Source organism: Cebidichthys violaceus, unplaced genomic scaffold (genome assembly GCF_023349555.1).
Source record: "Cebidichthys violaceus isolate CVI_PGR_0920_01 unplaced genomic scaffold, fCebVio1.0.p SCAF_33, whole genome shotgun sequence".
Lineage (NCBI taxonomy): Eukaryota > Metazoa > Chordata > Actinopteri > Perciformes > Stichaeidae > Cebidichthys > Cebidichthys violaceus.
The window spans coordinates 1,694,234-1,766,322 of NW_027176517.1; the positions used below are offsets into that span (position 1 = coordinate 1,694,234).

The 72,089-nt window shown below is 43.9% G+C and overlaps 1 protein-coding gene across 1 annotated transcript; it reads right to left on the reverse strand.

Moving 5' to 3' along the window:
* Window positions 1–11,522: 11,522 nt before the first annotated feature.
* On the reverse strand, window positions 11,523–52,542 carry LOC137883543 (BMP/retinoic acid-inducible neural-specific protein 3-like). Its single transcript, XM_068725073.1, has 8 exons — window positions 51,932–52,542; window positions 51,314–51,621; window positions 36,072–36,262; window positions 34,370–34,554; window positions 21,223–21,328; window positions 20,533–20,769; window positions 17,543–17,765; window positions 11,523–13,490 (listed from the first exon to the last, which is right to left on the reverse strand). The coding sequence occupies exons 2-8, from the start codon at window positions 51,565–51,567 to the stop codon at window positions 12,374–12,376; spliced, it is 2,313 nt and encodes a 770-aa protein (XP_068581174.1). The 5' UTR covers window positions 51,568–51,621; window positions 51,932–52,542; the 3' UTR covers window positions 11,523–12,373.
* Between the last annotated feature and the right edge of the window lie 19,547 nt (window positions 52,543–72,089).

The window sequence follows — 72,089 nt, forward strand, 5'->3', positions numbered from 1 at the left end:
CTACACTGAAGACGCACGGCATTATGGGAAATTGAATCATATGCGAGTCAAAAGTGTATAGTTTGCACTACAAAAGATGTTTTGCACTTTTTATTTTCCTTCCCAGAGTATAAATCTGCTACAATTGTGTGTGTGTGTGTGTGTGTGTGTGTGTGTGTGTGTGTGTGTGTGTGTATGTATGTATGTATGTATGTATGTATGTATGTATGTATGTATGTATGTATGTATGTATGTATGTATGTATGTATATATATATATATATATATATATATATATATATATATATATATATATATATATATATATATATATTATTATGAAGTATTGCAAAACCCTTACTGGGCAGATATTGACTAAACATTGTTTTCCATTTCAGAGCATCACAATATATTGCAACTCATTGCACTGCACCGTCAACATAATGTGTCATGCTGCCCATATTTTAAGAAATATGGAAACCAAATGACCAGGTTCCGTCTGTGACTTGAATATTGAACAGGTCTGCCGTGTGCAGCACATTTTAAACAGACGGTGTCACCTTTTAGAGGACTCTGGATGTAGACTTCAATGAAAGTTTCCCCTCAATCAATAAAGCAGAGTTATGTATGTTGTTGTTCACATGTAGCTGAACTATGGACCTTCCTCATGACTTTTGTGTTCAGGAAATCAAACAAAGAATTCAATGAAATGCCAAAAATGAATCACTTGCAATCACAGGCACCTCTCCTACAGCTTTTAAAACAACTTTATTTAAACCACTGTTAACAAAGACAACATGGATTGTTCTGTCATCTCCAACTGCTGTGGAGACCTTCAGGTCCTGAGATCCACAGTCTCCCAGGACCTGAAGTGGGCCCCCCAACATCGACACCCATCCGGAAAACGACCCGGCAGAGGTTGTACTTCCTGCTCCAGCTCAGGAAGTACAACCTGCCTCAGGAGCTGCGGGTCCTGTCCTCCTCCATCACTGTGTGGTTTGGATCGGCCACCAAACAGGACAGGAACAGACTACAGCGGACTGTCAGGTCTGCAGAGCGGATCACTGGTTCCGGCCTACAGAGCTCTGAACGCCAAAACCACCAGACACCGGAACAGCTTCTCTCTCCGTTGGCCCTTACATCTACATCTGTGACATATACCAGCAACAATAGTTCTGCTCCCAATGTAAACCTGCATCGTTTCAGCTGACGTAGGTAGAGCCAGAGGGGCCCCCAGTTTAGAGGAGCACCCCTATACCCATAGAATCTGGAGTTGTAACTATAAGTAACTAACTAGCCAGATAAGGTTTGGGCTTCTCCATCTGGTAGCTGTCGCTATTAGGTTATGGGCGAAGCTGATGTAGTCTACGCCCTACTGTCAGCCTTGTTTGGAGAATGAGTGATGTTACGCTCTGCTCTCACAGCGCCGCCGCTGCAGAAGAGGTTCATTCACATGCTTTGTTTAACATTGAATGAGTCGGGGGAAGACTCGCATGAACATCACAGATAGAAATGGATGAAAGCGCGAGGAGAAACCCAGGATTCCACAGCGCAGATGTCTGTCACTGTCGGCTGTGCGATGGCATCACAACACAGCCAGTGACACGAATGCTGTTTTAGAGCCACGCCTGGCAAGAGGCCTTTGTAGTAAACAAACACCTGCTGTGTCTGCCTCATGTCGACGGTGAGCACAACACACAGACAAAGTAAACCTGCTTCTGTTTGTTTGATTGGGGGATGTGGGGAAGAACCCCTTCAACCATTTACCTGTGTAACATGCTGGAGTAGAAGAAGTGCCCTGGACGGTGCACACCACTGCTCACGTTCAGCACGAGGCCCACAGCCGTTGGCCGATCTCCAAATAGCGACAAATTAGTAGGGTGGAGGATTGCACCGCCCAGCTGTGACAGTGCATCTCTGCAGCCATGGGAGCTGCCATGGTTTCCCCCACCAGCAGCTGCACCAAAATAATGGTTATGCTCTCGCGTGTGCTGCACTGACCAACACCAGTGGTCCTCCATTACATCCGTCACAGGTGGAGGTCATCTGAAGGGCCATCTATCCAGGGTACAAACTGTCACATCGCAAGCAAACACCATGATAAGACGACTGAAATGTGCACAAACAATGAATGTTTGGGTTTCTGTTTATGCAGTCCGACTGATTGGAGATTGGATGCAAAAAGGTTCTGCATAAGCAGTCGCTGGCATTCACAATCAGTGCATCTTCTCACACTGACAACTTGTTGCTTTTATCTCGTCTCCCGTGTCTCACGTGGCTGGAGCAACGAGAACTTGCTCTGATTTACATTCAGGACGGCGCTCAATCAGCGGGTTTGTTTTGATCGCCGGGCTGCTTTCGTTCTGATTCGCAGAGGAAATGCCTCCCTGAAAGTGGTTTCCAGTAACAGAGAAACATGAGAGCCATTTGGCTTCAGACACATTTTAGAATCGCTGATATTCACTAATATTTACTGATGCCCTCGTTTGTTGCACTGACACAGAGTGAGTTTGTGGATGTAAGCATTTGTTTAGTGATTTTGCATGGAGTAATGAACAGATTGTTCGGTGCCTGTCATTTCTCTTGCTTCCGAGAATCGCTGCATCCCACGGACAGACGCCCCATAATGCAATTGCAAGTCGGGCAGCATCCACCGCATCACTCGTTCCGTTCGCAGTCAGACTAAACACATGGAAGTCTCAAGATGTTTAATGACGGCAGTGGCGAAGGTGAGTTTGGAGGCGTAGAAGAAGCAAGAAGCAGGACACACAGGAGCCCTCTGTGGGGCTTTAGGAAGAAGGTTAATTACTGATTAGGGCTATGGTGGGAGGGGAAATTGCTTTCGTTAATGTTCTAGTCTGTGCAGATGGTAAAACCCTAAAATAAAGGGCCTTTCATATTTTAATGCAACTTTTTTTCAAATTGCCAAAACATTAGATATTTAAACCTGGTTTTACATAGTTAAAATATACTTATTAATATGCCATGAATATATTATACCTGGCTGTTTTCCCTGAACCAGTTTACATAGAGTCTAAATTATGCATGTGTTAAAGTGGACTGTTGTGCTTGCTTGCATTATTTACTTAATGTAACATTACATACATACATGCTTAGTAATTAATTACTTGGAATGAACATTGGGATGATATTCCTTTCTGCATGTCATTTCAAACACCCCAGGAGAATATTGCATTCACTGACTTTTCCTTTTCATCCTCAAATCTTCCAAGACAGAGGATTGACTGAAATCATTTAGAGCATTCGTAAAAAGCGGCATTCATTGCTCTTAATTGAGTCCGTTGATTGAAACTGACAAATCCCGAAGACCGAAGCCTCAGAAACCCGACGCCTGCTTTCACCGTAGTCTAAACACACTTCAGCTGCTCTCATTAAAACGCCACCACAGCCACGTTAGCCTCTCGGAGCTGAGCTGTAGTGGGGGAATCGGCTCTGATCGCTCCTTGGCCTGGAGTGCAGCTGCAGACCCGCACAGGGCAGCAGTGGGCAGGTGCAGGAAAAGGCCCTGATGATTGGCTGGCTGGTGTGGCCGGGCCTCCGGTGGGGCCGGGGCTGGAACTCCTGAGGAAGACGCACACAAAATGAGCCTCTGCATCAAAAATTGAGGTTGGCAACCTCCATGCACGTCTGGGCGATTTTTCAAATGAGCATTTCTCAGCCCCAAAGGAAACCACGACGGCACTCCAGCTATCATAAGCAATTGGAATAGAAATGGACACAAAATTCTTTTTTTTGCCGGAATGCATAAGTAGGTTGGGCGAGAGAGCAAGCTGTGAAGTTCAAAGCGTGGCTGATAAGAGTGCGGGAACTGAAAGAGACGTGTTTTATTTCCTATGAAATGAGGTTAGTATATTTTTGTTTCTGTAGTTCTTCTGTTAAGCCTCGCATTTCCTTTTTCCTGTTCCTTAAACAATGAAAGGAGATCAGAGGAATGGGCTTTGAGTCCTAATAACACAGTAAGGGCTGCTGTGTGTCCTGCTCCCACTGACGCAGCTCTGAGAGCACAAATAGCTCAACTTTCACATCAGAGATGAGATAAAGCTCTGTTCAAAGTGTGATAGATGAAACTAGACAAGAGTGCTATCAGCTGTCTGTAATGCACAGCATTGATAACATAAGGGTGGCCATTGTTTTTCAGTTGCATATCTCTTTTGATTAGATTACGCCAACTGAATCAAGTGTCAGGCTCTGAAACCCAAACAATATGCTGAAAGATATTTTTCAGAACAATGGCCTCCTGATGGCAGAATAACAGACGGCTGGAAAAAAAAAAAACGGGCTTTTGACGCAACGGGACATTTTCGGACTATTGGGCCATGAAAACGACGGGTAGTCCCCAATCCTCAGAGCCGCTTCCAAAGGTCAAAAAGGTCACAGGGTTTCTAATCTTAATCAGTTCCTTTTCGGGGCTTTTCCTTAAATCTGATGATTTGAAGAAAATGTGCTTGCCTTGGATCCAGATTGTACACCACGCTTAAAAAGAACTTGGCAGTTGATTGAGGGACAAATTTGCATTTGGCCGACCAAATCACTATTTTTATAGACCCGTTTCGCAATTACATATTCTCCGTGTTAATGCTACTTTCAGATGGAATTAGTTCTTTATGTGCTCCGATGCTTGTAGTACATTAATTTAGTTTTATTGCCGCTAAATTAGATTCACTTACCCCCTCTGGCAAGGAAGCGTAATGATCATAAAAATAACTTATACCCCAAAACATTTGCTCTCAAAATATTCAGCTCAAGTACACTGCAGGTAGGCCGCATGAATGTCGATAACTTTCAAAAACTTCTTTATGTTTCTATTGTGATATGAACTGAATCGCTGTCGTCTTCTGGCTGCAGCTCTTCTGGAAGTCACAGGCTGCTCTGCCGGGTCAGGACGCCGCGTCTCGCCGCCTACTTTAACTTTCTCTGGAAGGTTTTCTCGGAGGATCTGATGATATTATCACCTTCACCCACCACATTCTGTGCAGACGGCGCATCCTTTAACATTATGTTTTAGTGCCACTATTAAGGCATTATGAGTTTGCGTGAGTGTGTGTTTTTTTTTTTCTGCTGTGTGACTCTCCGGGTCACTTTGGGAATTGCGTTTGATTGCAGCTTGTGTGGTGAACTATGAAGTACATTTTCAAAGAGCCGCACAGATCGCTCAGTGGGGAACCGCAGCCGGGACGCCGCCGAGGAGAACCGACGTGATGTCGAACAATAAAAGCAAAGCAGCGCACGCCGATTGCGGAAATATGTGTGTGTGTGTGCTCTCATATCGCAGAACATCTGCCCCTTGAGGAGGTAAATGTTGCTCCTTAAGAGTTGTTAGCACATCATTATGGAAACTAGAGCCTCTGTTGGAGCTGTGCTAAGATGTAGACACAAACATGACAAAGTAAATACACATCATGCATCAAACAAAAGATTCTCAGAATGAACTAATATCTAACTCATAGCTAAGAGTAAATTGTTCTTTAAAGGACAAAAGATCATTTTATTCTCATCACTGCATGCCAACACTTTTAAAATTAAAATCAAACGATCATTACATTTCTGTTTTTTTTGCATCACTCTGTTGAATTGAACCGTTTGCTCAGTGTTACTTCACTGTATGCGCTGAGGTAAATGCGTCGAGTGTGATATCAAATATTACATCAGAGTGTGAAACCTTCATGTTCAGCAGGACTTTGACCCGACGGCTGTCGGATCTGTTTACCGGAAGATCCTTGAATCTGAAAATGTGAGAAATAAAGAGATCTAATGCATCAATGAAACACACGGAACATTCTAGAGACACATTTGTATTAAGACAGGCATGGACCCTTTGTGATTATGTGCTCCTTTATTATTTAGTGGTTTTCCTACGAGTTTATCCCAAATCGTCTTGGATAGAGCCTGAAGCGCCAGACTGTTGCTTTAAATTCATTGAATAAAAGATGTATGCAAGAAGATGCACTCCTCTTCTTCTCCGTTTGTGCTAGCATTGCTGCTTTGCTCGGCTCTTAAGAGACACCTGTGCATTAATAGAATGGTGTGAAACCATTGGCAGTGTGGTGTAACGCATGCATGGATCCACTCGAGGTGAAGGACTCCACACTGAGCCGTTAGTCTCACCGGGCCGGTTCATTTTTATCTTTAGGAAGAAGTGTAAAGGAAGCCAAATGACATGATTCAGCTCATCTGGTTTTATATATTCAACACATTGGATGCATTGAAAATGACTCATCACCTTTGTTCCAGTAGCTTTCAGCGCTCTCAGACTGGTGAGTTGGTTGAATCTTGAGAAAACCTTGGAACATTTGTTTCTCCACAGCCTGAAAGACTTGACCTTTTCTCATCAAATGGCTCCACTCTGCCAGCCTCTCATCGTGGAGCTGTAATGGGGTGCTGGCTGTGATTGCTCCCTGGTCTGTCGAGGGAACGTGTCCCACGGGATTATGAAGTGATTCAGGGATTAGTTTTACTCTAAGGGTTTAACCGGAAAGGCATCGTTTTCTTTTCTACTTTTTTGACGATTCATATTAGTGACTTTAAATCTATTTTAATTCAATAAATGTATGTTATGCTGTTGTAGCATTGTGACGTATACCACTTGAATAACCAAACAAAAGAAGTTCTCTCAACCTTGCACCCGAGGGTAATAAAACTAACAACGGTCACTTCGAGGAAAATCAATCCACACATTAGAGCCGTCTTCATCACAATTCAGATTGAATGACACTGCTGGTAATTTCAATGAAAGAGAATAATATGTGGCTGCACAGCTGAAAGATTCTGATTTCAAGCCAAGGCCAAGATTTGACTCCCCTGAGACAGACACGCCACCATTTAGCCATGTCCCAAATAATCAGCGGGCTCCTGACAGATCGCTGCGAGGGTTTAGAGAAGGTCCAACGCCGCAGTGAGTCAAAGGAAATCTTTGAGGTACACAACGCGTCTGCCTTTATGACTATAAAGACACTTTAATGGGTATTCCTTTGCTTTAGTTACCACCTGCTCGGAGTTTAATGTCCCATTAATACTTTCAGAAATACCTAAATGTCCCATTTGCGTGCCTCTTTATGCCAGCGACAGTTGTGGCCAGAGGCATTACGTTTATGGCTCGTCAGTCAGTCAGTCCATCCGTCCCATTTGCGTGAACGCGATATCTCAAGAACGACCGCGGGGATCTTTTTCAAAAAACATTCGGCACAAACGTCCACTTGGACTCAACGATGAAGTAATTACAATTCCGAGATCAAAGATCAAGGTCACCGTGACGTCGCAAAATTCATCTTTTGGCCATAACGCCATACATCTATATGCTAATGTCGTACAAATGCCTAACCGTGTTAAATGATGAAGCGGTGACATTTTGGCAAGAAGTGGATGGAAGCTGTACTCTGACTGGTCGGCGGAGGCGGTAATTGGTGATTGATGGTTGGATTATGACGGCTGCCGGAGCACGAATTCATTCGATTTAATCTTCCTCATTGTTCCCACTTGGACCTGAGCTTTGATGAAAGTATCACATTTTTTTGGTGTGAATCCATATCAGTGGACTGGCTTCGCTCTGAGGTACATGGAGTCATAGAGCAACACGTTCTGCACAGACTTTTCTTTTGATTGTTGTAATGCACGGATAATCTCAAAACCAAATCACGATGCAGAAAAATAATGACAAAAGCAAAACAGCCGACACAGGCGCATAATGGGGCCAACGCTCCGATCCATTACATGTCGGAGGGTGTAATTACGGTACGAATGAATGAATGAATGAATGAATGAAGCATCGATGCTTGTGAGATTTGATAGAAGTAGCAGAAATATGCGTATGTTCTTCATGCAGCCCGCTATTGTTCCAATATGTCCAAAAATGCAACTTCCATTCATCCCTCTATCACATCATTCTCCATGCGCTCTTATCTATAGGTTCGCAGGGTGCTGAGGCATTTCCCAGCATCCACTGGGCCAGATTACTAAATTAAAATGCAACTTTATATTCCAAATGTTTACGTTCAGTAATCGATCGCTCAGATTTTGGTTTGATTTTACAGGAAATACTTTTAAGACGACAAACGTGTTCAAAATGAACTGAAGAGTCAGTCGGATGTATTGTTAATCTTTTTAAATTCTACCTATAGCTTTCTCTTCATCTATTGTTTCGTTCCACCAGGAGCAGGAAGGAGCAATTTACATTTGTCTGACATTTTTCGGGAGAAGGAATCGCTGCCTTTTCTTTATCGTGTGATGGGGATTAACTCCGGGCGATTTCAGTCTCTGAACCTGCATTTTCACTCCGACTTGCTTTCATCATATGAAGCGGTTAAAGATCAGAGAGGAGCAGCAGAATGGCTGCATGCTATACGTCTGCAGCACAAAGCGCTCGGAGGACGCGAGCGCGGCGCCTTTATTTCACGGCTTGGAGTAAGACATAAACCCCCGCAAATTACAACAGACTACAAACCCGTGATGGAACCACCAGTGATGGAACCACCTGAGATAAGGGGCTTTGATGCCGCGTCTCCCCCACTGCCTCCAGCAGCCATCAATCACCACAAATCCAGAAGAGATCTGAGGAAGAATCATTTCTCTTCTTTTTATTACCGAGCAGCATATGGTTCATGTCGAAAACCAAAAAAAAATAAAAATTGGTCAGTTGTAGTTTTAAATCACACATACACAAAAATGCATGTATCAAACGTTCTATGAAGAACTGTCATATGAAAAGAGAGACCATGTTTTGTCCTCACGAGGTCTCATGTCTTGGATTGATGTCCACAGGAATAAACTAGTATTAAATGATCCCGACTACCGGCTCCGTTTATGTAAATCAGTTATGCTTTGGTTAGATTACCTGACCTCTAACAAGCTATCAAACGACGCGTGTTCCACTCAATAATTTATGGGGTTTTTATGTGGAAAGTGCTTTTAGAAAGGAATGATAAAAATGTCATTCAGAGATGCAAATTTTCCAAATGAGTTGAATAGCTCCTAATAATATTCACCCACCACTAACCCACTCACCAACACGCTCTCTATGAAACAAAGGAAATGGGTCTTGGATGCAGCTGTCACATTTTTTGCATCTGCACTTAATCATCTGGTTTTCCCCTTTTCTCTCTACTTGGTTTATATATTAAAATATATATTGAGCATTTAACTGCATAAACGGGTCGCAGAGCAAAACTCATTGGCTGGATTAGTTAAACCATCTGATGTGTAAAAGCTTCAGTCCCAAGGATTGGGGTCAGTCGGGACGTGTTGTAAGAGAATCGATAATAGCAAAAATAAATCCCCGAGGTTGAGGTCGACAAAGTGCACGATTCGGTTAGCATCAACAGCAATTATCAACAGCTAAGAGCAACACGGTAGCAGGCAGATTAAGTCACAAATGTCACTGGTTAGAGGTCTAAATCTGTGAGCAACTTGACAGCAGGCCAAGATTAAAAGGCGCTTGATTAAAGTGCTCTCTGAGAACCAGCTTCTGTTCTGTGTGAGCGGAGAAAGCTGCTCCACAGAGCTCTCCCAGCAGACGGTCTGAAGGGCACAGGTGAGGTTGACGACATCGCCAACGATCTCCCTTAAAAGCTAAGTGGAACGCAGCTCATTAGGATTATTAAACACAAATGTTCTTTTCCTACTGTCACAACGTTCGCTGTGAAAAAGGGTCTACTGCGAGTGGACTGGGTGTAAATATGCAGTGCATTAGGACACTTTCCTCCTCATCATTCTACATTGAAAATGACAAAAAAAAAAGAGGTTCTTATGTAATTTAACCAAAATATCACGTTGCCATAACTATCCAGACCCTTAATTAAATCAGCACTTTGTTGAAGCACCTTTGGCAGCATTTACAGCCTTAAGTCTTCTTGGGTATTATGTGACAAGCTTTGAAGATCTGGATTTGGGGACTTCTTGCCTGAGCTTGGAGCTCTGCAGTCAGGTCCTCATGTCTGGGTTTTTTGGATCTGATATGTGTTGTTAGACCTAATATATGCAGGTGTGTGCCTTTCCAGTGTCCATTCAGGTGAATGTTCCACAGGTGGACTCCAATCAGAAGTGATCAAGAGAAATGGGACGCACCTGAGTGAAATGTCAAGCGTCAAAGCAGAGGGCCGTAATACTTAAGTTCTGTTAGTTTTAATGCATTTGTCATTTAAAGGTATGATCTTTCTTTGTAGTTGGTTGTTGAAAAAAAGAAAGAACAAGTGTTAGGATCAATATTAGTTATGGCTGTTTTATTCCCACATGACCATGACACAATGCCTGTTATATGTTCATGTAATACTTTAATGCCCTATTTTCTGGTTCCATTGTTCTCACACTCAGACGCTTTAGTGTGTTTAAATCTTTTTTTGCATAGAATCCCTCACCCAAGGTATTTAATTCTTCATTTTGAGAGCTTATTTGTAAAAAATCACACCATCATATGATAATGGTTTCCTCAATGGCCTATCTAAAATCATATTTATTAACTTTTATCATCATACCTATATATTTAAGATAAACATTTTTATCTGAAAATGATTTTTTGGGAGATTTAACTTCAAACATCTTGTAGCGAACAGTGAATCGCCCTGACAACAGATCCAGGTATTACAAACAGCATGGGCTACATTCACCTGACAGGGCTGAATGCTCAATTCACATTTTGTTGGCGATGATGGATCCCGCTCTTGCCGCCTGGGTGGTCTGCACAACTTGTACAGACAGTTCAGCCCTCCTAAGCCTAAGAGTGGGCTCCTTGCCTATCGCACTCGTCTCCTAAGACAGAGCCCTTCAGAACTCGTGGTCCAGGGCCTCGTCATCAAAACAGATTAGTTGGCCGTTGCATGTGTGCTAAAGAGTCCACCTCCAGGGGCGGACGGTCCTGATGTGTCCGGGAGAACCACGGCGGCCAGTCGGTCGGTAAACGGAGCCGCTTCGTTGTGAAGGTATGCGTCTCTGAACCCCCGAGCCAATTTAAATGTTTACAACCTGTACCCTCGTCTGTCAATCAATGCTTCTGATTGGAGGAGAGGCCAGTAGAGGGCGGAGCCTGTTTGAGCTGGAACGTGAAGCCTGGGTTGGTCTCTGCAGTTTACACATTTTCTCGAGTGCTAATTTACTTAATTTGACTTTTTTAGAGAGAGAGAGAGAGAGAGAGAGAGAGAGAGAGAGAGAGAGAGAGAGAGAGAGAGAGAGAGAGAGAGAGAGAGAGAGGTGTTTCTACACCTGCAGCATAGAAACACATTGGTTATTGGTGATGACCATCCTCACAGCGGTCGCATGGTCAGTGGTCGGATATGCATCGGATTTATGCATGTATGAAAAAGTCAGGCGTGTGTCAAATCCACGACAGTCCATAAACAAGGCCCAGAGATTTGACATCCCATATCAGGGAAAGCTCTATTAATGAAGTGATGAAGGTCCTCTGTCCTCTGTCCTCTGCATACCGTCTCACCAACACATAATAAACTCCTCACTGATGGCATGAGTCACAAGGTAAGCATACTGTGTGTGTGTGTGTGTGTGTGTGTCAAGTATCTCCTCCATGAAAAGTGAACCATCTATAGACCACACATAAAAAGTTTGTTTTATTTAGTGTATTAACAAATTGTATTATACATTTTATAGACAGTTTTTTTTTTTTTTTTACTTCTTTTGATTCACAAACAACAGCATTATAAAAATAAAAGCACATGTAACATATATTGTGATCACTGTGTTTTCTTATCTGCAAATCTGGAGTAATACAGCATCTATTTATTCATTTCGTTTATTTATGCGGTTTTATTTTTTTTTTTTTGTTGTTGTCTTACAAAACTGTGTAGTACAGCGTTAAAAAAAGGAGTGAGTTCATTGATGAATGGAACGCTTAAAACAAAGGAGGTTCCCGTAACGCGCCGGGTTAAAAGACGTGATCGTAAAACAGGAAATGTGTGTTTATTGTTGAGCCTGGGAAATAAACGTGATGGCAAAGTACAAACAAACAAAAACATGCTGGTGTTGAAATGTTCATATCTGTAAGATGATAACATTGCTTGGGTAATACTTCATCAGCAAAAGCTTTTGTTTACGCATGAGAGCAATTTCAAATGTATGCAACCTACAAACGTCAGCACACTGGCAACACACCCGTGGTGGGAGAGCTTTGAATTCATATCACTAACCGTCAGAGTTAATATTTCAATCAGGAGAGAAAAAAAAAAAGCTATGAGGCAAGTTTGGTGAAATCCTCCTTAATTCTACAATGTTGTACAAATTTATAGGAAAAGCTCACATGAGGATCTCAAATGCACTCTTGAAATCCGCGACGACGGTGAAAATATCCCCCAAATGTCCGTCGCTCGGCTCCAGAATTGCTCTTAACCGTGCGATAACTGCTCTGCCGTCTGCGCAGCTGGCCGCCTGCCCACTTATTAGCTACATAATTTGGTTGTTTCGTATTCGATGGAGTTGGGCTGCTTGGCGCTGAACGTCTGCAGCGCTGCCTGGATCCTGGCGACGTCCGTGGTGGACAGTTTGAGCCGGTGCCGCAGCAGACAGGAGAAGAGGTCCAGAGGCTGAGCTCCAGGCGGGGAGAGCCTGTTGACCCGGTCCCGGATCTCCAGCAGCTGCAGCAAGGCGGAGTCCTGCGATCCCTGAGTATATGGGTAGTCCAGCTGTAAAATCAAGTCCTGGATTGCTTCTGGGTCAAAGTGCATACTGTAGCCATACACCTGGATGCTGTTGATCTTCATGTAGCCTAGATTCTGCCCCGGTTCCAGGTACTCCAAGGGCTCATAATATACAGTTCCATTCCCGGTGCTTGAGGGCGCTCTGACCCGACTCCGGAGGTAAAAGTGGACCGTCTCAAAAAATGTTTTCCACTTGTTGCCCAAAGTCAAAGTCCAGTTGTAACAGTCATAGGGGAGGTCTAATTTAGTCCTCTCCCAGTCTGGGTAGTTGGTCTGATCAATGGGCATGATCCAACTCTCAGAGTGGCTCCCCCCAAACGGGTTGATGTAGACGGACAGCATGGGGTCCAGAGTGCTGTTCTTGGTAAGGCAGATCTGTAGAGACATCCCCAGGAGCATGTGGACGTGGTTCGACTTGTATTTATTACTCTTCAGCGTCAGCAGCATCCTCTTCCTCCACGACGGGTCGAACCAGTTATTAAGCCTGACGTCGTTGCTGACGAAGATCCCGTGGATGCTGATGCGGTTGTCTCGTTTCTGCAGGAGGTAGCGCAGCTCCACGTCCTGCAGGTCCGTCTCGAAGCCGATGTAGTGATCGGTGGAGTCGGGCACTTCGTTGCGGCACGCGCCCTGGCTCAGCATGTGACCCTGGTTGCAGGTGGCGCAGCGGGAGCGGTTCTCGTAGGAGCAGGAGGCGCACGAGGTGCCCTCCCCCACCGTGCAGGGGATCACACCCTGGCAGGGGGGGTGCTCGTAGGGGCAGGAGCAGCTCCTGGTTTCCTCCAGGTAGGAGCCGATGTGGTTGTTCTCACTGCAGTACATGATGGAGAGGATGTAGTTCAGCCAGTAGCTGAAGGGCCTGCAGGAGAGGAAAAGTGCAGTATTTAAGGGTTGCAGATATAAATACATCTATGTAATAAAATAAAGTGTTCACGAAAAGAAAAAGAGGCTTGTCCAGAAACAAATTAAGGGAATAATTGTAATGTACTTAAGGTACCTGAGTAAAAACGAGGATAAAATTGATTTTTTGATTATCATCAAGAACATGAAACTATTTTTTCACACACAAAGTGTTTGGCGACCAAATAAATCCTCCCGGTATATAAAACCCGCACTAAAAATTGTTCGCTTGCGGTATCATGGGTTTGCGATGTGTGTTTCTATGTTACGGCGAGAATATATATATAAAAGAAACCTCGGCGAAGGTTTAATATCTCCCTTGTCAGCTTCCCGATAAAACAATGTAGGCGAGGGCAGTATGGGAGAAGGTCAACCGTCCTCCACAGCTCTGTGCCGCTTCAAACTCCCCAGAGACTCACGCCCACTCAGCCAAGTGCACATCTACACGGTCCATTCACATTTTGATAAAATCCTTCTGGAAATATATTTAAGTTTAGCACTCAAAGCTGGCCGATTGTTTTTACATGAAGCTGAAAGCAGAACAACTTGAATCGGATTCATTTTGATTGGTGCTGGAGATACCAAACATCTTCTTCTTCTTCCAAACACAGTCTCGGATGAAAACAGAAATATCTCATGTATAATAGTTTCATTTATTCTGAGACACAAACTCTAAATCAAAATTCCAGGACACTGTTTGGTAAAAATAAAGAGAAGCAGATGGGCTTCATGACAAACATATAATGCCATAAATCAGTCTTTCGCCGTCTTTGTTCCACATCTGTCACTTCTCATGAATGCTCTCCTGTGCTCTAGCAGTGTTAGCAGTTTTGTTATTGTTCTCATGTGCAGCTGCTCAATTAATTTAGGGCAAACAATGGTGCATGAATAAGTCATGTACGTTAAAATAAATTTGTATTTTTGAAGGAGTAATACAACAGTTGTTTGACTAACTACAAGCCGGGCTGCTTAGAGTGTGCAGCACTGAGCATTTTAACTCCAGTGATGAATATTACATCAAAGCCATTAAAAGTCAGCAGAGTTTCTTTCCACAGTTTCAAAAGCTCGGCTTCGAGCAAACAGACGAGGCACGTTTCAGCATTTCAAAATAAAGTTCTACCTCCTGTCGCATTTCTGCACAGGAACAAAATACTATACGGCAGTATTTGGTGGTGACTTTGTGGTGAATGTATGCGCGCGCACACACACACACACACACACACACACACACACACACACACACACACACACACACACACACAGCACCGTCACCGAGGTAGAACACATTTTGCAATACATTTAAAACTAAAGCCTCTCTCCAACGAATCTGACGAATGAAGACTGTGATACTTTGGATATGAAGTACAGAACAGACACATAGACCTTTAATAACACAATATAAAGTGACACACTGTTAGACTCTAACTGGGGCTACTGGATCTCATCTTTATGTAGATGTGATGACATCATGCTACTATATGCTAGGTGAAAACCGCCACCAGTATACTGTCTATATGTGTTCTTTTTCTTATGGAGTCTGTAGAAACACAAGCGCTTCAAACAAGCTACTTTAATACAATATTCCGACATCAAAACCTTGTCAAAGGACGGAGTCGTAAGTGTGTTCGCAGTCTCAACAGTACCCGGCTACTCTGAAACTCATCAGTTGGAGTCAGTTGTGCATGTCTCACCTCCACGGCGGAGGCTGTGCGCAGCGGGAGAGGGGAAGCTGCCCCGCCGTCAGAAAGCGCGTCGTGTCAGCAGGACACGTAAACTGTCACGGAGGCGTAGCGTGCGGCGCGGCCCAGAAGAGAAGCGGGGTGTTCGCTCCGCAATCTGTTCACTGTCTGTCAGCTCATTTCACACCGATCGACATGACGCTAACTTTCTGCTCCTGCTACACGTTCGGATTTAGCGAGTGAGCAAAAACTTTTTTCCTCCACCGAGGAGGCGCTCCCATTTATGAACAGCAAAACACAACATCACGTGTTGTTTCGTGCGGCTCCATCGCTGATATGCGGACACCTTGTGTTCTCCGACAGTGCAGCTCGAAACCGAAACAGCATGCTCTCTTTATCTTTCAAGGCTTTACGAGGGAGTTACAGTAGAAACTGATATGAGGCAAAGCAAAAACAATGAATATGTATTTTACAAAAAGGAGGAAAAAATATAAAAACCCTCCATGAACTCATCAGACAAAAAACAATACGGAAAGAATCTGTTCAATTCAGGAAATCATTCGATTTTGTTTAAGTGTAGAACAAAAAATATGTGCATTTTTATGGAGCTTGTGTTTTGTGTAAAGTTTGTAAATTACATTCCAAAGTTAAAAGGATTTTGATATAGAGGAAAATGCAGTATTTATTTTGTCAAACTGCTTGGCTTTGAACCGCGTTATTATGAACAGAAAAGAAGAAACACAGACGCTGCTTAGATCTTTTGAGAGCACCAGGTTACTACACAGCAGAATCCAAAATATCCGTTCACTGGTCTCCCTAAATTTGCTGCAGATAAAGTGTTGAGAAATATTGAATGTTACTACGAACAGCATCGCCCCTTCAAAATAAAAGTACCGGCCATTTTAAATGCATCCAACAGGACAACAAGTACTCAAGGAAACACTTGAAATGAATACACATGAAGAAGAGCAGAGTATTTAAACATGCTGGGCCACAGGAGGCTGATGTTAAATAGCCTGATGTTAGCTCTTTATGGAAATGTTTGAGATGAGTAAAACTGTTGCAGTAAACGGATAATATGACGGCCTGTTTAACCACTATTACTGAATCATCAAATCACACTGGACTGGAGAGCTGTGAGCCATTCAAAGTCAGGAACAACAGGGAACAAAAAGGGTGAAGTAGTGTTGCATTAATCAGCAAGTCTCTGTCTGTCTGTGGCTGGATGTGGCTTTAGTCTCACACACAGTGAACTGTTTTATCAGACGCAGACGTTTCATTTCTGAGATGCAGTTTCCTCCGTATGATGTCAGTGTGCAGTGATACATCAGAACAATAGGCTATTACCTGTGGGACCTTTTTCTCCCACCGTATGAGAGGCGCTGCGTTCCTTTCATTCTAACAGCAGGTAACATCGCGGTGCAGTCTGTTAGTAAGTAAGGACTAATGCAATTTGGCTGTTTAGTGGGCTGTAAATGGCCATTTTGCTGCTGAAACATTGGAATCGGCTTTGTTAAACGTTCAATACAAAGGCGGAAAATTAGAAATTGTAGCAGCTCTGAGGTTAACAATGCCTCTCGTATGGTCTGATAAGATTCTGTAGGTAATTGGTAAAATGAATGAACGGGGATTATATCCTATTCGGCGGTGGGCGATGAGAGATGTAGTGTTCGCCTCAAACTGCTCCTGAAATAAACATGGCTGAAATAGCTGCACCGACTAAATCAGCTTGGGAGTTGGCAAACTATACGACACAAAACAAGATCAAATGATCTACTGAGGAGAGGACTTTTTTTTTCCTCTTGACTAGTTAACCAACAGGAAGAACTTCCAAACTTAGCATATTCCTTTTTAAAAGGCTGCACACTTTAATTTCACAGGACGATGGCTTTGATTCCCTGGATGTAAAGGAGACTTGGGCCGGGAGTGCAGCCAAGTCTTCAGGTGTGACACTGTAGCTCACTTCTGTAGGACCTCAGTTGAATATCAACGCGCTAACGTATTGTATGTATTATTAGCATAATGCATAGTTGAGGGGATAACAAAGCGCTGCGCACAGAGTGGGCTGAAGGAAATAAATGAGCACTGCCGTTCACAGCTTGCTTGAAAGAACTTGTGATGTGGCTGCAGGCATTGGATTTTTTTTTTTCCTCATTTTCACACATGCACAACCACACGCTGGCTTGCACACACGTACGCACACACACACACACACACACACACACACACACACACACACACACACACACACACACACACACACACACACACACACACTCTTACACATCCGTATTAACAGAAAAGTCAGCAGGAATACTTATCAGCCTCTCACCTCTCCCTCAGCATAATCATTTTGGGCTGAGTTCGACACCTCTTGCTGAGGGTGAAGAGCTTGTTGACGATGCGTCGCGCTTTGCTCAGGAGCTGCTGGGTGCTGAGCTCCAGCTGTTTGTAGCGTTGGTGAACGGCCGGCTCCGTCTTCCAGAAGTACTGGATGGCGGACGTGTTCAGGGCGTAGAAGGTGGGAAGCCTCCGGACGAAGTTCTGGAACTCATCTGTGAAGGCGAAGGGAGACGCAAGATGAGAGGCGAACACTTCTAACTCGCTCGCTTCCTTCCGCTCGGCTAACCGTGTCAAAGCAAACGAGAGAACTTTGCAGAGGTCACAGGTGCTCAAGAGCTGCTGGCCGAACTGGGAGTGATACTGTTTGATGCCTATGCTAATAGGAAAAAGCCAACTTATTGAATAGCCAACAGCTTTTCCAGGGCTTCCTCTGCTGGTTAGTCTGTGATATAATATTACAAGTAGCACAGAAGATGATATCCTGTACGTCCCTTCAGAGCTGCTGCAAACACAATGCGCAGCAAACAGATTACATTCAATAACAACACCATCGCCATTGTAATCATTTGTTATATGGGAAATCAATGCAAAGCTCAACACGGATGAGAAGTGACTTTACTGTTTGTAATTAGTTAACGGTATCTTGACGGTATAGCATCTGATTAGAAAACCAATTAAGTGCCAATGGCTTCCTCGGTGATTATGCAAGGTGTGTAACAGGTTCCTATGAAATTAATAAGTTGATTAAACAGCTTGTAGTAAAATATATTACAGGGGTGTCTGGGGTCGAGGGGGGCTTTCCATGTCCTACATACCAAAATGAGAGACATCCTCCTGAGGAGCAAAGCGTGCCACAGTCTGGAGCTTCTACATAGGACCTCGTCTCTCTTAAAGAGACAGCGCTCTGGTTTCCTCCATCTTATTTAACCATTGTCAAATGCATTATGGGTGATCGCCGTTGACCCGTGTGTGTTTTCATGTCCAGCACTTTAACAGTGGCTAAACCCGCTCACGGTGCTGCGTTTCCTAGCGGAAGGTTGAAACGAGGCGAGCTGCTGCTGGAGCTCGACCGTTATTAAATCACCAAGACAACGATGGCTCATTCCTGGAAACCCACTCTCTGTCCAACCACTATTATCTTGTCAGCCACTGAACCCACTAAGGTAACAGCACCCCCCCCCCTTTGGTGTGATTTTAAAAATAGAAGCCACTGTCAGACCTGAAGGGGCAGAAGAACAGACACATTGTGGGCATTGTTAAATCTGAATTGGTGTTGGAGGGTAATGATGTGTACCGAGAGGCTTATTTGGCAGATTATGAGGTTAAATTAAAAAAATGATCCGTCTTAGTTGTATTATAATGTTTAACCAAGATCTCATTTGTCCGTATTGTATCCCCTGACTTGCTACATATTGCACCCTCCAGTCAGTGGATATTAGACTGTTGTGTGTTTCAGTTTACCATTAAGACTTATTTACTTACTCACCGAAAATTGAAGATCACCAAGCAATTGTACAAAGCGATGAAAAAAGCGTCCGTCTTTTAGGAAATGAAGATACCGATTCTAATTCAAGCATCATTCAGTGGAAGGTCCGAGCAAATCGCGACTCTAGAAACCTCATTTGACGATCCGAGTCGTGATTATGAGTCGCTGATGTTCTCTATTAGATCAAATACACAAGTGGATCCTCAGGGGGTTCAAGGGAACTATTTTTCTTTATTTAATGCAGTTGTCGGGGCACCTTGCTGCTTAAAAGTCATTGCCAGCTGTGAGCTAATCACGATGCCCTTAGTGCAGGAGCATGTCGCCCGTAATGACATGTTCAGCCAGCGAGGGGCACAAAGAGCAGCTCAAGGCAGGGCTGGGAGAGACGAGACGGCCTCGGGGTGTGTGGATGCAGCTCACGGTTTAAACAACGACGGGAACACGGAGCTTTGTCGGAGCATTGGGTGAAACGTGCGATCCGCTGTGAGGGTGTAACATTTCAGTGTGCCTGATTGCTAATAAAAATCACTTTGCAGATAGCGTGTTTGAAAGCTGGCGCGGATTGTTTTCTCACAATGATCCCCGAGTGAACACCTCGAGCACAGCGGTGAGCTGCATTAAATTAGGTGATAAAGTGGTTATAACTCAGCTGCAGAGTATTACATCACAGGCTACATCATAGGCTAACAGACTACAGCTACTGTAGTGTGTTTATGAGGCGGGACGGCTTCCCCTTCGCTGTTGAAAAACCTCAATGTGACCGCATCGCCGACGGTGACCTACTGTAGTCACGTGACTGGCAATGCTGCTCTTTCATTTTCTAAAAATTGAGATTTGCACGATGCGATTTCTGCACACAGACGGGCTCGAATGGCAGCAGACGGTAGTTGTTTGAATGCTGAAGAGCAGACAGATTGATAAATGTTTGCCTTTAATAGTTCTCGCTGTATCAAAAGTGTATCTATAATGAGCGACTCAAATGATTTTACGGACATTTCTCAATATCATAATATAACAATATTGTAAGATGACGTAATATTTAGTTCATCCCTCTGACTGTGTTGTGTAGCATCATCTGCAACATGCTTAATAACGGTGTTTGCATCATCAAAACGTACCAAAAAGCAATTAGAAATATGTAAAAGGGCCTTACATTTATGAGACAGACCATTATTTTGTTGTCAAACAGGTTTCATGTGAGAATGTATAACAGTGGGACTTTACTAATTCATCAAATCTCAGTCATTTCAGCTAATAGGCATGAAATGCTCTTCTCTGTTGTTTTCTTATAATTTTGCAAGATGCTGGTTTGTAAATTGCACCTCTGTGTACCGTTGCCTTCCCATCACATTGATTGGATGTAATTGCTCCTCGCTTCGCCTTTCCGTCTTTGTTGTTTTTTTTGCACATCGGCTCCTCTAACAATAGAGTCTAAATTGCCGTCAGTGTGAGGGTCGCAGCCAACGAATGAGCGCAAGAAGGAGAACACCGACCTGACTCCTCAAAGTCTTGGTTGGCCATGTTCCAGGAATCTCGGATTTTCAGCACGCTGGCTTCCATAGCCCTCAGATCCACCTCGGGGCAATTACACTGCGGGTAGTCCACTTTGCAGCGGCACCAGCAGTCACTGTCCCGGCACACGAACTGGCCCTCCTCATTACAGCCGATGTAGCTGAGAGCTGCCTGCACGAACCTGGCCCTTAGGTACTCCGGCAGTATGGCCTGGAGGCCTATGGCGAGGACGACAACATGGAAATGTCACACAGATGAATGAATATGGAGCTGTAAGTACTTTAGCTATTGCAGAAAAAATGTGTTAGAGTGTCTGTTGTACGCTACATCTGTAAATCACAAAAGGCCGACACTCATTTTCATTTTCGTTTTTTTTTTTTGCCACGCTTGACATATGCTTGGCGTCACATGCAATATGCTGAGATTCACTTAAAGTTTTATTTTCACTGCACAGCGCTGCTACTTTTTGTTCTGAATCATTACTGCCTGGGATTCATTTGAGAATCCGGCAAAGGATGCATGGCAAAAAAAAAAAAAAGAAAAGAAAAGAAAGAGTGATTGAAGCTAAATTCGTTCTGACACTCTCATGCTGCAGTTATAAGCTTGCCAGGGAACAGACACTGCGACAATTCCATCAGAAATTTGGGGGAGTTCAATTATGAATGCCCAACCTTGCAAATGAATCTTATTTTCAGGGCTCTGAACCAAAACGGAGCTGACAGAGTCGAGGTTGTCATAGTTACTGCATCCAAGAGGGCCCGTCCTTGTTTCGGTCACCTGAAGAGAGGAAAACAGAGGCACATGACAACACTGAGAAACATCACACTGATGGCTTTAAGTACACAGAGAGAGAGACAGAGAGAGAGAGAGAGAGAGAGAGAGAGAGAGAGAGAGAGAGAGAGAGAGAGAGAGAGAGAGGAAAGCAGGTGACTAACTGCCTTTCCCTTCACGATCTCCTCTTCAGTTCTATCGCTTAGACCGGACCTGAAAAAAACGTGGTGGACTTGTGGGCTGGATCCCTGGACTACAGCATAATGAGTAAGTCCTGGTGTCATCTGTCAAATTCATCTCCACGTTGTGTTTGTCCATCACAATGCCCCCTGACACCCATACCATGCTGAGGTCTATTGTGATGCTAGAGTAAGCATGTCCTACTCAATTACACACCCGCCTGAGGATTCATGTAATTACTCGGTGCAAACTTTTACCCGAGGTATGCAGTATAGTTACTGAAGTGTGATGAGAGGATTGGCAAAAAATAAAAAATAAATCACCCGTCAGTTTGGGAACCTTTATTGAATCGGTGGAGTACTCCACCACTAGCGCTGCACTTTTGTTGCATTGTCAAACACACAATGTACAAAAAAGTATTAAAATCAATGAAGCACAACCTGATACGTTTCATCTTTATGTCAAAGCATGGCGCCTACATTACCCACAATGCAAGTAACATCACTCGAGGCAATTTAGCAGATTGTACAAGACTCCCTCTGGAGCGACACACTGCTTTACACAGAAAGGCCTTTGTTTGATATAGTACCCCTCAAGACCTGTAAAGAAACTCTGATATACAACAATTAGCCAAGTTCCACATGTGAAGCACAAAAAGTCTGACTTCAGAGTATATAATCATCATGATCCTCCCCCAAACAATGAGGAACAAAAATGTATCATACAACCGTTGTATGAGGGTATGATGAAGTACTCGATCAATTCAGATTTTGACCTGATGGTGGCTCTATGAAATGATTACAATTCATCCTGTGATGTGGTCCAACAGTTTTATAGAAATTTCACTCCAAATGTGAACCTCATGGTGGAACTATGAGAGCACAAAGGGATCAAAGTCAGCTGATTTCATCCTCCTGGGACCATAGAGGTCTGTACAATGATTGTCAATCCATTCAATAGTATTAATAATATATATATACACACACACACCAGTACAAGTGCTGTATATGTATATATATATATATAATAAATATTTTAGTCTGGACTAAAGTGGTGGACCAACCGAACACAGAGTTGCATAACAAATGCAGTTTGTAGTCCGATGTTGCAACATAAGAAAAACACTACAGCGAAACTATATTCTATGGTGGAGGATGGAGGATAGAGGATGGAGGATGGAGGATGATGGAGGATAGAGGATGGAGGATGGAGGATGATGGAGGATAGAGGATAGAGGATGGAGGATTGAGGGTAGAGGATAGAGGATGGAGGATAGAGGATGGAGGATAGAGGATAGAGGATAGAGGGTGGAGGATAGAGGATAGATGATGGAGGATAGAGGATAGAGGATAGATGATGGAGGATAGAGGATAAAGGATGGAGGATAGAGGATAGAGGATGGAGGATGGAGGATAGATGATGGAGGATGGAGGATGGAGGATAGAGGATAGAGGAAGGAGGATGGAGGATGGAGGATGAAGGATAGAGGATGGAGGATAGAGGATGGAGGATGGAGGATGGAGGATAGAGGATGGAGGATGGAGGATAGAGGATGGAGGATGGAGGATAGAGGATAGAGGATAGAGGATGGAGGATAGATGTTGGAGGATAGAGGATGGAGGATGAGATTAGGAGCCTCACAGCCTGAGGAAGAAGCTGCTCTGATGTCTGCTGCTACGGCAGCTGATACTTCCGTACCGCTTGCCAGACGGCAGCAGGGTGAACAGGACGCGGCTGCGGTGGGTATTGTGTTTTAATATCCTTTCGACTCTCGGCGAGTGTTACTGGTGGCATAAGGACTGACAGAGCACGATTACAGAGACTCGTTTTATTTCCTATATCGGCGGCACACGACACAAACCTCTCAAACATGTATGATGGGAGCTCACATGGTGAAACAAGTGACTTTCGCAATTTCGGTGTGCCTGTGGAGCTGAAGACAGAACTACAATTTAAAGGGTTATTATTGTCAGTAGGTGTGACTACTTCAATCAAGTCAGAGTCTCTTTTGAAGAGTGCAGTTTTGCACAATGGCAGCCTGACAATGTAGTGCAGGAGAGAAGAGTGCAGAGCAGGTTTCACCATGCGACTGTGTGGGACGTGTGAAGCCTCCATGTGACCATATACGACACCCAAATGCATCTATTGAGGGTTGGAGGATATTAAAAAACTGAACGCATTTGACTAACATGAGTTCCTCTTGTCCAAGGGGCACTCTTGTATAAATCTAGGAAACGGTTCAGTCACATTAAGTGAAGCACCAAACAAGTTGGCAGAAGTTGCTGGTTTGGCACCGAGAGAGTTATCTAGCAGCCAGCCTGCATAGAGGATAAGGCCACTCTATTTATCCACACTCCATGCATCGTTATGGCATTTTTGTACATCTGACAATCTGTCACACGACAGCTATCTGCACATAATTGGCAATGGAAAACACTTCCTGTAGGTTTGAAGGATGTATACCACATCAGACGGCTTCAATAGAACAGCGCCGGAGAGAAGGTCTGGTCACGAGCGCTGTTCTGTCGGGAGTGTTGGAAGCACCAGCTTGAGGCGGTGAAGGGGACCTAATTTCGCACACCTATTCTGAGTCAGGTTAATTAACTCAGAGCAGGTGCAGCCGTGTAGGCGTAGTTGAAGAAAAAACAAGAAATCGCATCAATTGACACACATGCAGACGACTCTGCCCACCAGCCTGTCTATCTGAAGAACGACGTGTCCATGCAGAGGCCTGTGGGCAGTCTGTGAGCGGGGATTGTCTGGGTTGTGAAGAAGCCGCTTGTTTGTCTGAATTACCGGTAAACATCACCGGTGTCCTTGTGTCTGTGCTGCGGAGTTAGCTTGGTTAAATTCATGAAATCATCATAATCTGAGTGTTCCACCTGGTCTGTAATCTCCATTACCTTTACCGCCGGTGTTGAAAACTAAATAAAAGCAGAAAGTTCAGCATTGATCGTCAAATGCAAGAACTAAATGACAGCACAGCTACCAGTGTAGAAGATTAGGTTTCTTGCACAGCATCTGTTGTTTTCTTGTATTTACTTATTAAACATCAGAGTGAACCTGTCGTCTTCCTTTTGTACATTTTAAAGTAGCTTCTGTGATCCAGGAGGAAATAATTCTCTGGAAGAAATGATGCTTTTGAAGCCGTTCAGGCAGATAACTGATCCGCAGCTCCACTCGAGCTGAATGGGTTTATCTATATTACCAGTCGGGTGATCTATTAAAGCTCATGGCTCATTCTTTGCTGGCTGTAAAAAAAAAAAAAAGAATCTAAATTAAAACGTTATAATTCCATATTTGGGTTGACTGGATACGGTAACGCAAAGAACGCATGACAAAAATACAACTGTTTTTATGGAGACTGCTTCAATTTCTCTCCAGCCATTAGGCTACACTCTGCTGTCACAATGAATCATAGACTAATGCATTAAGATACATGGTAGGAAAAAGGGGCTTTTAACACAGTAAGTGTGCAAGCACAGCAACATATTACACTAATGGTATTCCTCTTGAACACTGAATAGGCTGACCACGTAGCCGGTCTGTGTAGCCACTATGAGTTGTGCTGGATAAAAAGGCAGTATTGTTAACACCGTGTTCATGCAAAGGGCCCTGTGGTGAGATGGTGGTTTTAAAATGAGTTAATGGGGTTAATGTCATGTTAACTCTAACAGCACGTCTGTCCATACTTCATACTTCTTTCTAACTGTACTGTAACCCAAATCACACAACTTCATAGAAGAACATGGAAGAGACTCTCTCTCATGGGGTGAACTTAGTTAGAGCTGCTGCTTATGGGTTTTATTACACCCAGGTGTGACCAGACTCTAAGAGCAAAGGTCAACATGCACACAAAGCAAGGCAAGCTTACCTCAGTTAACACAGTCGGCTGCAGAGCCTGACGATTGCCCCCAAGTTTGGACAGTAAGCTAAATGAAGCCGGAAATACAGTAAGCTGTCTTAATACAGAAGGTCAAAGAGACACACAGCCTGGACACGACAGAAAGTAATTGGCACAAACGTGTAGGTGTGAAAACACGACACCCTCTGGGAGAGGCGTTACGATATCTTGCGAGTTCACTTTTGAAAGATGCAACTAATAGAAAAGGCTCAAAGACACGACACCGTATCTGTGCTGAAAACACCGACGCTGTAGAATCTATCCTCTCCTCCTCAGCTCACGGTTAGATTGTTCACAATCGCAGCTCAATCATCCTTGACAAAAGACTGATTTGGAGCATGCATATATTCAGGCTCCGCGAGCAGCAAAGATGAACTGCCAACCGGAAGGGAAATCCATCTCCTTCGCTGTCACTTGCGAATTATTGCCAAACACCGTGACGGTGTCTTCTTTTGATAATTTTCCCAAAGGTCCAATCCGAGTAACAACATCTCCTTGCCAGATTAAGGACAGCAACTGTAGTGTTCAGCCAGGAGGAGAAGGAAGACTTCTACTGCAGCGGGCTTTTGACATCCACAAGGTCAATGAGGAAACTAAATTCAGAGAGACGTGAGGATGAATAAAAAGCTGGGGGCTCTGTTCTACTAAAGTAGAATAACTGCCTCTTGGTATGCCTTTGTCAAGTTGAAGTTTACATCTATGTCTGTCCAACATATCATTACCTTTATCCCATTAGATACTTTAAAACCACAGGAAAATCATGAGATTATGCCTGTGAGTGTGCATCTCTGCGTCTGTCCACAACTAATCTCGCATTTTGCTCCAGCAAACGGCACATGGTTCAGGGTGGCCAATCACACATGCACGCTCCCGGACCTCCCGTGGTTGTGGCGACTCACGCGTTCTCAAAACACATTTTACGGCCTGTTTTATACCGTCGGTGCATCTCCGTTCTCCGCCTGCTACTCTGTTTGCGGCGTGTTTGATTAACCGCTAACGGCTAACGGAACTGCAAGTAACACTGCTGTAGGGACTGACTTTTGATTTGGACATTGTGTTTGGCTGACCTTTAACAGCAAATGGAGCTATCCGCTAACGGAAATAGCCGCTGCTATTATAAAAGTTTGGTGAGTTTAATTTGGTCTTTGGCACAATTGTATGACATTTTGAGCTAATTGTCTGCATTCATCTTTTTCAGAGTTTTAATGTTTTTTTTTATTACAGCACATTGTTGTCTAGAAGGGAGAATAGTGCACTTCTGCAGTTCGCACATGAATTCTTGAGTGTGTTTGTGAGGCCACAGTGACCTTTGATCATCACATTTGAATAAGTTCATTCTTCAGTCCAAGAGGAAGTTTGATGAACTTCGCTCATGGGATGGACGTGAGGTTAAAGTGACCTTTGACTTAAGTCAGTCCATCGTTATGTTTGGTGGGCATTTGTGCAAAATTTGGACGGACAGACGGACAACTTGACGCCTCCGGCCACGACCATCATCTCTGCTACTGCTTTGTAATTTACAATTACTTGAACGCTGTCTTCTGAATACAACAATATCATCATTCCAGACAGGAAGGGCAGAGGGAGCGACGCGGGAGAGGGAGAGCAACTCACTTCAATTCTTCTTTTTTATTATTGATGCGTTAACACAATTAATTAAAATCCGAGCAGCCTCCGTAGGGATCCACAGATTAATTTCTAACACAGACAGATGTCCAACTTAAAGGGGAAAATTGACCAAATGCAAATCTAAAGATGGCTTTTCTATGCATAGCAATGAGACCATCTGCAAAAAGAACCCAGTGGAGCAGAGCATGTGTGCACAGTCAGCCTTCTCTATTAGAAATCGACCCCAAAAAGAAAAAAAATCATTTTTGTATATTTTACCACTTTCAAGACCCCACGGGGCTTTTTTGGAGGCTTTTTTTTTTTTTTTGCGCTAAAAGTGGGAAAAACATACAAGTGATTCCAACAATGTGATATGCAAATGACATGGATCAGTTGGTGGGGGAATTATTAATGTGCCATAATTGAGTGCAAGATAATTGTGCTGACTGTGTTGGAATAACTAACAGCTGCATTTAATGGAACATTTAATTGCACTTAAAGGCTTTCCTAGAATAAGCAGTTTGCGCTGCTTACACACGCCGTGGACGTGACTTGTTTATCTTATCACTATGAATTTCTTCACGTTGCCCTCTAGGCTTGCCTTTTGATGTCTTCTCACTGTCTAAAAATGCTCCTTTAGAATTAATTAATCCTGAAAATAGATCTGGTGTAACCTCTAGAGTCCTAAAATCTTTAGCGTATTCAAATGTCTTTCGGGCTGACTTATATGGATGCAAATTAATTTCACCACGGTAAAAGGAGTGTGTGTTTTTTTTTTTTAAATCACAATATGACAAATAAAAATCATGACTGACTCAGTGCCGGAGCAACCATGAATCATATTAAAACAGAAATTCTTATGAATTCACAAAGCCTCGTGCCCATTTTGGTTCTGCATTAAGGGAGAGCCGTGTTCCTACTGTGCTGTCTGTCTTCTGCAGATCACCATTGTTCACAGAATCCTTGAAGAAGCAAGCTTTTAAGCCGGCAACCAAAATAAATAAATAAATAAAACTCCTATCAGATTAGCGCTAAGCTTCCCAATCTTCATATGGGCGTAGACAGTACTGCCCCTCAGCAAGGAAACGGGAGCGCTAACGAGTCAACTACAGAAGGCTGACAAATCACTGGAAAAATCAACAACAACGCGTCTGAGGTGGTCGATCGGCACCGACTGACTCTGGAACTCTATCAGAGGAACGCATGCTCTTCTTCCCAAAGACATACAAAGTCAATACAAAGACGCACATTAAAATACTGTCGAAAATACGGGTATACATGTAAGTGTATAGAGACATCCATCCATCTAAGATGCGTCTTACATCTCATTTAACTGCTCAACTGAGGTGAGATCTGATGACTGTTAATGCCGTAGTATATGAGATTCATCAAACATATTTCCCTGAGCCCTCATGCCCTGAATAGAAGCATTATTTGTGTTATTTCGTAATTCATTTATTCAGGTTTTCCATTGTAATCCAACCCACCAGTCTGTATATTCAAGCAGCAGGCAAGCATTCCCCAAGTCAGCCCCTTTTTTTAGCTTCACATTACACTGAAAAAGTAGCTCTGCACTGCTGCCAGACACTCCGGGAAACACCGCTGCTTGGAAAGTTGACATAGTTCCACTCTCAGAGTGTCTCAGGACGAGTCATTCTCACTGTTGGAGCAGGTGAGAGCCAGAGCCAGGATTTGGCATCTTAGCCTGGATTGAACTCTGAGAGAGAGATGTTGTCAGATACAGTGATCCCACTAGAACCCTCTCCACTTCAAACAGGCTTGATGTGGGAAACAACTGCAGCAAATATAGAAAGCAGGATGATACAAAAACACATCTTCAATAATGAATAAGAAACGTAAAATAAAACTAATTTATTATCATGTTCTCCCTCAAACTACACTAAGTAAGATATCATGTCTGATTTCATTGAGAAGCTAGAACTGAATATTTATAGTTCATAAATTTAATGAAATGAACACGATACAACTAAATGACGCTACAAGTTGGCAATTAAAACACCGGTTTTACCGAAATGAGATTATGCTCGTCGTGCATAATGCACAGAGGGAGGAGAGGCTCTGCACTGCTGGTGTGAGGCCTTGGAAGGGCAGCGCAGCACTTAGCCTGTTAACACGGTTCAGTGGCTCTGAGGCACATCTATTATTTAAAGATGTAAGGCTTTAATATTATTAGAAGACCAGTTAGGTGAGAGCATTTCACCGATGGAGATTCATCACTTCGACAAATTCCTCGTATGAATAATTCCACCCAAAAAAAAAAAAAACTGCATAAAATGTCACTTAGTGAGCTCGTGTTGTCAGATTGAACAACAATGAGCTTTAAATTGCGGCACTTTTTTTTTTTTTTTTTTTTGCTTGCTGGAAGAAGATGAAGAAAAAAAAAAGGCACAAGACGGCATTAATGTTTCATGAACATCACGGTTCATTTCAGAATCGCCTCATTCGCTGCACCTTCAAGAATTGTCGTTGGCTTAATCACCGCGGCGCCGTAGATGTGCAAATCCACATTTGCATCTGAGATGCGTTTTCCTGCTGTTTATTCAGTCTTTGAGGATTTTCCATGCATGTTTTAAGACCACTTTGTTGCACTGGCTTACACTATAATGTCAACCAGCGGAGGGATAAGCTTCTAAACTATAGGCAAGAAAAAAAAAAACCATCAGAACGAGATTATTGTGAAGGAGGGAAAAAAAATAAATAAAGCCACTCAAAGCCACAAGGGAGCAGAGGCGAACCTTTGGTGGAAGAAAGTGGAATTTAATACTGTATGCGGTGTTTTGTTCACCGACGCGCTCCGAGGGGAGCTACAGTAAGCAGTGCTATTTCACAGGAAGTAGCAGTCACCTGAAAAGAGGCCAAATGAGCTAATTCTGCATTTTCACTTCATTGAACCAGCTGCAGGTTGAAGAGAAACAGCCGGAAGACGTGAAATTCTTGACATTGGAGGTCAGATATGAGACTAAAACCACTAAACCAGGAGCTCTCATCTACTTATAGCATACACTGATCTGGAAGGGAACAAAAGATCCCGTTAAAGGTCAAAGGGGTTGAAGACGCGGTGAAAGGACAATGAGAAGCACATTTATGTTCCTTTCTGAATAATGAAGACGCAAAGAACATAAAAAAACAAATCTGCCAGTAATGAATTATTCATCCTCGCTTGTGATAACGGAGCGTTTTGTTTTGTTTATCCTGCCATCAAAACTGGCCCGAACTCAGAGAGCCGTGTTCTCAGCAGCCATTATCTGACTTCTGAAGCTCCTCTCTTACTCGTGGTTCTCTTCCACGCCGACGAACGAAGCGCATCGCCGCTCGGCCGACTGAACACTCGAGGCTCGCGGAGGCAAATTGTTGTCAAACATCCCTCACCACTTCTGCTCCCCGTCGACGATATTCTCCCCCAAAAACTTTAGTTCAATGAATCTTCAATACGGAGGAGCCGCGGCTGCAAATGGAAAAGGTAAGCTCGCTGATCGATGCAGCATGTCCTGCGTCACTGCAGCGGCCCGGTCCTGGGCTTAAAGGCCCGCTAAATAAGGCCCGTCTGTCCTGGTCTCATCTCTTCTGTGCAGTCGCACATGACACCTTAATTCATGCCGCAAAATGTTTGACAAATGATTGAGGCTCTCAGAGGAAATTACTGAAATTGAGGGGCTGATTCATCGCACTATGTTTTTTTTTTCTTGCACTCTTATCTCCTTTTTCCCGTCTTTGATTATTTTCCGGTGCCGCTGCACCGAGTCCTCCAGGCCTTTCGGGCCAGGCACTCCTGCTATTTAAACTGCATTATCTCTTGAAACCAGGGGACCGGGGCTCTTCTTAAAGGCAGCTTTGTTTTGGCATCCGTCTTCATCGGGTGAGGTAAAAAAAACAACCCGTGTTCGGAAATTAAAGGCAGCTGAGGTTGTGAATTATTTTACATCAGTCACCTGAAAATGCCTCACAAACAAATACACCCCAGAGGGCTCTTTCTCTATTCATCTCAATCAGACGGGTTTTTAGCAGCACTTTGGTTCGGCGGAGGCTGCCAAATCAGCTCGACGTCCTCTTGCCAATTCACTTTAGAGAGTGTACAGTTTTATCTCTGATGGACTGTATAGAGGGGCATCAGTGAGGAGGAGTTCGATGAAAAATGGGCTGCGGCTCAGAAAAAGGCAAGCAACTTAGCTCCACAGTCAGAAAGAAGGATAGAGGCCCTGCTTCTCCAACGCAGTGCTGTGTTAACGACCGCTGCGTGTACCGTGTGCAATCTTGGCACGTAAAGTAGTAGAAAACCGAGAGCTGGTATCTCAGAATACTATACCAGGAGCGTGGAAGGGTGGCCGGTTTTTCTTAATGTCTTCAATCCCAGTTTCTATGTGCCTTGTTTACAGGCGGGGCGACCATGTGAGTGCGTGTGAGCGGGCCCCACCGGCTAGCAAAGCGCCGCCGCTCGTTCACTGCTCTAAGCGGCAGACGCAGCTGATAACGACCCTCCCGACTGATGGGGGTCGTCGCGCTGACTTAGCCCCCACCGACAGGCTCCGCCTCAGGTCAACAGTGTGAGCACTGCTGCTGCTGTTTGCGCTGTTAGCACCGTTAGCTACAAGCTGCTGGGTCAGCCGTCGGTACATTGAGAGTCGAGTAGAGGCAGAAGATATGCTCAAAGTATTTTTGGAGATTCACGGTTTTCGCTGGCCGATTGCGACAAAAAGTAGAACTTTAATGTAAATACAGTTCAACTTACAAACAGTGAATGGGGTCTGTTAGTCGGGTGTGTTTGCAGTGGTAATATTTCTTTTTGTATTATTAGATGCACCACCCCCGGAGGCGGTGCAATCACAGCACACAAAACAAGCCGACAGTGTCTCAGACGTGTGTTTTTTGCACGTTGTTGATATTATTCCGTGACGTTAATCTGTTGTTTACCACCAGCAGGTGTAGACACATGAAAGCCATTTGAGGAGAAGGATTCCTCAGAAAGCAAAGAGAATTCAGTCTCCGGCGCGAAGGGCAAACTCTAGCCAATTCCATTAATTCAGCCTGATAACAAGTGACAGAGTGATGAATGAACACGCCCTGAAGGTAGCAAACAGTAAAAGATGCATGGTGATATTTACATCATAAGCATATCTTGATATGCATAGCATGCCGTTCCATAGAAGAGCGTGTGAACGGATGAAAGAGCGAAGCAAGCGGCGCCGCTCGCTTCATCTCTTCCTTTGCTCATTGAGTTTGCATGTGTACGTTTTTACTCCCATGTCCTATCAAAGCGCTATGAAGTGCATACATTGCAAGGAATGCCTTATATGCTGTGGGACTCTGGCTTCTAAAGTGCGTGAAGTGGCACCCACGGGTGCCCTGAGGAAAAGCCAACGGCGCTGCAAGATGCGCTTCTATTTCTTTCTTTTAAACAATGCTTCACCCCGTCAGATAGAGAGAGAGAGAGATCGAAAGGATCAAAGAGGACGTTGCATTTTCACATGACATATTCTATAGGTTTATATTATGTATATGTTACATTACCCTCATGCTGCAGCTCACTCACGGTTCCTGTTTTCCAGCACGCAATAATTCGAGGTTGCACAGAAACTAAAACAGCTAAATTCACTTGTCACTGTAAATATAGCTCTGAGAAATGCTGATACATCCTCTCTCACAGCCTCAGACAAACAGAGCTGAGCTGAGCAAAGCAACTGAACTGGAAGCTTCTGGTTAGTTGTACCTCACGAGAACGGGCCGGTCAGCAGGGAGGAGATGCTCCGAAGCTACACAGTCACGTTAAAGTGACAAAGCCCTCCGGCAGGCATGCACTGAGTCTGTCCACAACAAAGGGGGGGGGGGGGGGGGGGGGGTGGTGTTCCACAGAGGGACGATGGAAGGACAAACGTTTGTTTCATGGCAGAAAGTGACGGATTTGTCTCTGGTACCAAAGTAAGTTCAAGAGACGTCGTAAGAAAAATCCCTACGTAGCCGACGGAGATATTTAGTGCTTCAAGTAAGCAGAGGTAAGTGAAAAACAAAATTAATACATGTTGTCTGAACATACATTATTAATACTTGTTAGCCAATTAGGACGCTATGCTTAATTTAACGTATCATAAATATGAAGCACCCTGTTAGCGCAGCATTAGAAGTGCAAACAAGGGGAAGGCAGTTTCCTGGTTTTACTAAAAAAAGAAGAAAGACTGTAAAACCACTGCGGACTCATTTTGCCCGATGGTTTTCAGATCTAATGCGCCGTAAATTTACGAAGTGGCAGAGAAAGGTTTCGATCATTTTCCCCTTTTTGGCACCGTGGGAATATTTATTTGGAGGAGTTCTTGCTCCTTAAGTGACCGGAGGAAACCTATGAAACATTACGTGAGGTCTTAAAATGCATTCACCACGAAGGGTTCATTAATTAAAAATGGAAGTTCATCATTCCCTATAGAGGGTTCGGTCTGCTTTATGTCCTTAAGATTATGTTTTATTGGTCTGCAGCATGATGACATTCTGCATATGAAGCAGGACCGGGTAGCCCATGGAGGGCCTGTTGACGGGTCGCCAGCATACAGTAATTGGTAGTAAGTGGAAAGTACTTGGCAAGTACTTGGTAAGTACTTTCCACTCTAGAGGGATTTTCTTAATTTGTTCCAATACTTTTCCCCCCAGAGGAAATCACAAGCAACATTGTTCTCTCCAAAACAACAGCAAAAACATATGTTTACTGTAAACAATATTTCGTTTTTTGTTTGTCTTTGTGTCTAGTCCAGACAGCATCAAAGGCTTCTATCAGAGGAATTAACACACCAACTCTGTGGACGTTAAGGCGTTCATTAGCGCAGCAGGGCTGCATGCACCGTCAAACAATACGAGTCAATATTTCACAGTAAAGATCCCATAAAATGCTGTTGTCATTATATTGTTTTATATAAACTGCAGTGTCGTGTAGGTCAGTCACTTATTAATAACTCCGTCTATAATGTTTGCCAGTAAAATGTAATGGTTGAAGAGGTGTAAGCTGAATCCTAAAGACTAAACCCACAGAGGCCAAAATAAAAAAAAGCTGGACCCTGATTAGGAGGCAATAATAGCTTGTCTCATTAAAATGAGCTAAACCTGCTGATGGTACGCTTCCTATTGAAACGCTGCACACCGGCCATGACTTCATTGATGCTGCAGTGAGTGAGCTAGTCAACACCACTTCCCATGTTTTTGAAAAATAGAATAATTACGTTTATGCACTGAGACGGAAGCTAATTTAAACGATGTCGCCGTGAAGTGGCTGCAAATGAAGAGAAAATCCAACAGCGGTGGCAGCTTAACTCTCTGACAGACGAGTCCCCGCTCCTTGTGACGGAGCAGCTTCTTACCTTGATGGCGGTGGAGGCGATCTGGATGTGGTGCAGCTTGTGCAGGGTGCTCTCCCTGTCGATGAAGTAGGAGGCGGCCAGCTGGTGCAGAGCCTCCAGGGTCACGGCCGTGCCGTTGGATTCGCTCACTTCAGACGTCCGGCTCAACTTCCGCTTGTCCACGAAGATCATTAACGACTCTTCCCCTGTGAATACGCACACAGACACATGCACAACACTTCATTACTGACTCACCCCGCTGTGAACGCAGACACACACACACACACCTGTCCATGTCCTCAGCGATGTAGTGATACACATTAACCCATTAACGCCTGCCAGCGCTCATTATACAGTCACACCGGCAAATACATTGAGCCACAAAATCGAGACGCTCCGCGGAACAAGTCTCTCAATCCGAACGGAGCCGGAGCCTGGAGAGGACGACGTATTGACAAACGGTGGAGGGAGCGGAAGGTCGATGGAGAAATCCGTTCTAACAGCATTCCGCTTCATGGGGAATGTGCTTTTGATCTTGGAGAGGCATTAGAACACACGTACAGATAGAGGTTGTCTCCACCACAGTGTGAGGAGAACATGACCCATTTTAATAACTCACTTTGTCTATTGTTGACTCCTGGAATCTGTCAACAACCATGTGTATCCAACACTAGTACAATGACAGGTGTACAACTGTATAATTACCTTAATGATGGTGCAACAAGCAAAACAATAGCAAATAGCAAAACTAGCAATATTTGCTAGATAAAGCACATTGCAGACAGAAAAACTACCTATATATACATATATATATATATATATATATATATATATATATATATATATATATATATATATATATATATATATATATATATATATATGTATAGGTCTTAACACTGGCCTAAAGCAAGGTCATATTAGGCCACGCTTTAACTGATGCACTTTTTTAATTGCAACTCATGATGCTCTCGATTGCCTTTCCAATCTATTTTAAATACTGTTGGTATTCATGGCTGCTTTGAGAGTTTGTGCACAGGAGACGAGGGATGAAAGGGAGCCAGCGGAGGAGCCGAGAGGAGACGGCGCAGCAGATAGCCACGGGGGCTTCGCTGCGCATTACAGTTGTCTGGCTAACTCACGTCTATTGTTGTGAAGGGATCTGCTGACATTTCTGCTTAACAACTCCAAACACAGATTGTTCATGTTGAATCGGGGAATGTGGGCTTAAACAAGCACAAACAACCCCGTAGTCACAGCTGAGACAACATTTAATCAAATATTTAGTCGTTTGAGCACACAACAAAGACTTCTTTTCAAAGATTACTCTCGTGACAATTCCCTTCATTTGACAGCTGACAGGGTGCGGCCATAAGGATGGACAAGTAGAGGACGTTACCAACGGAGAACACGGTGAGTCCCCTGAGCCCTTTCCACTCGTTTGATCATCACATAGTTCTTAAAATGTCATCGCTGCCTCACTGAGACGGTTCAATGGGTTCAACTGGAGAAGGTCAGAGGTCACCAAAGTAAAGATCTCGAGAGTTAAACACTTAGTAAATACACTTTAGTTGCCTGGTTCCCCAAGTTGCAGCGCTGGTTAAGTTCCTCGCCATGTTTGTTTTGGGTTTGGGTCACATGTGTGCCCTAAATCTCACCATTAAACACTTCTTTTCCCCCTCGTGTTGACGGAGGTTAATACAAGCAGGCGTAATTTATTCACCTCCTAGTGTAGCGGAGAGCAGAAAGTGGGTTCCGTATTTCCTGATGATGTTGTCAGTGATGGCGCTGAGACTGGGCCTCCTGCCCAGCTGCCTAATGGTCTGGTGGAACTCGGGGTCCAGCGGCAAGGAGAAGCCATTGTTCTCTTGTCTCTCCAGGGCCAAGCTGTTCACCTTCCAGCGGCCGAACTCCCTGCAATGTCACAGAAACACATGCTAAGAGTCAGCAAAGGACACATATGAACAGAAAGCACACATTATTATTATTATGGACAATGCAGAGACTCAATGCACCAACGTCTATCTGAAACAGTTGTTCTCTGCTTCTTGTAAAGGAGGAACAATGGGGCACATTGTTGTGATTTAAAGTGGACGAGGCACAGAGTATGTCGCTCACAAGGAGGCTCATATCCAGGTCTTCTGATTGCCAGATGCAAAATATGTCGTCTGCAAGAGCTCAAAGTGAATCTCATGTACCACCTTTAAGAACATAAATTGGGAACCATGTTTTCTTCCGTGGTGCAAAGCAATTCACACGAGAAGTTAAATTGTTGACAAACACTATACATACAAATTCAAACAACTTCATGATAGTGTGTTAAAACACCTTTTTATGGTAATTTGTTCCCTGCTTATGAAAGCTACATAGAGGGACTTAAAGCAAAGTGTTGCTGATGAATAAGCTCGTGCTATTTCTACCTCCAGCTCGCAGGATTGCTTTGCACCGTAGTGAAAAACATTGTAATTCTCCAGCAATTTTAAATAATAGCGCAATCTTTTCTCATCTCGAGTCACCATCGGAGGCTCCGCGGTCGGGCGGGCTGTAATCACGGATGGAGTCTTGCTGCTTTCGGCGCCTCTTTTGGAGGGAACGGGCTTCATCTGAAGTCTTTTGATATTCAGCCTGGCCTCGGAGCATGCCAGCTGCCTTTATCTACCAATTGCAGACTGAGTGCTGCTGCTTGATGCATAGATTAGCGCCATTCAAATGCAGCTGGTAAAAAAAAAAAACATGGTTCTACCTCTACCTAGCACGGGAGAAATTGAAGGCCTTTCAATTATTGTTGGCGAGGTGGTTACTTGTCTTTTGGGAAAAAGGACCTCACATCTGACAGGAATTCTGAGTTTGACTGTGCTTTGTGAGGCTGCGATAGGTGAGATTAGCATGCAAATACGCACCATGTTGTTTTAAAGAGTGGCTGCTCAGAAGACACGATCAAATACTTCGTCGATCGTATTTGTAACAACTGTAATCAAGTTAGAATGTATGCATTCAACCATTCGATCTTCATGTGATTATACAAAGACGCAGTCTGGAAGATGTTGAAACAAGAAAGCCACCACCCATCTGAATGCTCTGCAATTTTGGATTCCAATTTTACAGTTTCCTGTAAACTGAAACAAAGAAATTCCGAACATACAAGGGTAAACAATACTAAGATATATACAGACATGGAGCAACATCAACGCTCATTTGGAGTTGCGTTTCTGCAAGTCAAAGTGTTAAACTTTAAACTGGTGTTTGGCCTCTACCACCTCCTGAGGAAACGTCTGGCTTGTTGGTTGCTATTTGCTCCACCAGCTAGTTGCTTCCTCTGCAGCTTGATGATGGGCCGGCAGTGTGCAGAGCGTGGTCTGATGAGGGCACTGCGACCGAACCAAACAGTAAATGTGACGCAAAGTGTGAGATGCAGTTGGGTAATAATTATCCGTAGGTTGATTGATTAGTTAAGGTTAGATAGGCAGGGTATCTCTTACAACAGCTACATCAAATTGTTTTTATTTTTTTCTTGTGAGGAAATTTGTCAGGTATTTCATTCACTGGATTAGCCCCCCCAAAAAAAGACACGTTATTATATCTATATGGATTCTCAATTGATTTTTCAGAAAATGTGCAATATGCCAGTGACTATTTTCAATTTCATCAGCATTACGTTATCTAAATCACCAACCCCTTGTAGCATCCTATGCATACAAATCACCATGTAATGTAAATGCGAGACGGCGCTCAAGAGCCCAGGGCTGCACAAGTGATGCTGCAGCTTCAACGCAGTTTTACAGCACAATACTGACAACCACTGCATGCTTGAACTGCCTTATATGGTTTCTGAGGAATACAAATCCTCAAACCATCAGAAATGTCTTGCACCTTCTCTTTTGCAAAGGTGCAAATGGGAACTTTGGGTTCCCTGGTGTCCGTCCCTCTCTTACATCCATAAAACACCAACACCGTACCGACGCGCACGCCGACTCCCTCGTGCAAAGACACTTGGCCACACACGTGCATTCACACACCCTGCAGCTGCAAACATCTAAACAAAGCTGCCCTCGCTGCAACAACTCTGCTATCGCCCAGAATATCCCAGAGCCCCCATGGGTGCGGGCCAGCTGCCAATCAATTTCTCACCAATAACAATGACCCCCTGAGACAAATACAAAAGTGAAAACAGCTCATTAAGGCCCGTTTCATGTCTGCGTTTCCCTATAACGAGCGGCCATTAGTGTTCCTCTGCGTCCGCTGGGGCCGGCTGAAGAACGGCGTAGCGGAAAGAGAAAGAGGCAGAACTTAACTGTGATCGACACAAAGCCTCGCTACGCCGCTCGCTGATGGACATTTATGACCGGTGCCACTGCTAGACTGAATGCAGCGTCGAAGACTTCAATTCAACCTCATTATCAGCATGCCACGCACACACACACACACACACACACACACACACACACACACACACAAAGGTTTTGTGTTTGATGAAAGACTGCAGGTTTATTTCATCTTTAACTCCTCTCAGATGCACGCACACACACACACACGCACGCACGCACGCACGCACGCACGCACGCACGCACGCACACACACACACACACACACACACACACACACACACACACACACACACACACACACACAGGTTTGTTTCATGCTGCACATCTACCTGTCAGCCCCCCCCCTATGAGCAGGCTGGACTGCTGGAGGTGAGGAGCTGCAGGGAGAGTCATATCCTGCTACCTGTCCGTCACAACCCGGGTGTCTCAGATCCATCACAGCGCACAGGCAGCCTGAGGGCGCCGCTTGGTGCCCAACATAACAAATCAAGGAATCAACGCGGTGAATAACCCGCCGATGCGGTGGAAGCACGCTGCCGAGCACAGCGACGCAGAGCGTGTCAGTTCAGAGCAGCGTTTGGCTGAGCAGACTCGGTGAGCGTCTACCATCGCTGATGTTACCTCTCGAGGCGCGTTAACGGGGACATTATCGGAAGAAAATGAAATGCTGCACACACGGCACATCGCGGTGTAGCTTAATAACACGAGGGCACACGCTAGATCAATTTCCAATCTGAAAATGTAAAACTGCCTTGAAGCTCAAAGGAGCCTTCTGCGGTGCAGTTAAAAGATCACAGCTACACGGTTACTACTTCCATTTATTTATCAAGTAAAGTTCAATCAGAATTTTATATTTGAAATGCATTGTATGTGATATTGTATACCAAAGGAACAGTTTCAGTGGCACTGGCCCACTTACACTATTGGTTAGATCAGCCTCGATGTCATTATTCCTCGTGAAAAATACCCAAGGCTGTGTCTATACAAAGGCCTTCTGCCGGGTGAAATCCTGAGCCCACAAGCCACGCTAAGACTGCTTCATAGAAAGCACACATGGCCACACCACAGCCTTTAAACTTCAGGCTACATTAGGTTATGTCTGGGGGTTGTTACCCCTCTAGACATAACCTAATGTAGCAGCTGTTTTTACACGTATTCGTATTGAACCGTTCGGTACGAGGCTCACGGTTCGGTACGCATTACGAGACCGAACCATACGTTTGCATTTTCCAAATCCAATAGTATAATTCAGAGGTTTAAATTGTGGGAAATATAATGTTCTCAACACGGCAACCCACCCGACGTAACAGGAAACGAGCCGTCTGACACGCCCACCACGGGAAGAGAAACGTTCTACTCCGGTGAGCCACGTGTGTTTTGGGAGAGGCACCGCTACGCTAAACTAGCTTAGCAGGAAAACCAACAGCAGCACACGCTACAAACTCTCCCCGCAGCCCTGTGACTCTACTCCTTCACGAGTCCATTTCTCCAGACCAGAACTCTGCTTTGTAAAAGAAAACAAAAGCCCAAACAGAGAATCAAACGTCCGAAGCTCCCGCTGTTCCTCTGACGGCCGGACGTCACGGACTACACAAAGCTACCGTCACACATTAGCTCACTCCTGAATGAGATGAAGAGCCATGTTCTTCAGACACGCCCCCTTGAGATGAAGAGCCATGTTCTTCAGACACGCCCCCTTGAGATGAAGCGCCATGTTCTTCAGACACGCCCCCTTGAGATGAAGCGCCATGTTCTTCAGACATGCCCCCTTGAGATGAAGCGCCATGTTCTTCAGACACGCCCCCTTGAGATGAAGCGCCATGTTCTTCAGACACGCCCCCTTGAGATGAAGAGCCATGTTCTTCAGACACGCCCCCTTGAGATGAAGCGCCATGTTCTTCAGACACGCCCCCTTGAGATGAAGAGCCATGTTCTTCAGACACGCCCCCTTGAGATGAAGCGCCATGTTCTTCAGACACGCCCCCTTGAGATGAAGCGCCATGTTCTTCAGACACGCCCCCTTGAGAGTCTCACCAGCGAGGATTTGGCATTTTCTGCTTTTTTGCTGTACTGAAACCGTACCGAACCGTGGCACCACTGTATCCTATTGAACCGAACCGAGACTTTTGTGAACCGTTCACACCCCTGGTTATGTCACATGTGACTGGCATCACGTGAGGAACTCAAGTAATTGGTGCATAACCCGAACCTCTGTACCACGGGAAGTGAGTTTGCACAGAATACTGAGACTGCCTCAAATGAAATTGTGTGAGGTCAAAACATTTTTTACTTTTCCTCTACGGGTTGCAAGTGAATTATGTTTTATATAAAGACGTATCATTTGGGGTTAAAATACCTCTTTGGCTGCACGCTAATTAGTCTAGCATGAATGACCTCAATGACTTCTCTGTCGCCGGTCTCAGTCGGGCCAGTGTTACGGGAGCTGTATTCAACATTCAGAGCGTTGATATAGCAGACATAAGAACATTGAAATGTCTCAGAGAAGGAAACAAAACAGACACTCAAGTTGTCTTCAGAATATGTGCATGTGTACAGTGTTTGGAGCAGCTGAGGTATTGCGGGTATTGTATGTTGACTTTACTGCAGGTCCAGACCACTGCTTTAAATACCAAACCTCTGGATTCAAACTGTGACTTACAAAGCAAATGCACAATATTTACATAATGGAGGAACTGCGGATTGCAAAGCAGGCATTGTTTTTTATTCTGATGTAATTAGTTCACATTTCTGTTGAGCCGTACCAGTGGGTTAAGGGGGAGGGAGTTAATTAAATGACTTGAGTGACTCAGAAAAGTAAATTTCTTCTCTGACTTCATGCAGTATTGAGCTTTTATTGAATATCATCTTTGACTTTTATTGCTCATAAGAGGTCTCCTCGACGTTCAGGTGAAGCACTGAACATTTGCTTTCCTGCAGTCAGTTTTAGACAGGAAACATAATTGCTGGTCAGATTATCCTCACTGACAACATTTTCCCCAGAGAAGAAGTGTTTTTAGAAATCAGAGGAATTTAACACTTGAGTCCCACGTGATGTTACTGTGAGGAACCTTTAACTGGTTATGAACCATCATTTTAATAACGATGCCTCTATGTGACAAATACAAAAGTAAACGACCATCAAGGACACAATGGTTTCTATATAGTTATTCGTGATGCTCGTCATTGTCGCCACTGCGCAAAATAAGAAAAAAAGAATGCCGGTTCAAGAGAAAGTCCTTCAACCCAGACTCCAGTGGGGCCTCCAGCAGTGATCAGCCCGCCGTGGACAGACCCAGGGCCAGCTTCCCCACATAGCTCTGGAGAGGAGAGGAGATAGCCGCAGTCCGCCGGTTCAGCGGGGAGCCGACGCCGACGCCGCGCTGCTGGAGGCCCGGGCCGCATTGCTGGGCCCGCTTGAGGGAAGGGAGGCATGGGACAACCAGGACTGTACGGGGGCAGATTGTCAAACCCCCGCTGCAGTAGAATGAGAGGATTTCAAAACAGAATCTGGTGCTATCGGCTACCGCATCTGTCCACAGGGACCAAAAGAAACTGTATTACCGAGTTTTACCTCACTGTTGACTTTATATTCAACCTCAGTCTTTATCTAATTCTAACCTGGTGCTGTGAGTACAAAACAAAACTATGAATATAAATATGCTATCGACAAACTAGTACCAGATATGTCAAGATTCTCAACATTTTGTAACTTAATTACCAATATTTACAAAATGCATATCTGGGCAGCATTATATATTTTTTAAAGTAGTAGTACTACTTAATAAGGTGTATTGTAAATGGATCGCGTATGTTTTGTGTGGATAAAATAATGGTGAAAACCCCCCCAAAAAATAATAAGAAGAAAATAATCTAGCCTACATTCACCTTACCATGATAGACAAACATTTGCTTACCATCAAAAAGGCCTCAGCAAGAACATATGTGTGTGTGTGTGTGTGTGTGTGTGTGTGTGTGTGTGTGTGTGTGTGTGTGTGTGTGTGTGTGTGTGTGTGTGTAGCTGGGTTACCCCAGATACCAAAATAACCCGTTGTGCTAAACAGTTGGTTGATGTAGACTCAATGTTATCTCAAGGACCTCCCCAAAGAGAATTGTGCAAAATGAGAGAAAAGTCCTTCATGCTTCATTTAGGAAAATACAGCAAATTATATTTATTTTGGAAGACCTTGCAACCAAACGTAACTTATTTTATTATTTCCTTGCTTTAATCTGATGTGACATTGATCTTTTTAAATACGCATGTGCCATTAGCAACGTATAAATTATTTTAGAAATTAAATTAAAAATAAATTCCACATATCTGCATTTTGCTGGAAGTCACCTTCACAGGAACATCTTTTGTTAATTGAGCTTCTGATGATAGAGAGGAGAGCTGGAGACCCAAGTGACGATGGAAGTGAAGATGGGAGGAGAAAAGATGGAGAGACTTGTGTCTTTTAGCAGTCCACCCACGGAGGAGACCAACAGGGAAGGAAAGCGAGATCAAGACGAGGGGAGAGAGCGTAATGATGTACTTAATAGCTGCTGGTTGTGAACGCTTCACGAAACTGCCACCAACAGTTTTTCCAACAACATCAAACAAACATCACACCATTAATTTGTGAAAATCCTATTAAACCAGCCGAGAGGTCCTTTAAACGAGACAGCACACTGTTTCATGCTCATTTAGCTTTGTCCTGCCTTTGATGCTTCTCAGTGTTACCCAACTACGCATTTCAAATAATCTTTAACTACCTAAGACTGTGACCATCTCCAATGACATGAAGCAACTCCACTAGAGCATCAGGATGGAACTCCACTAGAAGATCAGGATGGAACTCCACTAGAGGATCAGGATCAAACTCCACTAGAGGATCAGGATCAAACTCCACTAGAAGATAAGGATGAAACTCCACTAGAAGATAAGGATGAAACTCCACTAGAGGATCAGGATAAAACTCCACTAGAGGATCAGGATGAAACTCCACTAGAGGATCAGGATGAAACTCCACTAGAAGATAAGGATGAAACTCCACTAGAAGATAAGGATGAAACTCCACTAGAGGATCAGGATAAAACTCCACTAGAGGATCAGGATGAAACTCCACTAGAGGATCAGGATGAAACTCCACTAGAAGATAAGGATGAAACTCCACTAGAAGATAAGGATGAAACTCCACTAGAGGATCAGGATAAAACTCCACTAGAGGATCAGGATGAAACTCCACTAGAGGATCAGGATGGAACTCCACTAGAGGATCAGGATGAAACTCCACTAGAAGATCAGGATGAAACTCCACTAGAAGATCAGGATGAAACTCCACTAGAAGATAAGGATGAAACTCCACTAGAGGATCAGGATGAAACTCCACTAAAGGATCAGGATGGAACTCCACTAGAGGATCAGGGAGGATCAGGATGGAACTCCACTAGAGGATCAGGATCAAACTCCCCTGGTAGCTGAGTGCTGATATAATGATTTTATTTAGCTTTGGACAGAGCCATTTCCGTCGTTTACCCCTGCTTCCAATCTTTATGCTAAGTTGATTGATTGTTTTAATTAGTTGCTCTGACGTCATCAGCCTACATACGTTAACCCAACCACACAACGAGACGACGGCAGCCTCCAGTGGTCGCAGTGATTGTGAGGCGACTGTAGGAGGAGGTCAGGTGACCTACTTTCACGTACGTAACTTAGGTAAATGTGACAAACGTACTCCATGCATGCTTTACCGTCATTAATCAGCTGCTTGGCTACCAGATGAGGAACAACCACATGCGTACAGAGGTCCACGGTGGCCTCACTAACCTCACACGGCTCACTAATTGCTCTGTTGATTCGCTGCTCGCTGCTTCAGCCCTCTGCACCTCCTCCTCCTCCTCCTCCTCCTCCTCCTCCTCCTCCTCCGTATACATCATGATGTTGGCATTGTTGACTTGTGGTGAGAAATACCATCCTTGTTACTTTGATTCTTTGAGAACCTCACTCGAGGAACTCATGGCCTTTTGCACCCAACGGTAGAACTATGTGCTATGAACGGTCACTTCCCTGACTTCAATGTGTCTGACTGAACAGATCACTGGTTTGTATTTACAAACCAAAACCATTTTGAAATATTTTACATCATGTTAAATTAACTCTTTATATATAATGGTGGCTTCCTCTTGTTTTTGCCTTTTACCAATTGTGTTTTTCTCGGAAGAAAAGGAAAACAACTGCATGCAATTTTACCATATTTTAGCATACAGAGGCAATTCAAAATCAAGGCAGCTTTGTGAAAACTGTGAAATAGTGAAAAAAAAAATACAGCTAACATGTAGTAGGAGGGTGAGTTTAGTTAAAAAAAGAAATTGCTTTATTGATTTGTAGCTGCTATGAATATCACAGCAGCTCTGAGAGAGAGAGAGAGAGAGAGAGAGAGAGAGAGAGAGAGAGAGAGAGAGAGAGAGAGAGAGAGAGAGAGAGAGAGAGAGAGAGAGAGCTTGATTTACAGCAGGGTTTGCTGACATGAGGACTGCTGATCCCTTTTGTGCTGCTATTTGTCAAAACACTGTTGACAAGAGAGACTACTCTTCACACAGAAAACAAGGAATGCCTGGAATCACATTGTGTACATAATGAGGCATGCACATACTGTTAATACACGCTGTGCATACACACCCATCCTCACTCACACACACACACACACACACACACACACACACACAGAACAGAGGCTAGAAGAGCCACCAGCTACGCTAAATCCTGCTGTCGCTTTCTGTCAATGACATGCCTGCATGGGCTTTTTAAAATGATAATCACTGCAGCTGCAAACAAAGTGTCACCACGTACGTGCATGAGCTCCGTTTGTCTGTTACACACTTAGTTGTGTAACACTTTAACACTTGATATGCTTTGACATGCTTGTTTTTTCTTATCTGGTCTTATTTTTGAGTTCATTCCTCTCAGTTATGATCCCATTTTGCTTTGTTAAATTCCTGCCTGGACACCACAGTGTTGCTTTGCATAATATAATTGACTTTTGCAATAGTGTGGATAGTTCTTTTAACATTTGCTTTTGTTTTCTGATTCTAATAAAATGTATCATAATGCACAGAAGACGGTGTTTGGAGCTTGGTGGACATCATGACATGTCTCTATATGTCTTTATAAAGACACAACAAAACACAATAAACAGTGCTATGAAGAGCCATTATTGGTGATATGCTACTCTTACATCTTTGATTCACAACTTCCTGTTACACTGAGAAAAATATCCTGCCTTTTGACCACATAAGTAGCTCTTCAGGGGACAAAACAACCTTCCCTACACCAATGACGATAGCATCACGCCATCTGTATAAAATAAAGCCAAACTCCTTTTCATGAAAGCTGCTCCCGCCGACCTCCGGCCCTGATAACTCCCCCATCACACACTTGTCAGAAGCCATAAGCTCCGCGCTCGGTGAAGTCCTCGTCACTGCCAATCGCTGCCGGTGAATAGGAGGCTGCCCTGCTTCTGTCCTGGAGACGCGTTCAACCTCTGAGCGGAGGACGATGGACTCGTCTCCACCACAGCTCTGTCATTGAACGAGGCATTCATGCAGGAGAGAAAACTGCAGTTCGATGAAATACCGGCTCTCGGGAGGCACTCCTGCTCTCTCCGGGTCCGTTTTGCCGTGCGTTTGCAATCAATCTTCCCCAAAATTGTGTCCAGACACTAATATATTGATTCCAAACTAACAAAAGCATTGCACTGAAGATCAACTACCTTCTACCTTCAACAGCATTCCACACTGTGCACAACAAGGTCAGATTGGATTTGGTTACGTGTGCCAAGAAAGTGGCGGGGCAGAGGGAAAGTGCTGGAATGTGATGTGCATTTTAAGAAACACAGCGCCAACAATAAATGAAGTGTGAAATGAACCTGCATCGGCTAATTGTTTATGGTAATTATACCAAGGCAGGATAGTCAAAGAGTTTGATTTTATTTACCTTTTTGTACTTGCCCAGAAATCTCATTATCCCCAAATTGCTTGAAATAAGTGCAAAACAAGCAACTGAGTCGCCAGTTCACCTGTCAGGGAGCGTTACTGTAGCAGTCGTGGACACGTGTGCCACTTTCCCAGGAAGTTTCCACCGCATCAATTAGTTTCGCTGCTAGGTTCTCAGCTGTGTGTCGGCCTGGCGTGCTCCGTCAGGGCTTCCGTGTATCGCACGGATGTGTTGCTGTGAACGCAGCGTTATACGTAGCATAAACATTATGCTACATGCTACAACTCCTCAAGGCCCAAGCCAAGGTCTGGCGTCTTGCTCGCCACCCGGCTGATTAAAGTCAATGGTGTTAGCCCCGAAGGTAGCAACATCTTGGGCTCAAATCCAGTAGTTTTGCCCCACTTTAAAAAAAACTCACAGCGCCACCTGCTGGCGAAAGGAAATCTGCGTTTTTCTGACATACAGCATCTGATTTACATGACTTTTACACGATGTGGTTTACACTTGATATCATCTTCCGGCATCAGGCGGCCGCGAGGGCCCGCTCATCGCTGCTCGCAGCTTTCATTTGTATTATTTGTATCCTTCTGAGAGAAAAGAGCCATGGATTAAGCAGTGGACTAGTAGCAGCAGGATGCCGCCGGGGATAGCATGGAGAGCTCGGCTTTGCCAACGCAGCCTCGGGCCTCGCTGCCTCAGCTGTTAGGGCTGGATCCACAGCGGGACCACGGGACGGTATGGCCGACGGACTGCTGCACACCGCTCAACCCCCCCTTTGGACTGACAGGCTTCTAGTGACACATCACACACACACACACACACACACACACACACACACACACACACACACACACACACACACACACACAATGTTCTCTCAAAAACATTGACAATGGACCCAATGCCCAAGGAACACATATCCAAAGAGTCAAATATTCGGGTCCGGCCCTAATTGTAAGATCACACCTCTGCAGTCTATTCTCACAAACATGTTTGCATGTAATTGAAACACTAATCACTCCGTAATTACAATAGACTGCTGCTTACATCACACCATGACAGTGTAATAGCCAGTGGGCGGACAGGAGAAAAGAGAGAAGAAAACATGGGAGATGAGGCGTGATATAAAAGTTATGGCCCGTGAAGAAGAAGAAAGGAGGAGCTGACATTTTGACTAATATGTTGCCGTCTGTGGAGATGACTCGACTGCAGAACTCACGGAGCAAAAAGCTTCTCGAGTTCCCGAGAACGATTTCACAACCCCACAAGCTCCTAAATTATTAAATGAAACATGCTTTTGTTCATTTTACATCCATTTCCACCTCTGATGCGTGCGTAGGAGCTGCAGAAACACATTTCTAATTTCAACTTGTGCTACCAGCGTGAACAAGAGGAGCATTCAATAAAGAAATGCTGCTCACTGATGAAGCTGTGTCTCCTTCAGATGTACCCAGGTGTATATGACGAGGAAACAATGCAAAAAGACACAAAGCTTTTAGGAGACGTTCCATCCTTGCCAGGAGAAGACAAAGAATTCAAGAATTAAATAAATATACTGCTGAGGAAGTGATGTTATTCGTGCTTTTCCTGTCTTTCTTTGAAGAAGCACCATTATGACTGACTTAACGGGTGTAATTTCAGCCAAAGTAATATTGTTAAGTGCATCATTTTCCTGTTTGTCACTGCTTTGGAATCTGCTGAATCCATTAATTCATTGCTCTACCTCTTTCTCTTTCTTCCTCTTTGTGTCTTGCGGACTTGCAGTTTGAAAATGACATATTTCACATTATATGATTCACATTACACCGCTGTAATTCTCTAAGCTTTTAAATCTGTCCCTTTTAAACGCAGTGCAGACAGAAGATGAAAGGTTGTTCGTGTAAAAATTAAACACTTTAAAACTCTGATTAATACTCCATTCAAATTTACATTTTTTAAATTATGATTAGAAATGGCTACAAGCTGTTCCGGTGCAGTGACCAGCCAGCAGGGGGGGATAAAGCTCCGGTTCCTCCCGTGTCACCTCCTCTGTACTAAAACTCCCCCCCCCCCCCCCCCCCCCCCCCGCTTCATCCCCGACTCCCTCTCTTCTGCCCCCCCTGACGGGAAAGGCCAACTGAGCTCTGGAGAATATTTATGAGCGAGGGAGAGCAATTGGTTTGAGATCATTGGACGAGGGAGGGAGGGAGGGAGGGAGGGAGAGAACGAGGGGTGAGAGGAACTGAGACAAAAAAAAAGGACAATAGAGATAGACGTGGAGATAAAAGCAGAGGTTGAATTATTACATTTTATTAAAAGTCCACTGTCTCTATCTCAGTATGTAGCTTGCATACATGCACATATAGGATGAGTCGTTCTACAGCCGCAGGGACCAAACGTCTGCACAAGCATAGAGGAAAACAATTCAACCCGAGGATATTGTTTGCTTCTCCTCAGTTCTACAAGGGACCGGTTTGGGTTTTTGGACTCGGATTGCAACACGTAGCGGTGACAGTTCAGGAGCCAGTAATAAGACTTTTACAGTTCCATGAAGGGTCGTAAAGTGTCTGCAAGAAGCAGACCAGTGTTGGGGATCAATACGAATGACCCAAAGTCTGGTTGTTTTTTTTGTACCTAGATTTCTCTGGCTTTCAGAATTCACGAGTCTGTTTTAGAAAGAAAAAAGCCCGTTGCATTGTGAAGGCGGCAGAAAGGCGTCTCTTCAGCTCTCAACTGGCATCCTCGACTGCTCAGCGATGAATGACGGCGCTTCGGGTGCAAGATATTTAAAGCCTGCAAAGACTTGTTATTCAAGGCAGGGGAGAGCCAATGACAACGCGGGAGCATTATTCCACTTTTCGACATGGTAATATTCTGCCCCTTCACTTGGGTTCCTATTTGGTTTTTGCTCTAATTGGTCAGCTTGCTTTTCTTCAGAGGAAACCGAAAAGGCCACTGCAGCTCAAGGGGAAAGGAGGGTTTTAGACTTGTCGAGCTTTAATGTCTGGATATTTGCTGACAAGGGTCAATAGTAGGTAGCAGTCATACTCAAGGTTACAGAATTATTGAAACAAAAGGTCTAGTGCTCGAGTTTTGGAGATGAAACTGGTCAGACAATGTCCGTGTGAGTTTTAGTAATGTAAAACTGTGGATCTTGTCTATGCAAATATCTGTAAGCTTCTCATGCCGAGGGTGTTGTAGGAAAGACACAAACACAAGAGGCGAGAGAGGGAGGTATAGAGACATCCTGAGAGACAGCAAGAAGAGGCCAGCAGAGAGGCAGCGAGGGAGCGAGTGATGGATGTGAGGAAGCCAACAGCGCTCCAGTCTCTATCTTTGCCTGGCTTTGTCACTCCTGTCAGCAGCTAAATGCCAGTGTCAGTCAAACCTCTGTTCGGCTGGCATCGGCCCCTCCGTGCGCTCCGCCAGCATCGCTCTCATCGACGGGTATCACAACACTTACCTGGCACAACACACCGGCACAGATACAGACGCTCAAGTATGCACGCCCAGTCCAGGTTCAGCCCATTGTTGTTGTTGTTGGCTGGCAGCAGTACAGGCTGCGCCGACGCTCCATACAATTAGAAAACCTACACTGTTTGGAAAGGTTTCACTAGATCAGAGACATGTCTTAACCTCTAGAGAACCACGTCATGAGTATGTACACACACACACACACACACACACACACACACACATCGTGCTACCCTTACCTTTGTACAGTGTGTGGGTCGTGCTGCTGCCTTAAATCAACACTGAACCACCGCCTAGAACAATTGTATCAGTCTGAGGTCAGCTTTAAATGCGTCAGAGGTGTTTCTATCCTGCAGAGAGAACTCTGTGTGTGTGTGTGTGTGTGTGTGTGTGCATGTGTGTTGGTATTTACGACAGACAACTTACAAAATGAAGAGAGCCTGCTGGGTACAACTGAGGCGTTCAGCTGTTTCACTATGTGTACACACACTAAATCATTCAATTCGTACGGCGAGTGAACTTTTGGTGGACTGCGAGATGCGAGTCGTAGAACTGCGTACGTGGGGTGTGTACTATTTCATAACGTATATATATATCTGATTGACAACACAATGTTCAACTGCCTCGTGTCCTGTGAACTCGTACAGCGGGGTTCGCATCTTGAAATGCCGCCATGGAACCCTGTAATTTCACTCTCTTGTCTCAAACTATACGGAAGAAGAAAAATGTTTTCCGTCGCAAGCTTTCAAACAATACCCTGCTGCTTTCCAGCGCACACCCACTATACTTCACACCGCGCACTTCTGAAGCCCTCCTGTCTACCCACTGTCACACATCAACTGGCTCAGTCAGATGTCTGATACGTCCCGCTGCTTTGCCCAAACCCCTCCTGCGGTATCTCCACTTTTGAGTTTCCACTGATATGCAGCATTCGGAGGGTTTGTATCAAACTCAAACCAGATGTCTCTGCAGCCCACAACAAAAAAAAAAAAAAGAGAGGAAGCAGCCAGTCGCACCCAAAGAAGCTGTCACATGCAGAGCTTTCATTTCTATGCAGAACTCCACTTAATAATCGCTTTATCCCACAGTTTTCCACCTACTGAAGGTAGAATTATGTCATAAAAAAATGTCTATTTTACTTGAATTGCACCACATCTCTTCATGTTGGTTCATTTCACAATCAACCTTCCTCTCAGGCAACGTTCGGTCTCTCACCTGTATATCTTGTACTTGGTGGTGAACCCTTGCTGGTAGCGTTCTGTGAAATCAACAAACTCCTGGGAGTGGTGAAAAGGACCCTTGTCCGAAAGGAGCCAGCCCAGTGGCCCTGTGGCGCCGCTGAAGCCGGCCCCGACGGGGTCCGCCGCCCTGGCCCCTACCGACACCCAGCTCTGGAGCAGGCTTAGTGTTAACCACTTCCATAGAAACATGAGGGCCGTCAGTCTAATGGAGATGCACGGGCCACTCATGCTGCTTCCCCCGGCCCCGGTGACTCCTCATTCTCCCTGCACTCTGGATGAGTCCTGCCGGGAGGAGGAAGGGGAGGAAGAGGAGTTGAAGCAGGGCAGACAGAGAACAATGAGGTTGTAATCATGGGGTTGGGCGTGAGTGGGATATAGATGAAGTGAGAATGCTGCAATTCTCCAGCGTTGCTGGGTCAAACCAGATGACAAAGGGTCATTAGTTTTAGAGGTTAGAGTGTCTACGTTGCTTTTAATGTAGACAATAAAGTAAATTATATTTCAAAAATGATTTGCTTGACAGGTAAATTGGCTGTTAAAAAGTGCAATGTGTAAAAATGCTGCTATTGTTTTAATATGATGAATTCTTTACCTTATTTTGTAAGCCCGTGACTGTTCGGAATGAGTCCCCGCAAAATCCCCTGATAGGACCGTGAAGTTAGATTCAGCGCGTGGACGCGGCGACATTGGCAAAGGACTTTTTTTGCTTTTGTTTTCTCGGGTGATAATTATCGCCACGGATGCAAACAGACGCACAAGTTGAGCGACACAGAATATGACGTCCAGCCTCCTCGGAGCGCGCTCGTGTCCTCTGTATCACAGTGGCATATTTCCGGCGGAGAGCTTCAGACGCTGCGCAATAAGGTAGCGTGGGTCCAGTCCAACGGGAAGAGTCGCAGCGCACACGATGCGTCCGGAGCGCACAGTCTCAAGCATTCCAGGTAGACCAATTATTTAAAACACAAAAAGTAGCTTTTGGGAATCGGTGAACGTGCAGGGACCAGCGTCCACCCGCGTGCGAGGAGCGACTCTAGTTGCTGCCCTCTAACTCATTTCTGCTCTTTTTGGGGGAAAATCTCGGGGCGCGTGCAGGGCGCACGGAAAGACGCTGACATCGCTGCTGACTGTGCCTGAGCTCCAGCGCACTGAACGCGTGAATGACAATCGCTGCTCTCTCTCTCTCTCTCTCTCTCTCTCTCTCTCTCTCTCTCTCTCTCTCTCTCTCTCTCTCTCTCTCTCTCTCTCTCTCTCTCTCTCTCTCTCTCTCTCGCCCTGTACCATTCCGCCCAATATAATTTATATAATTTATTCCAGCACCGAGCACACTCCCGGTTGGCTGAGACGTAAATGGAGGAAGTGAGAGTATGAGGTGTGTGTGTGTGTGTGTGTGTGTGTGCGTGTGTGTGTGTGTGTGTGTGTGTGTGTGTGTGTGTGTGTGTGTGTGTGTGTGTGTGTGTGTGTGTGTGTGTATGTTGTTGAGATTATTAATATATATTAATATACAGTATATAATATATTAAAAGCAGGATGGAGAGAAAATAGAAAATCACAAATCACCTTTACTAATAGTGCCTTCACATTTACAATATTATGGCTATTTAATTAACGGCAAATTAACGTGTTAAATGTAATTTAATTGTATAAATGAATATTCAATGAATCTAGATGTAGAGTCAGTCTGCTAATTGTAAATTGTTAAAACAGATATTATCTTAGTGTAAATTAATCTTTAAAAGTTTTAATCATTTTAATATTGATGGCTGTGCTGTGCTGGTGACGATCACGAGGAGGAGAGGGTGTATCCAGCCCCCTGCAGTTATTCTCGTTATCTTATTTGCCCTCTTCCTCCTTCCTCCTTTCTTCCTGCAGAATAATCATCACTTTCACCATCAGCAAACTTAATTAGATCTGCTCTATCCGCGCTCTTTTCCAGCGCCTGTGCGTCGGACACTGAGCGCGGATCAGAGAGGCAGAGAGCGGGCGGACGGAGCGAGGGATGTGTGCTGCCTTTCAGCTTTTCTGCAGACGTTCAAAGGGAGGTTTTATACAGGGATTGGATTAGAGAAATGAACACCATTGAGTCGCGAGATTCACTGGCTCCCAAACTCAAAGAGAAAGTGGAATCCCGTGGCACAGCGACTCTCACATTCTGGAGTGAAAGAATGAGTAGATTCGTCACGGTTTCATCATCACGTCTGGGGATTGGGTGGCTTTTCTTCTGACCCTGCCTTGAAGCCACGACGACTTGAGAAGGACAACTAGGAACATTCTAGAGTGTCGTTTGTTTGATGTGGATTTCCAACTTTTGTTTTAAGCTGCATTGTAGCTGCATGGCCATCTAAAGTTGGTCTGCAGGCAGAGGTTAAAGTTTCTATAAAGCTTTGAATAAAAGATGGAGAACGTGTCACAGCTCATTACTCACATGGATTCACGGTGCATTTTAGGCCGTTTTTAGAACACCCAAAAGCCCCAAAACTCATGGAAACAACGTTGTTTACTGTTTCAAATAAATCATTCATCACGTTGTGTGTTTGTGTGCGCAAGGAGCTACGCTTACACCTGTATTACCATGTGCTCACAATAAACAGTGCTTGGTTATTTCTTTTCAGTCGAGAGACAGACAAGGCAATTAATTGATTCCCAATTGATGAACGGGGACGTCCACGAAGACGAGATGTGAACCGACCAACACAGCACAAGATAAACACACACAGTGCTCGTTATGGTACCAGACAGATGCAGGGAGGATACAGGTCTCATCTGAGCAGCGAACAAGCAGTCGTCATTACGCTCTTCCAGGCCGCGGTATCAAAAGGTTTTCATAATACTTCTATAAGCACAGGCAATGCTCTCTTCTCTTTCTCTTCCTTCCAGTCATGAGCAATGGTTCGCCCAATGAACATTTGCATAATTAGCCGGCCAATCAGGATGTGTCTACCTGAATACGTGCAAAGTCCTGATAGGACTGGGCTTACAATATCTTAACCGTTGTCATAACTCACCCAGGCTCCGCCCTCTACTGGATTCATAACATCAACCCAGCCACACTGATCCTGACCGAGTAAGGGTTGGTCGCCGCCATAGTGGAGACGTAGCGGGCTCCACCGTCCCAGCTGGTGCATAACTGAACTAAGCCATGGTCTAACCCCCCTTCAGACCACAGTCGCAGGTCATCAAGGAGCACTGGGACGACACAACCTGCACACACACTGACCCTCTTCACCATTCCTGTTTCTGTTCCTCCTGAAGAGGATCTGTGCTCTAGACTTAGCCACGACAATGAGGTCTTTAAGATAAAAGAAGACCCACCCAGCACCTTCAGCTGCAGCGTCCAAACTGATCATTGTCTTTAGGTTCAACGCAGCGAGGAGCCACTTTCACAATGTTAAAACACAATCACCGCCTTCTACGCCATGAACTGCACACAGCATGAGCAAAGACATAGATCTATGTATACAAGTAGCGCCAGGATTAAGTGACTGAGGGGGCTGCTCATAAAAATGAAATCATTTGATTCAACTATGCAACAAAGGCTGAATAAAAACAAGAACATAAGACTATTGTCTCAAAATCGAAGAATGCATTCATTAATCAGAGCACTCACCTGAGAAGGTAGCAGAGCACTAGATATGTTCCCAATTCATTTATTTAACGATTCTCAAAATAAGCTGTGGGAGGAACTAAACTAAACGAAGTCTAGTTCAGTTTAGTCTAGTTTATTCTACGGAAAGCACCGCACCTACACAAATAGAGACGGCGTGGTCCGTGGTTCTGAAACAACGGCGGAATGAGCATGTGCCTTTTTGCTAAAAGGCATAATCCATAATCCATCATATATGCTGAGAATGTAAAGGCACGTCTCTCAGCGCGTTGATCCGTGCTCAGTGTGGAACCTGGGCCTGTTTAGATGAACACACAGCTGCAGTGTGAAGGCACACACAGTTCACAGTCTTATCACAGTGGCAAACATTTTGCAGCAACTAAATAACGTTTGTTTTTTCTGGACCGATTAAGTGAAATTGGACATTTTCCCACGGCACACCTGACAATCTCTCAGTGGTGGAAAATCACCGCTGTACACAACCAAATCACTGCCGCGAGTCTGGAACAACATCGAATTCATTATTACGAGTCAACGCTCGGGAGATACACATCTCAGACACACGGAGACGGGCCGGCTGTGCGGTGCCTTTCGTGGCCCGTTTGGCTCGTTTGAAGTTCAAATTTGGAGAAAAAACCCATCATCAGACTCCTAACCTGGGCTGCAGCCCCCCTTGTCCCCCCCTGCATCCATGCTCTATGCTTAAAGCTACACTGATGGATATCGTTTCCCATTCCATCAAATGACTGTGTCATGTGAAAGTGGTCATTCACAGAAACAAACCTACAAGTCACCTCATCATGGCCTCCACCAGCTCATTGTTTTGACGATACCTTTACTGCCAGCATGGCAGACAGACACAGTTAGCGACTAGCTGGTGAACACTGTGGATCATTTAGCAGCTAAAGAGCAAGATCGCTCCCTCAGGAGTCGGGGACGGACCGGATCAGAGCTGCGAGGAGGGCGAACGTCGGACATCTGTCCACCAGGTGACCAGACTCTACGTTAGTGAAGCTAATGTCCGGGTGTGTCCGCTGCATGTGGAGACGCACAACCGTTAGACACACATCACTAATATATAAGTAATAATCTGTCAATGTCGTGGTTACTGCTTCCTGCAATGCCCCCAAGTGGCCAAAAAAAGAAATACAGTTTTGCAGTATTGGAGTAATTTAATGTTGAGCTACTTTACATTTATTTTCAGCAGGAAATACTCTTTACATTTACATTTTTAGTTACTATCACTTTGCAAACTTTAGATTAAAATATTAAACATGAACAGCAGAATATGATGCATTGTAATACATATATATATAATACATACTATACTGTGAAAAGGTTTATTGTATATACAATAGATATTAGCTTCACCGTGAACAGCTACGTGACTAAATGATCAATTTGTTCGTAGGGTTTTTAATTGTAATGAGGTATTTTTTTTGAACAACTTCACATAAAATTAAATAAAACATGTGTCCTCCACTTCGTCTCACCTCATCATCAGAGACGTTGGACATGTCTCAGCATGCACTGGATCAGGATGGACACAGACGAAGAGAAAACTCACGTTCACACTCACACACATGTCGACTCTTCCATCAACATGACTTGCATTTCCTTTAAGGTTGCAGGATGAACCGGCATGCAGTATTCTCTCTCTCGTTCACTTGCGTCCTTCCTATTGTGGAGCAACATTCCAGCAATGTCCAGCTGTGTTGGTCCAGCAATCATCACGCGCAGCTAAATAACAACAACCTGCAAATGGTCTTGTGTCGACAAACAGCTGGTACACAGACCTCCGACTGAGGTCTCGACTCAGTGTGACTCCCGCGCGAGTGTGTGTGTGTGTGTGTGTGTGTGTGTGTGTGTGTGTAACCTTAACGAGTGGCGAAGAGGACCGAGGCAGTTGCATTTACTCAGCACTGAGACAGATAGTCATTAGGGGAGGTAAACATTCACTTAAGCCTGAGCGTGCTCATTGATGCCACTCAAGGGTCTTTGTGAGGAGTGATCAGGGAACAGAGTGAAGCTGAGGTTTTAATTAGCCTGAAAACCTGACAGCCTTTGTCAGTGCTTTGTCGCAGCACTGTTGGCTTTGCTCGTTTTGTTTTTTTTTCCCGGTGAGCGGTGGGACGGGAAAAATTCATGCGTTTTTATTTGACACTTTTATCACGCTAGATGAAATACACGCCTCACTGTACTCCCCAGCAGGTGTGTTTATGCACAAAAATAAATCTTCAAAGTTATCTCCGCCTATGAGCGTTGATGGATAAGACACTGCATCTTCTTTGTTTGGATGCGTAGCACTAAGTGGTGCAGGATGCCCATTAACTGCTTCTACGTCTCCATAAATGATAAACTGCTTCCTGTGAATTGTGTGAAAAAAAGACAAGACGATCATCCTCACTTAATACTGACCACAGTACATATATCAGAGGCGTATGCAATGCGATGATCAAAAGAGCCAATACCCCGACAATGCTTTAATCAGGACTATTACTGATTGCTCATCTGGGTCACCAGACTCGCCATTAATCATCTTAAATGCTGAGCTTCTGTAATACTCAAGCAGGATTGCACAAGTAGCCTGTTCAAGTTTTTTGGAGGGTTTACAATTAATACCCTTTTTCTAATTAACCGTCTGGTTCACTGTGAGGTCTTCTGAAAAGTGGACGAAATGCGGAAGTGTCTTACACTTGCATTCTGTCTAATGGCCATCAGGGGGCGACTCCCTCTGGTTGCAAAAAAATAATTCTGAACGTACAGACGGGCCCTCATTCCAAGAGCGTCAACTACCGACCCTTTGACATCTATATGAGTCGCACCAGGCTAAGAATTTAAACGTGAGTTTATAGACTCAACTGTTTCAAGTCTTCTTCAACACAGCATGATGTTCATTTAGTACATAATGGTCCATTTAGAGTCAAACAGACAGTAAAGAAGGGTAATACTCAAGGTCACTTCATCTCATACAGACAACAACGTGTTGGTATTTGACACACAGTTAGTCAACGATGGCAACGGCCTAAAACCAAGATGGTGACGTTGAAAATGGCAAAAGCAAGACTTCAAAAGCGGAGTCCACAAACCAAAGGGTGTCGTAGCAGTGAAGACGTCCACTTCTTATGTTAAGTCTATATTTCAGACACATCTTTGCACACAGATAGAAAATAGATCAATGTCTGTTTCACTGCTTAATTTTAGATCTTGGGCATGGCCTCCATGAATTATATATATATATATATATATATATATATATATATATATACATATTTTTTCATTGTCACACATGCTCTTTTGTTCACTGTGCATATATAAATATTTTACTAGACTGGCATGTTAAAACCACGTCCTGTGATGGTTTTTTATATATTTATATATGATATGATTTCTACGTTTGGACGCGTGTGAACATTCTATGATTTTTAGTGAGGAGAGAGTCTGCATTCTGTTGTGTGAAAATACATAAACAACACAAAACATCCGCAGAGTCCTCACCTGCCATCAGCTAAAGCAGAAAGCAGATGTTTGATGAGACCCTGTAAACCCATTATACAGAACACAAACATATTCAACACGTGTGAACGTGACCGTATTGGCAATATGTGAATCTGCATGCATTTATGTGCGACGATCCAATCTGCCACAATAAGATCCAATTTATATTATTGTGCATTATCATAATTATATTATTCAACATGTGTATTATTCACGGTCATGTTTCACATTGTCAAATTTGTCTCAAACATGCCAGCAATGTTTACTCTGCATACTTTTAGTATTTTGCAATTTTGATGAATGATACATTTTCAACTGGGTAATTCTGTTATGTACAAGTTGTTCTTCATAGGTTGTTCATATTTCATTATTCATTTGTATTTATATGTCGTCTGTTGTTGTATGCTTGTTTTAACATTACCCATTCATGCAGATAGAGTATATTGGCAGCAGGAGAGCGAGCGAGAGAGAGAAACAACATCGTGTGTAACTCAGGTTCATACTCTCCTTCCAGCCTCCCCAGATGTTCACCCTCTCCCAGTGGTCGTCTCTCTCATTCAATGAATCTGACATTCAGATATTCAGTGAAGAAAGCCGGTGTGTGTGTGTGTGTGTGTGTGTGTGTGTGTGTGTATCTGATATGATAAGGAGTCTGTGTTAATGCTTGTAGACTTCTCACCTCATCAGGGAGTTGAGTTCATTTGCAGGAGCAAAATTGTTATTTGCAAATGTGACCACTCCAGTTGAAAAACCATTAACTTCAGAGATTGAAACATACACTGTGTTGCATAGTAAAGAGTAAACATTATTGCATTTTTACCAAATGAGGAAACAGTGGACTAACAAGCAGACGGCAAACTCCAGCATGTCTGGCTTTCAAGACGTGATTATAGCAATTACACCATATTCCTGCTCTCTTGTCAGGGATTCGGGGCATAAAAGTGAAGCAGGTATTGACACAATTATCCAAATTGTTGATCAGATGTTCATGCACCCACTACCGATGTGCACGGCACAACAAGCTGAGGATACAGAGAGCTTCACCAGCTCGGGGCAGCTTTATGATTGTAATAACAGTGGAGCGTTCTGCATGCTTCTTTTGCGGCGCAGAGCACCTCGCCTTTTTCCCGCTTGACCTCGTAATTTTGCAGGACCGTCCTGAACACCTGGATTTGAAAAATAACAACTCCGATGGGAACGGTGGCTTTACGTCATCGGCGCTTCTTCTCATTGTGGGGACTCTTGCTGGTTAACCTGAAGCTATATTTACCAACCCTTCGGTAGCATGAGCTGAACACAAAGGAGCAGGCCTGGAGTCCAATTAGTGCGATACTGGACATGTCAGGTATCTTGTTTTCATTCGTTTAAACTGTACTATCAACTCATAGGTAGTTTGTGGTTTCGAGCAACAAAAAGACAGTTTGGTGCTCCTCATGTTTCCTGCTCTGTTTGATCAGGACCGATGTCTGCTTGTGTCTGCTTCGTAGGAGTATAGAAGTCTGACATCCCTCCTTTACTCAGTCTCTATCCTCCCATGGTCTGCAGCAGTAGTGGCTGTTAATTCCTCTGTATCAGGACTGATTTTTAAAGTGTGTAGTGCAGCTTTGCCTCTCGCAACATTAGCTCATGATGGAGCTTTGGATTTCACCACGACACAGTGATCATGTACTTTATATATATATATATATATATATATATAAAGCCTATGCAACCACAGTTGGTCCTCCGTTTTCAACCACACCACTGTGACTTCACCAATTTTTTTAATAATGGTCACCTGAATAAACGTCAATTTGTAGTTGTTCAACATTTGGTTATTTGAAATATCCCTTTAATGTAATGCATATGCATCAATAAACACACACTCTTATCTGCCTGTCTAATGCCCCCCCCAACAGCTCCTTCTTTTTAGCTTAGCAACCAGTTTAATTTCTGTCCAACCGGGCTGAATGTTGTTAAGGGTCTCGTAAAACACGGTGAGAAAGCTTATCAGAGCTAGCAGAACGCTTGGCTGGCGTTACCCATTGTATAAACCTTGTTAGCGTTATGTTTTCCTCCCTCTTCTGTTTTTACCTGCTTTTAGAGTTATTCCCTCTTGATGCTGGTCTGCATTTGCAGGGGAGGGGAGTGGGGGGGCAAGGACGATTCATTCCCTCTGGGGAAAGAAAAGCAAACAATTCAGCAGTGATAGAGAGACTTTCCCCGGAAAAAATACAGTCTTAGTGGGACATTGTCTCGGTTTATAGAGAACATAGGTCAGGGGTAGCATTTGCCCAGCCTCTGCTTGTGGCGACTGGCTGCTGATAAATGACCTCAGCCAACAGCCGCCGGTGTTGTGCGGTGTCCAGCCGAAACACCCGAGAGGTCCGCTCCAATCCCCTCCATGCGGCGGACATATTGTATACAAGACCGATTGGATTCGCTATTGCTCACTCATTGTGAGTGTAGCTGTGATCAGAGTATGCAAATGGCCCAACTGGCTTAGTACGATCAGTCCGGTTTGCACTCAGTCAACACTGCAAAACACACTCAGAGGAGTAAAACACTCCAAAATGACTATTTAGACTATTTGCTGTTCGCATAACAACGGGGCGTTGGGGGTTAAAAGTTCAATATCTAGTTCATTATCTTTCTTAAATGTTTTTAGCTGCTTGATCCATATTTCACAGCACCTTTTAGCCACTGAACGCAGGCTTGTATTAGGAACAGAAATCACTCTTTTCCCAAGGTGCTTGTTTAGTTTAGAGCAAAAGAGGTTTAATTACAGCTCATGAAAGCAGCTCATTCTCACATTTGAGAAGAGAATTTTGGGGAAAGCAAGTGTGTTTGTGCTCGTTAAATGGGTTAAATAATGATCAGTCATCCAAATTGTTGTCGATGAATTTTCTGTCAATCAACTAATTGTTTCAGCTTATAATTAACACATTCAAAGTGAAGCAGCATTTATTGATATTTTGGGATTAAAAATGGATCAAATGATCACCAGCTACGCAGTTCCCTTCAGCTTGATTTTTGGTTTTGGTTTTAACAGCTTCACTGTTTAAATCTCTCATGATCCTCATGTACAGCTGCAGCAGGCGGTTGTTGTTAGAGAAACATCTGCGCGCCGCTAAATTGCAAACAGAAAGAAGCCGTCCCAACTCGTCACATCCTGACACTTGGTCAGCACCCTTTGCTTCACTTTCTTATTAACTGGGTAGCTCAGCACATCAAACTGTGATTCTCCACAATGGTTCCAATAAGACGAGCGGGTGACATTGTGAATTCAATGGGTTTAGACAACAACACCGACTAGAAAGGTTTCGGATGAACTTCACGGCAGGGCACAAAATAAGTAAACGGACAAAAACAAACTTAACATATATAGGGAGGACATGAAGGACACCGGTCTCAAACAGCGGTCTCCTGGTTGGAAGTCCTGCGGTTGTTAGACCACAGGACTTGTGGTAATGATCGGTCTGGGAATGAGAAGAGGCAGAGGGCGAGAATGCTAATGCTGCTCCGTATCGGCTAGGTGTGTAAATAAAGATGCCATGACGACTCACTGTGGTGATCATAGTCCAGTGTTCTATTGCTCATTGTTTGAGGAATGCACATCTAGAACGTGGATGTTCATTTAATCCTACCGCTGCAGCAGCTAGCAGCTGAGCCCAGCACAATAAAAACCAAAAAGGAGCGACTTCTGTCTCAGGATTTTATTACATTTGACTCATAAGTGCGTCATATTCATAGTTCTAAAATTTTGGAAGACTGCGCTCATAAGGAGGGCACGACGCAGCAGGCTCACCAGAGCATTGTGAGAGAGGGGGATTCTGGGAGATAACGAGGTAAATATTGGACTTTTGAATACTTTGATTGTGCTGCACAAGATGTTTGCAGTGATTTCGTGGTCAGTGTTTGCTCACATTCGGTCTCATACGATCCTGTTACTGGTCGACTGAGGAGTGGCATCAGCCAACTCTTTAATTTATAATGACATGCAAACCTAATCAGGGGCCAGATGAAGGTTTTCATAGTCGGGTAAACTAATAACGTTCATTGTTAGCATTGGATTTAACTCTCTCTTCTCTCATTGATTTTATACTGTAGTCATAGTTAAATGAAATCATCATTTTAGACTATTATCTGAACACGTTGGGGGTCGAGCTCAGTCATCTGCTGCAGGCCGTATTTGAGATAATTCAGTGGCTGAGGTTGGAGGTTGGAGTTTTTTTCTCACGGTACTACATCCTGAAGTATCTCGTCACACGTTGTGTCCCGCTCACATCGCGTCTCAGACGACGGTCATCATTCACAGATGCATCTTCGCTGTTTTTCATGTTGCGTGCATCCGTTTAGAAAGAGAAATTCCTCCCCGAGTTATATCTATGAAGTGATTTTGATAGTGCTTCTCATATGGAACAACATAATCCCATCATTTCATCAGAGACCATATGTCCCTGCAATACTGCAATTACACAGCAGTGAGATTTTAAACAGCAGACAACAGACTGCAGAGAGATTTAATGGAATGACTGCAGATGGACGAATGGTTAGAGCTAATGCAGCAGTGAGACAGACTGAACTGGTTAAATATAGTATATTCAGTGTGTGTGTGTGTGTGTGTGTGTGTGGCAGACTGTGTGTGTTTGGCTGTGAGGCACGGCCAGATGCTGTTTTGGGACAAGCTCTCAGGAGAATAAAAGGCTTGGCTCTCTAAGACCTCATCAGCTGCCATCAACACTGGGACAGTGCAGAGAAAACCAAATTACATGTGATCACAAACACTTACCGAATAAATGGAATGTTGGGAGTTGAGGGTTTTTTTTTTTCCGCTGGAAAATGAGTGACACCGGGGGGAGACGACAGGGACCTACGCTGTCACAACTTAGGCCAAGGGGAGACGTAGCAGAAGACAGAAAATCATAAGAAGCGTGAAAAGATAAATGCTCTGCATTTACATTTCGCTTTTCTACTTTAGTGGACAAAGCCCTTCACCAGCGAGCCTCTCACTCAACACTGACGGCTGCCATATCAGACGCTGAACCACATTCAACGGATATTAATCAATTTCTGCATTTCACTACTGGATTTTATTTCTTACACTGCTTTTTAATGTTTCCATCAATGGTCTTAATTGTTTTTAAATCTCCTTTTGCCTTATGTTTTGATGTTTTTAATGGTTTCATGTGAAGCACTTTGAATTGCCTTGTTGTTGAAATGTGCCACACAGATAAACCTTCCTTGCCTTTTCTCATCTCGAGGAACCCGGGGTTCAGCGTCTTCCTCGTGGACGACCTCCTGAGCCGCAACCCGATAGCTAGAACGCTAGAACACCGGGCCGCATGCAAGAACCATGCAGACAGATTCGTTCTTATGGGATTTAGTTGAACTTGCCACATTTTCCGGTTTGACTCTGCAAAGTAGAACTAAGTAAGTAAAGTTATCTTTTCATTCCTTTCATGAATCAACACTTCTGGACATGTGGGGCCGGACACGCAGCCTTATTTTGGGGGCGTCAATTACCCTAATGCTCATTTCTGCCCACGGTCTAATCGTGATGTATACAGGTGCAGAAGGCATTTTAAGAGGAAAAGTATAAAATTGATTTTCCTCCTTACTGGTGGTTGTTCATTTCATAGGAACTAATTGAATGTGATATTTTTCACACCTTTTTATTTAATCCAGCATCATTACACGGGGAAAACAACGGCCACATCCTTCCACTGGACGATTAGATCCGTTTAAAAATGCATAGGAATGTGAACTTTGAACATTTTGCTCCACACTCACCTTCCCTGCACTAGGCTATATTTATAAGTGACCATATCTCTCTTTGGTTACTATTTTTGAATACATTTGTTTCCCCCCTTTTGGCTTTCATGGGAATGTCTCAAAAAGCTGGACTTCAAAATGTTCCTGCTTTCATCCACAATAATAGTCCAAAAGAGGAAATCAGGCAAGCATCACGATTCAGGATTTAAGATCTCATCTATGTTCCCCAGGGAGTGAAATGTGTTGGTCCACAGTGCTGCCAAATAAACTGATTAATAACAGTGCGAACTGTATCACCAGCGCTAAGAACCCGTGCAGCATCCCGTCTCTGCGTCTTTTCATCGGTGGTGGATGCAGCTCTGCAGTGAGACCAGCGGATGTGTTGACACCTTTCCAGCTTCTTCTCCTGCCCTAATATTCTCACAAGGGTCCGCTCCTGGATTTATTTTTAACTGGCATGAATAAATTAATTACTTGAGAAGGAGCAACAAATGAAGCTCCTCTGTGAAAATAATATCACACACACACACACACACACACACACACACGTCATACTGCTTCGCCCCTGTGTGGCACTTTCAAGATCACACACACACACACACACACACACACACACACACACACACACACACACCTACTAATATGCACACTAAAGCATGTACCTGCTCATAAATCTCTCCCCCAGAGGGACCCACTGTAGCTAATTGCGGTCATGTAACTTGTGTGAAGCAACGTTGTTTAGCCTGAAAAATGATCACTACACAGAGTGCATCAATGTCACCGTCGTTGCCTCTAGATTCATGTCCAAAGGCATCGACTACTTTACAACCTATGAGCTACTTTAGGCTCCAACGATTTTGATACAGTTGAAAATGTCGCCCGGGTTAAAAGACTCCACAGTATCGGCTTAAATGGGCGAGTGTGTAAGCCGTGACGTGCCCTGTATTGAAGGGCATGCCTCAGGGTTCGATACTGGGACCAGTATTATTTTCCTTTGTTGTAACAAATCAGTCACATTGCACCATTTGTATGCTGGTGATATCAAAGCTTTGGATTTCTGCAATCTGCAAACAATGTCCAGTAGGTTCAGTTCCCTCTGACCAACATGAAGTTGGTTTATCAGCTACTCTTCCCAGAGTCTCACCTGCCCAAGCAGTTCAGATTGAACTGATGATTATTATTCACATTGACAACAGATCTTTTATCCAGTTTCTCCTTCAGGGTAATGAAACAACTGGTATCACCAACGTTTGTGTCTTTGGTGGATGATCTGAATACTCTCGCTGAGTATCTACATGGACGTATTGACGTCGGCTTCTGTATACCACTTAGCTCAATGTTTTATTACAGCAAGTTGTCTTCTTGTAAACCACCTCGTATACGTTACTGTTGCGGGTCCATTACTGATGCTCCCATTGGTTAAATGTTATATAGACGTTTCCTCCTTACCTGTGTAACAATCAAAGCCGATATGGCCTGTGTTCTCTCAAAGTTGTCTGATGGTTTATCTGGTTTATCTTTGAGACGTCTACTGTTTTAACAATGTTTTAATGATTTCCTCTTTTCCAGATCTCTCTTGAAAATGACTCTTCTGCCCGTTCTCATTTCCAGGGCAACAAAAGTAAATGTACCATAGATTGTCATCCGGAGTCCTCTGAAATGTAGTAAGTTTGAATATGATCAAGTATAAGTTGGGAGGTTTAGACCGTTTCAAAGCATACAGAGAGCGTCTTCGCCCCTCAGAGTTATTGTTTATGCTTTGATGAAGGATGAGATATTCATCAGTCAGCACCAACTCTTTCATTTTTTACACCGCATAAACACTTTTAAGGCAGTTTTGATTGAGTCTGTGTTTCATTATTGAGGAGTGCATTATGAATTCATCCTCTACCACTCACTCAGTCACACTTCACATCAACATCTTCCAAGACTCAGTCCATTCGCTCAAGGATTGTTCAGTAAATTAACCAAATCCCCAACTGCAGAGGTGTCAGGTAATGATTTCCCTAATTACACTTTAATTCAATTCTGTCCTATATTGACACCCTTCAGTGCATCTCTGACTCTGAGCCCGTCTCTCGGCGTTCCTCTCTCCTCCCTAAAGAGGCAGGAAGCAGCTCAGTGCGGATGTCTTCCCTTCATGCTCTGGTTGTGGCTGCTGCAGTCTGAGGCCGACTCTCTGTGCCTCTGTTTGGAGTCACGACTCCCCGAGGAAGAGACCAAGCATTTAGAGGACCGTTCGATTGTAAACGTGACGCTATAATAACGTTTATTACCAAGACTCCTGCCTTTTGGGTCATGTCAGCAACTTGTATGTTTTTTTTATTGCTTCTAAATGCTCCATTTAAATGCAGAGAGACATCACATTTTGTTGCCACCCAGACAGTCACTTCATACCAAGCAGTCAAGTGAGTCACAGCTGTCTTTTAATGTCTTTCTTACATTTCGTAAACTACGACAAAACTGAACATTTCTCAATTCATTTACAAATCAAGAAACGTATCCTCAATGCAGGTTTAGTACGACAGCACTGGTCAACTGAACATTCAGTGAATTGCTGGATGACGATGGATTATTGCAACAAAGGTTGAGTCGACCAGAGCTGCATGTGTTAGCACCCCAGCTGTGTCACTATAGTGATCACTGGAGGAAATGACGAGGCTGGTTTTTCTTTTTGCTCAGCGCTGATGCTGGTTTGAGCATGTCCCTTACGGATAATATAGCCAGGTTACAGGTTTCAATCGAAAAATACATTTCTGAAATAACTGTGAGGAACTTTAACACTGTAGTGAAACAGTTTTAATTTAATAATTATGCCTCTGTATTACCAATATGGATTCAGTTTTGGGAAAACACTTTTGGACGGTGTGTTTGGCTAGCAGCTAACAGCTAACAGAACAAAAAGCACACACACACACACACACACACACACACACACACACACACACACACACACACACACACACACTGTTGTACCTTGTGACCACTTATGCAGCTGCCAAGCGGGCAAACAGTTGGTGAGTTTCATTTTGTTTTTGGCAAGATTGTGTGAAGCGTAATTATTTGATGAATTCCAGACAATTGCATTCGTGCGTTGCACTTTTTGTTTGGAGTTTGAATGACTCTGTGACTGAGCTCAGCTGCAGAACAATTCTGTCCCCACGTTCCGACTCTAGACATTTCATACAGAACAGCAAGGCGCAATAACGGCACGACTTTGAATAGGCTAGTTGCTGCACTTAACTTAAAGTGAACAGTGACATAGAGGCTAGAGGCAGTAAATGCACGACGTAGGTCGCCACAGAGAGAGAGAGAGAGAGAGAGAGAGAGAGAGAGAGAGCTTGAATACATTTCAACATCAACCTCGTTCGCGTCGTGGTTACGCTCGCGGACATCGGCGTAGATCACAGCAGCGATGATTCTGCTGTGTGAGACGTGGGAGCGAAAAGCACATCTGATAATGTGGAGTCTAGACGGGGTATTAGAACATCGTGAGCCGTTTTTATTCAATCACACGGTGCAGCGGTGGTCGTTGAAGACACACCTGGCAGAGATCAGCGCTGTACTGAGGAAACCTTTCCAGTCACAGACATCCGTGCAAGTTTAAACTTAACTTTTTCGTGAACGCAGCAAAAGTAGTCCCACTAAATGTATTTTGTATGAATTGTGTTACTTGTGTCACTTAGCTCCACATTTGGTTACATATATCAGATTTATTCTAGTCTTACGCTTTACATTTTCTTCAGCCTCATGAGACCGTGTTATATTCCTTTAACCTCCCTCCCTCCCGGTCTGCAAGTGTGTCGGCCAGTTTACTCTCTGCAGTAGATCCCAATCTATATTCTAACAAATCCAAGGCCACCAAGAGCACCACGTCTGGCACCGCAGGTAACAGCGGATTCCTGTAATGCCGCATCATGTGAGCCATAATAAACTCAACCTCAACTGGTCTGGGCGGAGCATGCGGAACACATTTGCATACAGACAGGGAAGAGGTGGAACACGCCAACATATGGATGCCCACAAAAAAAAAGAAGTATGCATGGTTTTGTGTATGCAGGCACATTTTCTCCAGGCAATATGTTTTCCTCTCCCACACTATTGTCGGGGAAATTAGCATAGCTCCCACTGTAAGCTCCAGTGGATTTCTATCTGAGACGCACACAGAGAAGAAACAAAATGCTGTGTCAAAAAAAAAAAAATAGAAAAACATTCTGTAAACGAAAAGAAACGTGCTGGGCAGAGAGACGGACAGAACAGGTGCAAATATTGCACACAGAGAGGCCAAACAGAGAAGCCAGTGTCAAGCACATGGAGGCGTTTGTGCGAGAGGAGAAATATTTAGAAGGCTAAAAACAGTGGTGGCACTTAGACTCCACATCCATCACAGAGGAGACTGCTGTGTTTGTCCAAAGGAGGGCTGTGCGGGTGTGAGCAGACTGCAAAGTTAGCAAGCGAGGTGGCTGGCCAGGAGACGGATATTTTGTGGATTACACACACACACACACACACACACACACACACACACACACACACACACACACACAGGCGCACGCACACACACACACGCACACACACACACCAGTCCAGTGTTTTAGGCTTTCCAATATGGTGGATAAACATGTTGTCCAGTTAGGAAGCCAGAAATGAGAAAATCCCCGGACAGTTTTAGACAATTTAATCAGATTAGTGAAAAATCAAAACACATAACAGAAGAGAAATAGTCTGGTGGTTTAATATCAGCTGAATTGAGCAATGCTATTTTATTTCCTGGCCCCATAAAATTGTAACTATTTAGATTAATTTATTACTCATTTGCAATTGCGGATGTGTTTTGAAAGAACTCTAATGTTGCCTGGATCACATTTTTTTTTATTTTTTAAAAACAACATTTATGAGGGAACATTTTATCTGTATCTGAAAAGTTGCAAAAATACTGATATTGATTCTATATCTGCAAAACACTCGCCACTCTTATTTAATGCATCCTTGAGCTTAGTAACTTTGTTTGGGTTCCTTTCAGGTCACTCGCAGCCTTTGTGTGAGGTTAGGTGGTCAGTCAGTGGTGACACATGACCAGTGTATGACCATGTATTACATTACAATCTTACTGCAACTACAAAGTAACTTGTTATGTTGCAGCACTACTGAGAACAGTAACTTGTTATTATTACCCACAAAGAAAACCCTTTGAAGTTCCTTATGCGTGGCTGTGTGAAAGTCTCCTTATTTGTTTTGACAGAGGGCTCAAGCAGTTATGTAATCAAGTTTTTATTGATTTCATATTTGGATACTTTACTGCACTATTCTCCAGTTTGTGGATATGAAATAAGGCGATGGTGTTTGATAGAGAACCGTAGTCTCTAGACTCTGATACTCTGATATTTAGGCTGTCCTGTGGCAGCAGATTCATTCTGCTTTACTTCCGGGCTCAAGCTGTTGCTTCAGTTTCCAGAAGGTCTCTGAAATGTCAGTGCCTTCAGTGCTGACTGTGTGAGCGCTGACTGGTGCCATTACAGTGCCGTTTGTTAGGCCACTGCAGCTCAGCGCCTGTAAGGCTTTCTGCTTCCCTGGATCTGTTCCAAAGTTGTCAGTGCTAACATATAAAGCCAAAAGGTTTCCAACCTGCAGGTTGGGACCCATGTGGGAGTCCCGCCGTGCAGGACTGATAGAGTGAGCAACATTCTGCATAGGGTAAGTGGTTTTTCCACATATTTGCATCTACCTCCAATGTCCTTGTACTACCTTGATCGCCTACCTTTTACACCAAAATCACACCCATTTGTAGTACTTATTATATATACTAGTACTAGTACTAACTGACATCTTCAGTGGAAATGACATCAGTTCATTTGCATAAACAGTCGATGTTAGTTTCGTTGCTTTTAATTGCTTTCTTGTTGGAGGGGCTTTGGGAAGTGTCTTTTGCAGAAGTGTGCAAATAAAAAAGAAATCAAACGTAGTCTTACAATATTGAACTGTATTCAAATTGTTACACAGCACCTATTTGTTGGAGGAGCATTGGATTGTTTGTTTGATGTATTGTCTACTGTCTACTGTTTTAAATCCCTCACTTTACCTTCTATGTGGCTCATAATGCAATTTTAAATCCAGCTTTGACTACATGGAGACATTTGCATCTGACTGAGATGTCATTTAAAAAAACCTTGGAGGGAGAGGATGATTCGTTGTCACTGAGCTTCCTTGATCCCTTTAGGAAGGATAGGAGACACTATCCCTCCTTGACATTCAGTGAATAATCGACTCTCCAAACACGGCGTCCTTGCTAGATAACAAAATGCCACGCATGTCAAATTGGTGAGAAAATGACCGTCCAGCAGAGCACAACAGGCTAACAGCCAACACCACCACAAGGTTTCTATCGCCATTCCCATCAAAAGATGCCCCCCCCCCCCCCCCGCCTGCCCAGGAAGCTGTGTGCCAACACTTCTGCTGCCTTCGAAGGCTCTCGGAGAGCAACAGAAGGAGGAGAAACTGTGCAGCTCTCATTGTGATGGACGGAGTTAAAGTCTCGGCATTATGTTCAAGTCAATTTCACAGCATATGCCGTAAAAGAAATCACGGCTGCCTGGTGTGAAGACCGGAGCACTGTGCACCACTAGATCTTCTACGAGACGGGTGAATGTGTGTGATGAGAATGTTTATCTCTTGATTGGTTTATTTCTTCTTCTTCTTCTTCTTCTTTTTTCCATTCGTTTCATTTTGTAGCTTGTTTTTTGGACCTGTATTATTAGTATTCATATTGTACACACTGCAGCTACTTTCTCAGCACAAACAAAGCCTCCAGAATCAATGATTGGTTGATAAATGGAGACTTGAGCTGAGTTCCATCTGCCACTTCTAACTCCATGCCAATGCCTCTACCTCGGTTAAAGTAAGGCAAATAAGAGAGGGACAGAGAGAGAGAGAGAGAACCTTTTCTGTGACAATAAATAAATAGATTCCTGTTCTTGTCATCTTGATGTGTGTATGGCTCAGGTATTTCTGCCGTACGTTGTGACAGTGCATTGGAGGAACAGCCATCCAGGGAAGGCGCTTAATGAGCTCTTTGTCTTACTCAGTTTTCCTACGTTATAGCTTTTTCCTCCAAGTTTCATATTTGTTGCTTCGTAAAGTGGTTCTTCCTTATGGTTTGCTTTCTTTCTACAAATAATCAAATAAGTGCTCCACGATCCCCCGAGGAGAATGAGCTGTGTTTGTTTTCTAAACAGTTTTCATTATTTATTCAGTTATTAATTCATTCTAGGCTCTTATCACTTGATAGCGGTGCTGTAGTGGGAAATAATTACGGGCAATTTATGATCATCACGGGGCAAAGCAGCCACAAGTATAAGCAAATATTAGTTCTGTTTATCACAAAACTTTTTTAGATTAAAAACCCAAGACCAAATTATCAAGCAACACAAGCTTCTTTATAATTATACGTTTGTTTCCTCCAAACACCTGTATCGTTCAGGTCTGACTGAAACACCATTTCTCCTCCTCAGCCTGACCTATCTGGAACCTACACCTGCTCAGGTAGGTGTAGGGTGAGATCAACGCCGAACAAACTGAAGATGTACGATGTTTCACTTACTTCTGTCCTCATGATGCATTTATTACATTTACGTTACATTACATTACATTTATATGCACACAAACGTTACAGGAGTGCACCGAATTTAATAAAATGCCATTTACTGCCAAACTGTTCACCTCCCCTCCTACGTGTTGACGGTGCAGCGCCTCCTCTCAGAGGAGACAATGACGCAAACCTGTTTTCACCGTCAGCCGATCGACCCCGCCTCCCCAGCCACCGTTAACGTTTGGGAAAAGCGCATTTTAACAATGCATGTGATGCACACCGCCACCTAAAATATGTTCCTAACAAAAGACA

What these genes read in the sequence shown, in the direction of transcription:
- LOC137883543 (XM_068725073.1), bottom strand. Translation starts at nt 51,567, where the DNA reads ATGAGTGGCCCGTGCATCTCCATTAGACTGACGGCCCTCATGTTTCTA. An exon ending in GCTCTCCGCTACACTAGGAG is followed by an intron (nt 34,555 to 36,071) that starts GTGAATAAATTA and finishes GCGTATTCACAG; the next exon opens with GGGAAGAGTCGTTAATGATC. An exon ending in AAATAAGATTCATTTGCAAG is followed by an intron (nt 20,770 to 21,222) that starts GTTGGGCATTCA and finishes TCCTCGCCATAG; the next exon opens with GCCTCCAGGCCATACTGCCG.